The sequence below is a fragment of the Eleutherodactylus coqui genome, chromosome 1, assembly GCF_035609145.1.
Source record: "Eleutherodactylus coqui strain aEleCoq1 chromosome 1, aEleCoq1.hap1, whole genome shotgun sequence".
In the NCBI taxonomy this organism is placed as follows: Eukaryota; Metazoa; Chordata; class Amphibia; order Anura; family Eleutherodactylidae; genus Eleutherodactylus; species Eleutherodactylus coqui.
Genome location: NC_089837.1, coordinates 316,086,534 through 316,158,622, shown reverse-complemented (window position 1 = coordinate 316,158,622; position 72,089 = coordinate 316,086,534). Strand labels below are relative to the sequence as shown.

General features: G+C 44.1%; 1 protein-coding gene and 1 long non-coding RNA gene across 2 annotated transcripts; both read left to right on the top strand.

The window, feature by feature from the left end:
* The first annotated feature begins 31,583 nt into the window (after positions 1-31,583).
* On the top strand, positions 31,584-35,615 carry LOC136612085 (uncharacterized). The gene is made up of 3 exons (XR_010790351.1): positions 31,584-31,599; positions 33,014-33,184; positions 35,504-35,615. It is a non-coding gene; the product is annotated as an uncharacterized lncRNA (long non-coding RNA).
* A 1,554-nt stretch (positions 35,616-37,169) lies between these two features.
* Positions 37,170-41,253, top strand: LOC136587432 (protein kinase C delta type-like). Its single transcript, XM_066586025.1, has 3 exons — positions 37,170-37,490; positions 37,581-37,709; positions 40,680-41,253. The coding sequence occupies exons 1-3, from the start codon at positions 37,170-37,172 to the stop codon at positions 40,839-40,841; spliced, it is 612 nt and encodes a 203-aa protein (XP_066442122.1). The 3' UTR covers positions 40,842-41,253.
* Positions 41,254-72,089: the final 30,836 nt, after the last annotated feature.

Genomic DNA, 72,089 nt, shown 5'->3' with positions numbered 1-72,089 from the left:
CTGCAATGGGATACATTTATGTACAGCGGGTGGGTTCCAGGGAGCCACCCATGCTGTGGGTGCACACGGAATTCCCATTGCGGAGTTGTACCTGCCTGTGACTATTTATAAAAAACCGCGGTCTGACTGGGGCGTGCAGACACCTTGACAGAATGAATAGTGTGTGGCACATAGGTTCCCCATTGCTATGCCCACGTGTGCAGCTCCAGATGGAGGTGGCACAGGATTGGATTTCTCATTGCTTCTGTACAGCATTGTGGGCTATCGTCCCGCCCCTTTTAAAGAGGGTCGCTGCCTAGCTGTGCCAACCCTCTGCAGTGTGTGCCTGCTTTTCCTGTGGCAGACGCCCTTATAAATGGACATGAGGGTGGCGTGGCATGAGGGCAGCTGAACGCTGGGCAGGAACAGTTTGGTGTGCGCTGTGGACACTGGGTCGTGGCGGGGGGGGGGGGAATTGGCAGCATGTAACCCAGGAGAAGTGGCAGCGGAGTGTCATGCAGGCAGTGATTGTGCTTTGTTGGAGGTTGTGTGGTGCTTAGCTAAGGTATGCATTGCTAATGAGGGCTTTTCAGAAGTAAAAATTGTTGGGAGGGGGGGCACTCTTGCTGCTATTGTGGCTTAATAGTGGGACCTGGGAACTTGAGATGCAGCCCAACATGTAGCCCCTCGCCTGCCCTATCTGTTTCTGTGTCGTTCCCATCACTTTCTTGAATTGCCCCGATTTTCACAAATGAAAACCTTAGCGAGCATCGGCGATATACAAAAATGCTCGAGTCGCCCATTGACTTCAATGGGGTTCGTTACTCGAAACGAACCCTCGAGCATCGCGAAAAATTCGTCTCGAGTAACGAGCACCCGAGCATTTTGGTGCTCGCTCATCTCTAATTACAATTGAAAATGTGAAAAAATGACAATCTTTTCAAACTTTTCCCAATATTGGCACTTTTAATAAATATACACAAATTCTATTGGACTATTTTCCCCACCTAAATGAAGTACAACATGTGGCGGAAAAACAACGTCAGAATCACTTGGATATACAAAACCCTTACGGAGTCATTCTATGTTAAAGTGACACGTGTCAGATTTCCAAAATTTGGCCTGGTCATTAAGGCGCAAACAGGCTTGGTCACTAAGGGGTTAAACCAAGCTTTTATGTTAAACATATTTTAAAGACTTTTTGATTATTTTGTTTTTCAATTTTAAAGTCTATTTAAAAAAATCCTAATATCCTGCAATTTTAACACTGAGTCAATAATAGTCTGACATGTCCTGGAAACGTTTCAGCATTCATCTCTATATCTGAGAGAGATAATACTTTATATAGATAACAGGATCCACCATTCACAATAAGAGATGGTCACAGCTCACCTCCTCCCCCTCTCTTAACAATGACCTCTGCACATGCAACAAAACATGCCTGGAACATTCTCCCATAGTAGTCAATGAGTCATCTGGTGTGTATAGGTTCCCATGTCCATGAGAATGCTGTGAAGCATCTCTAGATGCTGTTAACTGCTGCTCCAGCGAGATAGCAGCCCCCATAGTTATGTCCAGGCAATAGAATAAAAATACTACAGTCAGAAAATAAAAGCAGATTAGAAAAATGGAAACTGTTTCACTGGCTAGTAAAACAAATGTAGGCAATGCATTCCTTGTAAGAACTGAGAGCAGCGGGTTTAAGGAATATCAATAGATCTGATCAATAGAGGATCTGCAGGAAGCTCAGGGAGACACATATGTTCTACTCCTATGTATCATAAAACTATGACAACTAAGATATGACTACTTAGAGCTGATGGATGAGCTATACCACTATTGGCATAAAACGTGCACATATAGAGTTGTCACTCCGGCCTCGCGCCCTTTTTGGCGACATGCTCAATTGCTAGATTTAGGATAGCACAGAGTCAAAGGGAATACCGTTGTCCCTCTTTCACGTCTTGTTCTTAGGCAGTGCAGGAGTTGATATGAACACTAAGGTTGTATTTGTTCCTGTCGTTTTTTAGTTCCGGTGGTTATGTGCATTCAGCTTATAGAATGTACAACAGGGGATAAATGTCTTCTAGGAGGCAAACACTTCTGTATGGTATCCTGCATCATATCGCTCCAGATTTGTTATAACTGATCCTCTGGATTGTGCCAAGTCACAGACTGTTGAAGTTGGTGTCCCAGATGATCCCATACATGTTCTATTAGTGATAATTCTGACGCTCCACAACAAAGGCAGGACTGCGGCGCTCACCCCTAGGTTTACACACAGAAACACGGATGTCATTAGTGCCCAAACTAAACCAGAGCAGAGGTGATGGTGAGTGACTGTCAAAGGCCTTAGAAGTAATGGGCACTGTGAGACCAAATGTCCCTTAGCTAAGTGCCTGGAAATGGTTCTGACAGATACATGAGACTACAACAGTGGCGCCACCTGTCTCTAGATGGTGGACAATGAAACAATTAGAGCTCTTTATGCTTGTCAGAGGATCAGACGACCCTTTCATCTTGTGCGCCCTCACATCCACTGGTCCCCAACACCTCCTAACAGTCTGGTCAGACGCTCCTCTCTACTGGTGGTCTGTAGGAGCGTCCTGAGCCCAGTCACCTTGTGTGCCCCCATCCACTGGTCCCAACACCCCCTAACAGTCTGCTCAGATGCTCCTCTCTACTGGTGGTCTGTAGGGGGCATCCTGAGCCCGGTCACCTTGTTCGCCCTCACACATCCACTGGTCCCCAACACCCCCTAACAGTCTGTTTAGAACGGCCCAGGTGCTGACAATTCGTCGATACGACTATCTAGCTTCTCACATTCCAATAATAAACCCCCTTCTCAGACTCTGTTAACTGGGTCAAATCTCTTTGATTCGGTGTAGAGGTGTCTAGTGGTCAACACAAGCAGAAGAAGAGGTCACTACACACAAGGAGCCTCTGACAGCCTTTTTATAGGTCATGGGTGGAACCACTTTTAGGGCCTCAATGCCAGTCATTTGTATATCTGCCTGAGATGTAACTACATGCTGAGTTTTGCAGCAAATTGACAACTTCTTCCAGGGGCTAGATTTGTTTTTACAAAGAGTATATATAGGATCATCTAGAGTTGGTAATTTCCCAAAATAAGGTCAAAATGTCCTAAATAGATCATTTTAACAGACAATGTCCTATCCATAGGGATAATTCCTTTAAGAGTGACTACATATTTAGCTCATATAAAATCCAGCATGACATGCTATGTTATCAATCAGCAGTTGTTACCGCAGATTACCTGCTCCTAAGGCCGAGGTCAGACGAGTGTGGTTTACACTCTGCTAAGCAACATGTAAACCACGCTGCTGTCATCCTGAAAACATAGCGTGACCGGGCGGCTTCTAGTTTTGTGAAGCAGCCAGGGCACACATCCATGGTGCAAGCAGCCTGCTTCCATGGCTCTCTTAGGAGCCTATGGTAAGCACCCTGGACAGCGCACACCATGGAGCTGACAGGTGAATCGGCACTCGCTGTCTGTTCTTTTTTAGAAGCGCAGATCCTGCACTTCTAAAAAAGGGTCCGTGTGAGCGCTTCCATAGCAACCTATTGTTTCCTATAGCAGCGTGGTTTACATGCTGCTGTAGCAGTGTGTAAACCACGCCTGCTGACTGAGGCCTTAGAGATAGCTTACTATCAAGCTGATTGCAACATAAATAGAGATGAGCAAGCATACTCGTCCGAGCTTGATGCTCGTTCGAGTATTAGGGTGTTCGAGATACTTGTTATTCGAGACGAGCACCACGCGGTACTCGAGTCAATTCCATTTCCTTCCCTGAAAGTTTTGCGCCATTTTCTGGCCAATAGACATGCAGGGAAGGCATTACAACTTCCTCCTGTGACATTCCAGCCCTATCCCACCCCCTTGCAGTGAGTGGCTGGCGAGATCAAGTGATCGCCGAGTATATAAGGCAGCCCCACCCGCTGCTCGCCTCAGACACACGCTGGCAGAGATTAGGGAGAGTGCTGCTGCTGCTATAGGGAGAGTATTAGCATCTTCAAAAACCCCAACGGTCCTTCTTAGGGCCACATCTGACCGTGTGCATTACTGTTGTGGCTGCTGGGAGCAGTTTTGCTAATTGTTATTTTTATATCGGGCGTGCAGGCACTAGCGTTCTCAGGCTGCAGTCTTTACTACGTAGTATAGGGGAAGTATTGGTGAGGCAGGGACAATAGTAGTGTGGAATCCTGCCTAGAAGAACCCCAACGGTCCTTCTTAGGGCCACATCTTACCGTGTGCATTACTGTTGTGGCTGCTAGAAGCAGTTTTGCACCAATTTTTTTTTTCATCTTGGGCTCTGCAGACTATTGCATTCTCAGTCTGCAGCCAATTATACAGAGTATAGGGGCAGTATTGGTGAGGCAGGGACAGTGCTACTGTAGGATCCTGTTAACAAGTACCCCAAAAAAGCTCCTGTTTAGGGCTATCTGTGACCGTGTGCATTACTGTTGTGGCTGCTAGGAGCAGTTTTGCACCAATTTTTTTTTTCAGCTTGGGCTCTGCAGACTATTGCATTCTCAGTCTGCAGCCAATTATACAGAGTATAGGGGCAGTATTGGTGAGGCAGGGACAGTGCTACTGTAGAATCCTGTCAACAAGTACCCCCAAAAAGCTCTATACTGTTACTCCTAAAATGTTACTGGGCTCTGCCTACACTGCTGCTACTGAAATGTAACTGGGGTCTGTCCATAATGCTGCAACTGAAATGTTACTGGGGTCTGTCCATACTGCTGCAAATGAAATGTTACTGGGGTCTGTCTATAATGCTAGAAATGAAATGTTACTGGGGTCTGCCTACACTGCTGCTACTGAAATGTTACTGGGGTCTGTCTATACTGCTGCAAATGAAATGTTACTGGAGTCTGTCTATAATGCTGCAAATGAAATGCTACTGGGGTCTGTCTATACTGTTACTACTGAAATGTTACTGGGCTCTGCCTACACTGCTGCTCCTGAAATATTACTGGGGTAATTCTATACTGCTGCAACTGAAATGTTACTGGGGTCTACCTAGACTTCTGCAACATAACTGTTAGTGGGGTCAGTTTATACCTTTGCTACAGGAATACTACAGGGGTCTGTGCATAGTATGGCTGCACTAAGTTTTCACACCGCGGTGTTCTACATATCTGGCCCAAGAAAAAAAAACAGTCTGACTGGGGCATGCAGTGTGGGCCGAAGCCCACCTGTATTTTATCTGATGTTAGCTCTGCTGTCCGGGGCACTGCAATGGGATTTATTAATGTACCATCGGTGGCTTCCTGGGACCCACCCAAGCTGTGGGTCCACTCCACACAGACTTTCCATAGGCGAGTTGTACCTGCCTGTGACTATTAATTTAAAAAAACGAGTCTGACTGGGGCATGCAGTGTGGGCTGAAGCCCACCTGTATTTTATCTGACGTTAGCTCTGCTATCCAGGGCACTGCAATGGGATTAATTTATGTACCATCGGTGGGTTCCAGGGAGCCACCCATGCTGTGGGTCCACTCCACACAGACTTCCCATAGGGGAGTTGTACCTGCCTGTGACTATTAATTAAAAAACCCCAGTCTGATTGGGGCATGCAGTGTGGGCCAAAGCCCACCTGTATTTAATCTGACGTTAGCTCAGCTATGCAGGGCACTGCAGTGGGATTTATTTATGTACCGTTGGTGGCTTCCTGGGACCCACCCATGCTGTGGGTCCACACAAACTTCCCAGAGCGGAGTTGTACCTGCCTGTGACTATGAAAAAGTCCAGACTGACTAGGGCATGGAGTGTGGGCCGAAGCCAACCTGTACTTTATCTCATGTTAGCTCAGCTATCCGGGGCACTGCATTGGGACAAACTAGAGGAGCAATACAGTAATAAAAATAATTACCTGAAAGTCCTGTGGAATAATTTGGTGCTATACAAATAACAAGAATTATTTATCTTCCTAGTGGTTGCTGCAGGTAGCTTATGGCCCATTTACGGCCCGATGATCGCTCAAACGACAGTTTGAGTGACTGCTTTGAGGGATCGCTTTGCATAAACTATTAAGTAGCTACTCAGCTACTTAAGAGCAATTAAGTGTGCCAATGAAGCCTTAGCTGAAAGCAGTTAATAGCCTGAGGGCTCAGATCCTTTTTTCCATTGTTTTCCAACGGGAAACAATGCTATCAGCACTCCCCGTGGAGAACTGCTGATAAGGCTGAACAACTATTTTTAGGTTGAACTGAATTGAACAATCAGCTAGCAGTGCACGATGGGCGCGCATTTAGACACAATGCTAATTATCGCTAAAATGATCGCCTTTTAGCAATATTTTTTTAGTGATCATCGCTTCGTGTAAATGGGCCTTTACATGCTAATTTTTACGTTTGCGCATGAGATTTGTAACTCTGTATCAGTAATAAATCAAAGCTACAACCACTAAATTTATATGTAGCCTTGATTTATTTCTGATACAGAGTTACAAATTTCATGCATAAACGTAGATGTAAATATATATATCAGCACAGCATATTGAAGTAATGTGTGGGGACAATGAAACTATATAGATTACAATATTGTAATAAATACTAAGCAATGGTATAGGCAGCTGTAATTATTCTTTAAGATCAATATTTAGTAAGACACATGATAGGGCTCTGGGGCACTCCTTTGCCAGTTTCTGATACTGTATCTCTGCACTGCTAAACACCGCCACATGCACATGGATGGAGCAATGTTGCGTATTGCAGTGAAGCAGCCCATGGCCCCTATGGTAACACATTAAAGGGGTTTTCCATGGAAATACTGTTGATGACCTATCATCAGGATAGGTCATCAACAATTGATCATCTGGGGTCTGTTGCCCGGGACCCAGACCGATCAGCTGTGCGGGCACAAACTGTCAGCGCCGCAATAACACAGAGGTTGGAACGAAAGCCTCCACGCCGACCTCTGTGTAGTGGCCACCACTTGTAACTTCAGGCATGGATCTCAATGAAATCAAAGAGAGCCGTGCCTGCAGTTACAAGCACCGGCCACTAAAAGGCCCTTTGTGTATTTGGAGCGGAAGCCTCTGAACCGACCTATATGTTGTGGCCAGCGTTTGTAACTGCAGGCACGGCTCTCATTGATTTCACAAACTGTTAAAGAGTCACTCTAGCGAAAACACGTTTTTCCATCCCTACGCCTCTCACCTGATTGCTTGTCAAATGCTGGAGGTCTCCTCTGTTTATTGCAGCCACTTCCATGCAGTGTGGCTCCTTGTCTGATGATATCAGGCACCATCTTGATAGTGTGAGATTTTTTTTCACTTTTACATCTATCCCATGATGCATCAGCTCAGCATTAGCTAGGGGATATACCATTATTCACATAAATATGCTACAGACCATAAGTATACACTCAGGAGGATGAGCTGTGATCTCCTCTATTATACCTGTGTGACAGGAGCTGTGTGATCATCATCAGTTACTGGGAAAGGAGTATCTGTGTCCCACTCTAAACAGGTTGACCTCTATCAGCGCCTTGTGTCAGGTTTAAACGATTGCAGTAAGCAAAAATGGATATACACTCACCTGGTGCTCAGTGGAAATTCCCATGCATCCCTGGGAACTGACTGGCACCTAGTGTCCAGATTCACCTAGTGCCCAGAGATTTCACATGGATGACAAGTGTGATGTGGGGGCAAGATTCACAGCCCCATATCGCGCTCACCTGTGTGAAGTTAAAGGCCCTTTTACACGCAAAGATAATTGCTCAAACTGACAAAAGATTGAAAGATTTAGCAAGGATTTTGCATAAAATTACACACACATAATCACTCCATTTCTCTCATTAGCTAAGTAAACTCAGTAGCAGCCTGGACTTGGGGTTAAGGACCATTTACATACAAAGATAATAATTCAAAACATAGGTTTTAAGTGATTGCTTTGCATAAACTGCTAATGGACGCTTATGTCCATTAGCAGGTTATCACCTTCATTTGCATGTAAATGAGTCTCCTCCGGACCTGTATGCATAAAAACAGGTGGTCTGCTCTCTGCATTCAGCTCCTGTGTTCTGCCATGGGGCTGCAAGCTAAATACAATGTAATTAGCGCTCCTGTGGTGAATACAGCACCATGTAAAGTAAACACAGCACACAATCTGTGTTATATTCTCTCCAGCTGCACAATGGATTTTATGCTCAGCTAAAAATCATTGTTCAGACGAAGATTGAAAGAAGGCAGCATTTCCACACAACAATTATTGCTCAAACGATGGCTTATGAGCAAATTTTGAGCGATAATCGTTACGGGTAAATGGGCCTTTATTGTGAGGGATTATCTGCCCAGCGAGATTCCATTGTTCTCTCCAGTCATCTATTTGCCTTTCATAATAATCAATGAACTCATTGTGTATGCAAGATAAACAAATCCATCATGGAGTCTTTTGAAAGATGGAGAGAAATGCATATAATTGCAGATATTCGCACAGTCTACCAGTGGCTTCAACGATGGATTTTGTGCAGGCTGAAATCCATCGTTGAAAGAAAAGTGCACGACTGCCCACGTTTACACAGAACAATTAACTCTCACTTTTGGGAAGTCTAGTCTTTACCAATCAAAGTGTGAAAACATCAGTCTGGCATAGAGTGATTAAAGTAAAGGGGCTGGTGATTGAGTCTACTGGAGAATAATGGTGAGGTGTGAAATGTGACCTTTTACAAATTCAAGAAGTGTGTGCAATTTTCTTTTGATTTGTGGTTATTTCACAAGTACTTTTGATTTATCCATAGTTTGCTATTTAAGAGCATATACTTATAATCAAAAAAGCTTTACAATATGATGAATCACCATATAAAGTAATCAATTTTATGTTTCTAGTCCATTTAAAATTACATGTGCAATACACGATTTTCACTCATTGAATACACAATTCCTTTCTAAAACTGTCATAGGTTATATGTTAATCACAATGCTTCAGTTTTCTCTTCTATTATAAGCTTGCTTCACTTGTCTATAATCCACTAAATCAACTTCTCTAAAGGCGTGGGCTGTGATAAACATTGACACACCTCAGAATCATATGTGCCCTGTGACAACCTACAATTGTGTTACTAAGGCGTGACTTCACTCCCCTCCACATAGACATCCCCTATTACTGCATCTAGCATTTATTAAAGACCTAAAGCTATTCCAATCCACGTGTAAAAAATTGTCAGAAGCCAGCCCATGGTCTCTGTGGCAGAGAGAGCTAGTGCTTGGCTGTCAGAGGATAGCCAGGCACCTGCTCTTACAGCAGAGAATAGAGAAAATCTCCGATCTACAAGAGACCGCAGCATGTAAATGGCTGACAGAGGGAGGTGGCTCCCTCTGTCGGAGGATAGCTGGGCACCAGCTCTGACACAGCAGAGAATGGAGAAAACCTCTGATCTCTGCTGTGTTAACGCTTTACATGCCGCAGTCTATCCGACTGCAGCATGTAATGGGGCTGTTACCATCGGACTCTTGCAATGTGATCAGGGGGTCCTGATGAGTCTCTGTGGAAGTCCACTAAAGGAAGAAAAAGTCTTTAAAAAGAAAAACACTTTTCTCCCTTTAACGTTGTAAAAAATTAAAAACAAAATTATACATGTGGTATCCCTGCATCGTTATGACCCAGAGAAGGAAGTTAGTACATTATTTAACCCCTTATTGACGTGGCCCCCCCCCCTTTTTTTCCCCCTTTTCTTTTTTTCCTTCTCCCGTTTAAAAAATCATAACTCCTTTATTTATCCATCGACGTCGCTGTATGAGGGCTTGTTTTTTGCGGGACGAGTTGTATTTTTCAATGGTGCTATTTAAAGTACCATATAATGTACTGAAAAACCTTTACAAAATTCTGAGTGGAGTAAACTGAAAAGAAAATGACATTCCACCATCTTTCAGTGCGTCTTGTTTCTACGGCGCACAAACTGCAACAAAAATGCCCTGATGACTTTATTCTATGGGTTGGTACGATTGCTACGATACCAAACTTGTATAGTTTTTCTTTTTGTTGTACTACTTGTATTTTTTTTCAAAGACATTTAATTTTTAAAAATTATTTTCTGCTGCATCTTCTGCACGCAATAACTTTGTTATTTTTCTGTCGCCGTATTTTAGCAAGGGCTCACTTTTTACGGGATGCCAAATAGTTTATGTTAGCACTAATTTGGAATACATATGACTTTTTGATCGCTTTTTTATTGCACTTTTTCTGGGAGACAGGGTGACTGAAAAAGTGCATTTCTGGCGTTCTTTTTTTTTTCGGACTACGTTCACCGTGTGGGGCAAATAATGCACTACTTTCATAGATCAGACTTTTACAGACACGGTGATACCAAATATGTATTTTTGTTTTATGATTTAGATTTTTTTTATTATAGATATGGAAAAAGGAGGGTGATTTAAACTTTTATTACTTTTCTTTTTAAAAAATTGTGAAAAAGAAAAAAACTATTACAATTTGGTATTGGCATAATCTGTCCTGTACAATTACTTTAATATATCATTAATACTGCTCAGAGAATGCAGTGAAAAATAAAAATAAAAAACATGCCAGAATTACAGATTTAGTTAATTTTGCCACTAGAAAAAATGGAATAAAATACGATCAAAATTTTACATGTTCCTAAAAAATAGATAACTGAAGACTGGAGTTCATCCGGCAAAAAACAAGCCCTTCTAGGGCCCTGGCAATGGAAAAAAAATTATACGGCTCTTGGAATGTGGCGACACAAAAGGAAACCTTTAAAAAAGAAATGTTTTGAGACTTCCGGTTCCGGCGCCATGGAGTGAGCAGGGAAGCCATAAAGCTCCGACAACGCCGCTCCAGCAAACAACCTAGCACAGCTGCCGCCGACCCCCCACAACCGGGAGAAGATTACCTGAACCCCAGGGAAGCTTCAGAGACCACCAGAGAAGAAAGGGAGACGGCAGCGCAAACCCCACCTGCTCGCAGAACCGCCGACCGCAAGGTGCAACTCGCCGGCTGCAGCCCGCAGACTGAAAACCAAGAGGTCTACTCAGGCAGAGTGGCGTGAAGGACCAGAGCCTGGCAAAACAACAGCAAAGCAGAGCCCGGAGACACGGCGCGGACGAACCAGCCGGGATCGGACGGGTGCAGGAGACGGTAGGAAACACGTGTCCCCCTCTCCCCCACCGACAGAAGACATACCTGTGCCCCGGTGGGCGGACGAGCGGCGCTGATACAGCTAAGAACCCGGACTGCCGATCGGCAGCCTCCCCAACTCTCTGGCTAAAGTCAATCTTCGGAGGGCAGAGGAGAAAGCAGTGTAGCAGCGGCGCCAACCACCGGTACAGCGGCAGCCTGACGGGGTCAGCGCCTCCACACTCCGAGTGAAGGAACCAGGGAGGGGAGAAACAGGGAGAGAGGGAGCCTGCAGGGAGGACAATAAAATCAGAAGGCATCATAGCCCAGCTGCCCTGCTGAATATAGCGGCAGGGCAGAGTAAAACACACACTCTCCCCCCCTCCACTCCCCCCTCCTCCTCAGGGGTCACAGAGGCCATTATGAGTCCCATGAGGCAGTGAGATAAACTGCACAGGGACAAGTCAGAAACCACTGAATCCCAACAACCACCAGTCAAACGACTAAAACAATAAAAATAATAATAAAAAATACCCCGGATCCGTCCCAGAGAACACACAAAACACAAAGTGAACTGTAAAGAACATACTAACAATAACGCAACAGTGAAACCAGTCGAAACGCGGCATCTGCTGTTGACTGATAAGTGACGACAGAAAATAGCGGAGACACCTCAACATCTAGTCGTAGAATCATTCACCGGACAACCGCAAGCCGCCAAAAAAAAACCCGTTTCCTCATCGCGTGTGTAATACTATATATAACAGCATACCAACACATAACCTAATTACATGGAGGACTTTGTGGTCAAGATGGGGAAAACTAGAGCAAAGCAAAATGAAACACCAGCTAAAGCCAAGGCTAAAACACTAACGGAAAAGGAAATGACACCGTACAAAAATCCCTCCTCTATGCCTCCCTCACCGCTAGACCAAGAAAATTCATTATCTCAAGACGTGGCAACGATAGACTATAAGGCCTTAGCGATTGAGGTGGCAAAACTGATTGCACCAAATATTCAAACTACACTGGCAAACACCGTGGTGGGCACCCTGCATGATCTCAGAGACGCGGTATCCCAACATGGCAACCGACTAGACGTAATGGAATACGACATAGAGGCAATATCCTCAGAGCAGAGCGCCAACACCAAAAACGTAGAGAAACTGATACGGGACAATAGACTGCTCTGGGACCGGTTAGAGGACCTAGAAAATAGATCTCGACGAAACAATCTACGTATTATCGGAATCCCAGAATCCTATATACAAAAAGATCTACGCCAATTATGTGAATCAACGATTCCCAATATTTTGGGGATCCCCCAGACATGTAGGATTGAAAGAGCACATCGCCTAGGCCCCGACAAACGATCTGCAAACTCAATTACTAATACAAATGCAGCAATTAAAATACACCCGTGACCGATAATAGTAAAATATCTGGATTTCACAGATAAATCGTTAATCCTACGTAATTTCAAGAGCCGCAACAACATACTAGAACTCGAGGGCCACAAAGTACTAATCTAAGCAGACTACTCAATGGAAGTATAACGCAAGAGAAAAGAGTTTTCCCCAATATGTTCAGAACTCTACAAGAAAAGAGTAAAGTTTACACTATTATACCCGGCGATATTAAAAGTGTTCTATACTAATGGAGATACTCTCATTTTCCATGATCCGAGGAAAGCGGAACAGGTACTATCCTCCCCAAGAGCAAGAAAAATACCTGACAAACAGAGGAACCACTCAAGCCCGACGACAGAGGCAAAAAGCCACGGACAAGCAGACAGCCCAAACCACTTGCCAACATCAGAAGAAACAACAACAACACGAGAACCTCGCCGCAAGAACACAGCAACGACTGACCCACCCCCGTGAGACCGTCAGCCGTGAGTACGAAAACACACGAGAGACATTTCAGAGATATTTCAGAGATATTTCAAGAGAAGAGAAACTTTGATCTAGAGTATTTGACACAAAGAGAACTTTAATTGGTTTACAGATATTACAGTTAAAATATTATAGAGTGTAATAGAGCAAGACAATAGAAAATGCTGGAGCGGAAAGAAAGAATACATTTATGTATGTATATATTGGAGTGGAATTGTTTCCATTCTATTCCACTACGTGACACAAGTAGGAGCAAGGAATAAGGAAAAGCACAGTCGACATTGCACGACTGCAAGTAAATCTTGCCCTCACAAACTGCTCACGAAGTGGAATTGAAGGAAGTCAACTTATGCACTCTTCCTTGGGAGGTACGCAAGGCGTTGTACCCTAAGGGAGAAAGCATAATATTTCCTTCCTGGTGCTCGACTAACTGTTATCCCAACATTAACCATTAGACGCAGCGAAAAAGGCACCAGGGACAAGGGAAAGGTTAATCTCAGTTAGAAAGTTAGAGTTTATAAGTGGAGACTCGTTGATGTAACCAGGGGAGACCGGCACACGTAACAATAGGACAGAAGTACAAAGCAACAAAAGATGAAAATTATAACGTGGAATGTTAAGGGTCTAAGATCACCCCACAAACATACGGCTGTTCTCAGACATCTCAAAAGACTTAAAACAGATATAGCATTACTCCAAGAAACTCACTTAACCAAAGAAGACTTCTTCCGTATGCGGAAACTTTGGGTAGGAGAAGTATATGGATCACCATCAGTGCAATCAAAAGCAGGGGTGCTGATCCTTATTAGAAATGGCTTAAACATTGAAGTTCAGGATCAATGGAGCGACACAGAGGGGAGGATTGTAAATTTACACATAAAAATAGGATCAGAGAGACTCAGTGTCTACAGTGTGTATGGACCGAACTCAACCAACAAAGAATTCCTAACAAATCTATCCGACAGACTGCTTACTGACACAGAGCCCCATAAAATAGTGGGAGGGGACTTTAACGCGACAATTAAAACATCAGAAGACCGACGCAACCAGAATAACAAGGGAGATAGTAACAGACACCAAGACACCAATTTAAAGAACTTTATACACAGTGCTAGGCTCAAAGATATATGGAGGGAACTCAGTCCAGAGGGACGCGAATACACACATTTCTCACATGTACACACATCATGGTCTAGAATAGATTATGTATTCACAACACCCCAGTTAGCTTCAAGAACATCTAACATCACCATAGGTGAAATAATAATCTCGGATCACGCCCCTGTGATATGGTCCCTAAATGAGGAAACACCAAGGGGAACGGATTACATATGGAGATTCCCAACATTTCTGGTAGAGGACGAAACCTTTTGTGCCCTATTAAGAGGGTGGTGGTTGGAATATATGTCTGACAACGAACCACACACAAATAACCCCCAATTGCTGTGGGATGCGGCTAAGGCAGTGATAAGAGGCAGAATAATAGCCTAGGTAATCTCCCTTAAAAATAAAATCAAAGACAAAATAAACGATTACAGCAAACAACTACGGGAAACATACACACAATTTCAGGGGAAACCAAATGAAATCAACAAAAAAAAATGGAAGGCAACAAAAGAATCCTATGAGACATGGCTCCATAAAAGAGAACAAATGCTATACACACGGAAAGAGGCGAAATTATTCAAATATAGAAACAAAGCAGGAAAAATAATGGCTAACTTGGCAAGGGGACCGTCTCATAGAAACAATATAGTGGGCCTAAAAGACAACTCGGGGAAAACACAAAACCATCCACTAAAAATTAATCAACTGTTCTTTGACTTCTACTCAAAACTTTACTCCCACACGCAGACAGACAAGGGTCCAGAAATAGACAATTTTATAAAAATAAACTGGCCCACAGTGTCAGAAAACCAAAAAACAGAACTAAATGCGCCCATAACCATAACAGAAATCAAAGAAAGCATATCGAAATTGGGAAATAACAAAGCCCCTGGCCCAGACGGCTACACGGGTGAATTTTTCAAAGTACTAAAAGACCAGACCGCCCCAATACTGGAATCCTTATTTAACGATTACATGAAAGACTGCCCCATCCCATCTGAGATGAATACAGCACATAATTGCTACCCAAACCGGGAAAAGACCCAACAGACGTAAAATCATATAGACCAATATCTCGAATTAATACAGACCTGAAGTTGATGGCCAAAATCATGGCTGACCGCCTGGCCGGAGTTACGCCCCAATTAATCTCCCCACTACAAGTCGGTTTCACAAAAGGACGCTCAGCCATCACAAATATACGAAAAATACTGACAATATTAGATGACATTAAAGTACACCCTCTGCTCCACCCCTCACCAGCCTTCCTGGCAATAGACGCAGAGAAGGCTTTTGATAACGTCCTATGGCCTTGGCTAAAAACAGTATTGGACAAAATGAAGTTCGGGGGCCCCTTCTGCACATATTTATGGAACCTATATTCCACACCGCAAGCACAAGTATACACACCAGGTTTCTTATCACAAAAATTCCCCCTACAGAAAGGCACCAGACAAGGGTGCCCCTTATCCCCACTCCTATTCAATCTAGCAATAGAACCCCTGGCAAGAACCTTAGAAAACTCCACAGAAATTGAAGAGCTCAAAATTGGGAACAAAACAATCAAAACCATGTTATTCGCTGACGACATCCTGATAGCACTAGGGCGACCGCACACAGACTTATATAAAGTCTTTAACATACTGAAAACATTTGAGAAAAAATCAGGGTTCAAAGCCAACACCACAAAATGTGACTTGATAGATATCTCACCACGAGGCAAACTAAGAGACTCAACCTTCAAAGACTGCCCAGTAAACATAGTCAAGAACAGTATCAAGTACTTGGGGATACATATAGGGAAAAGACCAGAAACAATATACTCATTAAACTACCCCCCCCCCCTCTCATAGCTAAAATAATTAAAGAACTAGACAAATAGAGCAACTTACCACTTTCTCTATTAGGCAGATCCCATCTAAGCAAAATGATTAGCTTCCCAAGATTGTTAAACCCATTGCAAACAATACCCCTGTTACTACAAAGGCGAGACCTGGAAAAACTCCATAAAGCGTTCACGACTTTTTTATGGTCAAGAAAAAGACCGCGCATTGCACTTAGAAAATTGATGCTCCCTAAAAATGAGGGAGGCTTAAACTTCCCAGACATTAGATTGTATAATATAGCAAGTATTATGAGACACTCCCTAGACTGGCTTATGAGAACTAGCAACTTCTCCAACTACGACCTTGCATCAGAGCTATTCGCTCCATGGAGCCTAAATGCACTTCTACACACCAGCTTCTCCAAACTCCCGATAGAAAGCAAACATTCGGTCAAGGCCAAAGACACAATAGCAGCGTGGAAAATAACCCGCAAATTATACGACTTACCATTTAAAATATCCAAGCACATGGAAATATGGAAACATCCCGAATTTAAAGAAGGTAGGGAAAATAAAATGTTTAAAATTTGGCAACACAACGGTATCCTAAAGACCCAACACCTTATGCACCCGGACACCTCAAGATATAAGAATTTTAAGGAACTGAGCGAAGAGTACAATTTACCGCCATCCCACTTCCTCCCATATGCACAAGTGAAAAACTTTCTACGAAATAGACTAGCTGATGCTTCAAAAGAGGCAACTACTAACCCCATAGACATTCTTGCTAGCAACCGCAACTATAGAAACTCAATTTCAACATTATACTCTAGGCTCAGGGAAGTAGGGGGGAAAGACAAGGGCCCGATCACATTCAAATCATGGACACGTGAACTACAAGACACTGATTTACAAGAGGGAATAATTAAAGGCTGGAACTCAGTAAGAAAAGCGATACTAAATGAAAGATGGAGGGTAACCTATTTCAAAATAATACACAGGGCAATTTACGGATTCGACAAACCCCAAAACCCCAACGGCCCGACGAGACTACAGGCGTGCCCGAGATGTGCTGCACCTAACTCGAACTTTCTACATGGCATTTGGCAATGCCCCAAAATCAAAGCTTTTTGGGCAGAGATCCAAAAACTGATACAAGACGTAAGTGGACAACCCCAGCCACTACAACTTACACCACAAACATTCATACTACATGTAATGCCAGACCAGACAAAAAAAACTGCAATAACCCACACTATACTTTTGATTAGCAAAAGATGCCTACTCAATAACTGGCTACAAGCCGATCCACCGGGGGTAGGAGAGGTCATACAGCAAGTAAAACACCTGCTTAAAATGGAAAGAATTGAAATAGAACGCAAAGTGGAATCTCAAGCCCCAAAGTTTTTTGAGAAATGGAGGGAATTCATCGAGAAATTCCTCGACCCCAACGAAGTCAAGGAATGTATGATGCAATTTACTAGCACTACATGGTACTACAGCCAGAAAGATATGAACAGATTAGGAGTATTGGAGATGTCATGAGAGAAGCCGTCTACAAAAGATCTAGATTATAGAAAGTTAAACTTTACAAAAAAAAATTAAAATTTTTGGTACCATCAACGAGTCCCAACAGTTCAATATGTTAATGTTTAAATGTTTTTCAAAAATTTTTTTGATAAGAAGTTATAATACAAGAAATAGGAGACAATAAGGGAAAAGATTACACATGAGAATATGATAAATCTGAACCATTGGTAAGAAAATAAAATAGAATACGCATACAAAACCTTCCATTGTACAAAAGTAAGTTCATTGGAAAATTTTTGTATAAATTGTAACCACAAAGATAGAGGCAGTAGAAAAGTATACTCATGTATGTAATCTATGAAAATGCAAATAAAAAAGAGTTTACAAAAAAAAAACAAAAAAAAAAAAAAGCAATGTTTTAAGTGTACAAAAATAGCAAAACATAAAAAACTGTATAAACTTGGTATTGCCGGAATCGTATTTATTCTGCATGCTGAACGAAGTAAAAATGAAATAAAAAAAAACAAATGGCAGAATTTCTTTTTTTTTCCCCCAATCTCCCTACAATTTTTTTTTACAAAAGTTATGCAGTACATTATACCCCAAAATGATGCCTTGTCCCACAAAAAAACAAGCCCTCACATGGCCATGTCAATAGAAAAATGAAAAAGTTATGGCTCTTGGAATGCGACTGAAAAATTTGTGGAAACTAAAGGATTGGCCCATTTATAAAACCTGCCCTGGTGGGTCTGACAGGGTGGTAAGAAACCCGCCACTCAAGGGGTTAAAGGGGTTGTCCAAGAAATTTTTTTAAAAAACAGTTCCTCCATGGCAGGAAATAATACATAAGCTTATATGATCAGAAAAGCATGTGAGTGAAAACTCCCCGGTCCATTTGTCAGCATTTCCGGACTGATTAGAACTTCCTGGATCGACTTGTCACTATGGTTGAGACCTGGATTTATGTGTATGACCCTGAAACCAAGGAGCAGTCAGAGAGTGGAGGCCCAGTGGTTCTCCTCACCCAAAGAAGTTCAGCCACTAAGGTGATGGCGTCTGTGTTCTGGGATAAGGAGAGCGTGCTGCTAGTGGACGACCTTCACAATGGTTCCATCATGAATGCAAGGTATTATACTGAACTTTTGGAGCAATTGAAGGCAGCTCTGAAGGCCAAAAACGCAGCAAGCTGTCCAATGGAATCTTGTTCCTGCAAGACAACGCCTCCGCTCACACTGCACAAGTAACCACAGCAAACTTCTCTGTGGGGTTGCTATTACTGCTGGGGCCACTGTGGGGGTCGCTATTACTACTGGGGCCACTGTGGGGTCACTATTATTACTGGGGCCACTATGGAGGTCACTATTACTACTGGGGCAATTGTGGGGTCAGTATTACTACTGTGGCCACTTTTAAGGTCACTATTACTACTGGGGCCACTGTGCAAGTCGCTATTACTACTAGGGCCACTGTGGGCGTCACTATTACTATTGAGGCTACCCTGGGGGTCGCTATTACTACTGGGGCCACCCTGGGGGGTCGCTATTACTACTGGGGCCACTGTGGGGTTCACTATTACTAATTGGGCCACTATGGCGTACCCTGTTACTACTGGGACCACTATGGGGGTCAATATTATTACTAGGGACACTATGAGAATCACTGTTAGTACTGGGGCCATTGTAAGAGACACTATTACTACTGCGACCACAATAGGGATCCCTATTAGGGCTCATTCACACAGGAGTAATAGTTATTTGGTTGCACACATACGATGCGGATTTGCGCAATCAAAAATCGCTTATGCCAACGTATGTGGGCGCGCAAAAAAGACTGCAGATAGGCCCACTGAAATGGTGCACAAATATGCAGTGAATCAACAGGTTTCCGGCGCATTCACCATGTATTTGCGCGGCCCATTCACTTCAATGGCCTATTGCGGTGCGTAGTACGCAACAAAATAGGTCCTGCTGTGTGAAAATATACATCATGTGAATAAACTCATTGACATCAATGGCTTCTATTCACTGCATATTATGTACGCAAATACGCTTGTGTGAACAGGCCCTTACTATACTGTCTTACAATTACTATCGGCCCCTTGAAGGTCACCAGAAGGGCTTTTACCCACTAGCCTCTGGTTAACGCTGCGATATCGCTGCATTTTTTTACTGCAAATGCCAATGGGACTTTCTAATGTTAAAATCGCATTACACAAAAAACACAGAAGCGCAAAATTGCGATTTTTGTGCGATGCGATTTAAACATTACAAAAGTCCCATTGACATGTGCACAAGTGTCCAATTGACACATCTAAGCGATTTTACCCATGAGGTAGTTTAATGGCCCGATTTTTTTTCTGGCCTATTTTGGCATCAGTTTTTTCATCACATATAGAGCTATTTTTTATACTTTTTTACTGAAATGTTTTTCATTTTGCTATCTTATCAGAGGTCAGTAATAAGGGCATAAAAAGGAACAACTCGTTTTGTCTCTGCTAACACCAGCTGATTTAATCAATAATCAAATAGAAATGAAGACCAAATGGATGGAGAAATACAAATGAAGACCATAAAGTTTATATTAATACATGAAGACTGTTTATAATTCCTGTAGAGATGAAATGATGGCTCATGTATACAGTATATAGCACATATAAGTGAATGCTATTGGTCAGTTATCAGTCACATGACCAGCGGCATGCGGGCAGTTGGAATCTTGAGTGGCAGTTGGCAGTCCAGGTGACACTTGTCAGAGACTGGATGCACAGCAGCTTTATGCAGCAGCGATCAAAAATGGAGGAGATTGTAAAAATGGAGGAGGGAAGCGGAGAAGAGACGTCATTGATTCATCGGAAGATGAGGAGACGTCTCTGAAGAAGAGCCATGGGAGGAAGAGGAGGATTGGCTCAGGACAGAACATCTGGCAGGAGAAACATCATGGAGACCAGAGAGGAGGAGGATGTGGAGAAGTGGAGGTGATCCTTATCTTGGACTCAAGTGAGGAGGAGAACCCTGCAATCAAGAAAGAAGAGGAAAAGAAAGAAGACCCCCGGGACTCAGGTAGAGGAATACAGATTGGGGGGCATGGAGAGCCATAACACCTATAGATGCATATACACAGACACAACTAACTACAAGGGGAAGCTGCTTTACCACACTGTTACTTATAGACTGGCTTTCTTCTCTATAACCCTGTCCGTTTACTATTTGATACATTTGCCAGTTACAGGCTTTTGATACACAGTTGCACTTTTGGTATTTTTCAAAAGGGGAAAGCAAAAACGGGGCCTTGGTTTAGCAGGGAGAATAATTTAATTTGTATTTCTGGGGCATGAACAGTCAAAGATGGACCAAAGTTATTAAGACGCGCTCACTTACTAATAAATCTGGTACATCTTTTTACAGCTTACTGCTGCTAAAGATGGCATAAGATGGGCAGAAGATGCCAGTCTTCAGGAGATTCCACCAAAATGTTGTGCTTGTTTTCAGTATCAGTGAAGCCAGAAGATATTACATGGCTGATGAGTATGGGGTGAATATGTTCATGGCAATGGTCCCTAATTAAAACTCCACTCATATGAAGCCATGAAAAATCTTGTCAGCACTATTTTTGGGGGGAGCCGAAGTAACAAAAAAATAATTCTGTCATTCTGTACTTTTTTTTTCAGTGTTCACCAGGACAAATACTGCAATATTTTATTAGTTCGGTATTTTACAAACCCAGCTATACCAAAAATCTGCTTTTTTTTATTCTGAACCTTAACCTTTTTTTTACTGTTTTAAAATTGTTATCGAACCTTTTTCTATATTTCATATAGCCCCACAGGGTACTCGAACTTATGATCACTTCAGTATTGCAATATAGACTAACGGTCTCCATGTTGCAATGCTAGCCCATTGGTACCAATGATTGCATTCCATGGGGGTGGGCAGACAATAGGGTGGCCTTCTTTTGGCTGACTGTTTAGTTGCGTGGTCAACTTTGGTAATTAACTATTTAGATGCTGCAATCAAAGTTGCATATGGGTCTAAACAGTTGGTGATGGTTGACAGCTGTCCAAAACAGCTGATAGCTGGTAGATATGGCACATACTTGGCTTCTGATCCCGCTTTATACACCCTTCATGATTGCATGGCATATTTAAGGATATTTAAGGGTTAAGGATTCATCAAATGTAAAAGAAAAAGACCTGTGGAACAAAGTATGTGTCCTCAGCAGTAAAATGTATTATGTATTTGTATCCAACATTTCTCAGTATAATCCTGAGGGCGTATTCAGACGTCCATATATCGGCCAGGTTTTTACGCTCGAATCGATTTACGCTGTCCCTCTCTGCAGGGGGAGGAGGCAGAGTGCACTGACCTCCCGCCCCCTCTCTGCCCCTCGCCACTATTTGCAATGGGACGGCTGGACGGGGCAGAGATAAGTTCCCCCCTGTCCCACCGCCTCCCATTGCAAATAGTGGCGAGGGGTGGAAAGAGGGTGGAAAGGGGGTGGGAGCTCAGTGCATTGCTCCCGGCCCGCCTTCTACCCCTGGAGAAAGGGTCAGTGTATATCGGCCAGGCATGAAAACCCGGGCGATATACGGACATCTGAATAAGCCCTTGAACTGGCACTTTATCCCAATAATCCAGGTTTACAATGCTTCTACATCAGTGATATTATTATTGTAGCTACCTGCAAATTTCCCCCCCAAATTCTCCTCATCGTGACTCTTGTATGGCAGATTTTCCATTAATCTTAATGTGTCCCTTTTCTGTTCCTTGTAGGAGACATCGGTGCTCGGCCACCCCACCCCGGCGGCACAACCTCGGATGACATCAGTAGACTCACTTTCCATCATGTGCTCGGCCGGGGTAGCTTCGGACAGGTTAGACATATTGTGCTGGACAAAAATATCAGCTACTGCTTCTGAGGCTTAAACACACAGGCGCATGCAGAAATACGCTCGCCGCTACGAAGAGCCTTTACCCATGAACCAGTGGAAAGTTTTCTACTTTACCCTTTAAATTTCGTGGTATTGCATGCGGTTAAAAAAAAAAGAACAGAAAGATTGGTTCTGTCCTGTTATTTATGTGTGAGAAAGATCAGGCAGGACCTATCTGTTCTCGTATGTAGTAATATCGGCGAGAATCACGCTAATTAAAATTATACTATTGAAATGAATGGTTTAGTTTCTTCTGGTTTTGCGGCCGTCACGCTCGTCTGTTTGAGCCCTAAGACTCTGCAGCCTACATTCACCCATCTGGACATTTCGTATGTAGAACCTTTCTGTACCAATGGCCAGCTGATACTGCCGGAGGATGCTTATTACAGCCACTCATGTGTCCATGCAGAGATGATGTTGTAGTGCCTGGCACCCAGGCAAACTAAGGAACAGCGATGTTGATTTAGTCATGAAGATTGAGGCATTTTCCAAATGGGGCAACATATTTTAACTGCTTTTCTGGGACTACAATATTGATGACTATCCCCAGGATAGGTTATCAATATCAGATCAGTGGGGTCTGTTGCTTGGACTCTCCACCGATCAGCTGATTGAAGAGGCCATGCACTCGGGTGAGCACTGCAGCCTCTTCCCCGGCCAGTGATATTATCTTTATCGGTCACATGGCCTGGGAGCAAATCAGTCCCATTCAATGGAATGGGACTGAGCTGCAATACCAGGAAAAGCCAATATACCAAGTATGGCGCTGTGCTTGATATGGACTGAAATGACAGCCACACTCACCCAAAAAGAAATCCTCCTACACTTCCTCTGTCTGATTTGTCTTATTGTTCTTATATAGCTTTCTCAGTGCCGTGTATGAGCAGTAAGTTAGTGTACCCTAATGACGGGTCATACCTTCAGTACCTCTTTAAGGGTGTCTTCACTCACTCCATTTTTGCTGCAGGCTTCCTGATCCAGGTTTTTAATGCAGATTCTCTACTGGCTTCAAGCTTTATATTTCAAAGGTTGAAATCCGCCATCACAATCAGCAGCCTAGACGGACTTTGGATTTAGAGCCGGCATGTATTTCAAATACTCTGCAGATTCTGTGCGGAAATTCTCTATTTCATATGGATGAGATTTTTGAATTTCTTCCACATCATTTGTGCTGTAAAGGCGCCCACACAGCTGCGGTTTTATAACACTGCGATATCGCTGCGTTTGTTAAACGCGATTGTCAATGGGACTTTCTAATGTTAAAAACGCATCGCACAAAAATCACAAAGCACAAACTTGTGATGCGTTTTTAACATTAGAAAGTCCCACTGACAATCGCATTAGAAAACGCAGCGATATCGCAGCGTTACAAAAACACAAGAGAGTAGGAGCCCTAACGTAAAATATACCGCTGCGATTCTGCAGCCTCTATGGCATGACTGTTGGCACCCGTAGGGGGGGCACCCACTTGTTATGCAATCGCCTTGCGATGTAAGAGAGAGTGAAAACGCAGGATAATGAAACCAACGATTTTCAATGGTTTCATTCTCATTTACGATGTTTTCACTGTAATCTCGCATCGCAAAGAAGAATCTGCGATATCGCCCATTGTTTTCAATGGGGCCAGTGGCAGCAGCGCTAGCCCCATCGAAAACATAGGGAGAACATTCTGCTCCCCTGACACAGCTGTGACAGCTATGGCAGAGGATTCCTTCACCCCCGAGGGGACCGCAGGGATGAAGAAATCCTCTGCCACAGCTGTCACAGCTGTGGCAGAAGTTCATGATGCTTTCCCATTTCTTTCAATGGGGCCAGCACTGCTGCGGCCCCATTGAAAGCAGTAGGTTTGCGGTGATGATTTTTGGGGAGGGGCTTGAAATATAAGCCCTTCCCTGATAATCATAGCAAGCTCTCGAAAAAAATGTAAAAAAAGATTAACTCACCTAGAAGAGCCGCCTGGCTCTTCTCTCCAGTCCCAGCAGTCTTCTTCTCCCCGCCTCCAGAAAGTGCTGCCTCTGATTTGCTGAGCGCTCAGCCAATCAGAGGCAGTACTCAGCTGTCATTCAATAACAGCTGGGCACTGCCTCTGATTGGCCACGGACAGCTCTTCTAGGTGAGTTAACCTTTTTTTTTTTTCTTTTTCTGACAGTTTACTGTCAAAATGGGTCAATTTCTGCATGACACTACTATATATGCTAAAATTGCGGCAGTTTGCAGTCAGAAATATGTTTTGCTCCCAAAAATGTATTCTGTATCATTTACTAATATAAAATAATTAGTCAACAGTCCAAATAATGATAATAAAACAAAAAATGGGGGCAAAATAAAAAAATATATATCCATGTAGTTGTATTTGTGCTACAAAATGTTCCAAAACAAGTGCATATGTATATATGCAGATTCCAAGACCAACCCCCTAAGCAAATACAGACCACCTTAAATCCCTTAAATATACACCCCTAAATAGATACAAATTCCTTGAGACCCCTAAACTAATTGAAACCACAGACCAGATCTCCTAAAAGAATATTCCCTCTTCAGCAATCCTATTTCAGCATGTTCTAAGGGCGATCATGGATTCCACAATTAGAATCCATCCATGTGTGACCCCCGCCATACACCCCCCCCCCCCCCCCCCCCCACACACACACACACACACCCTTACTATTGCTACATTCATAATGACCGATATAAAGGAGTATGAATCCAGGTGGATATTTACAAATCGTTGGCCCATAAAGGATCCATGAAGATCTCTTATTTACAGGATTCCTTGTTTAATTGTTTGTTTGATACATTTGTTTTGACACTTCTGTATATTTTTTGTTATAGGTCTCCTCTCTGTGTTCTCCCCCGGGTTATCTATTTGGGGGCTGCCTCTTTGGGATCCCGTTGGTAATACTCCTTGACCGCTGGAGTTCTGGCTTCTTTCTGGCCCTCCTTTGTCACGTCTTGGAATCATTGGTGGATTGTCCGTTGGACTGATGGAACTTCGTGATCTTGACCTTTATGGGCTCAGAAGAAAATTCCTTGGTCTAAATTGGATGGTTCAGATTTGCACTATGACTGTCCTCAGGACTTTTAGATCTTTTGCCTAAGATCACGTCTGGACTCTACTTTGCTCTGTGTGGGGGGGGGGGGGGGGGGGGGTGATGGAGGGGGCGGGGTTTAAATGATAAGTAAATATTTTTTTCTCTGCTGTCTTGGCCTCCCATTTGTATTATCTTGTTTTGCGTGACTTTTCTCGTATTTACTCATCTCTGGTCCCTCTTTAAATGTTTTGGCATGTTAGTTTTTTGGCGATGTGTATCTATGTAATTTGGACTGTGTGATGTAAGTGACTCCTAATGCCGACGCCGTGATCTTATAATGTGATCTCTCTTGAGGGTATGGTTGTGACATGATTACCGAGGGTGTTATAGAGTTTTATTTGCATCTTTGTGATGTTCAAGCATATTTCATCTTTGCGGGTTGGATTTGAGAAGCCCTATTAGGGCGGTTTCACCCGTCTGTATGCGCAACTACGCTCGCCGCCATGGGGGAAATTATCTGTTTTTTCCACTGTACAATAACTGAATATGACATGGTACCTTACCCACGTGATAATTATACTATATGCATGTTCAACTATCCTCATATTGAATGATTGGCACCCACATTTTGTATGCATTTAGTATGACACACATATTGCATATTGACTCGCACCAATAAGTAATACACACAGGGATTTATTGAAACTGGCATTATTTTTGCACAATATAATGGTTTGACATATTGTGAAGAGCTTGAAAAAAAAAGAAGAATTGCAGATTTTATTAATTAAAATTCTAGAAAAAGCGTAATAAAAAGTGATTATCTTTTCCAAAAATGAGATAAATGAAGACTGAGGGCTCAGTCAGACGGGCGTTTGTTTGCTGCGCATTGTTTTGCGCAAAACCCAAATGCACAAATATTTGCGTGACCAAAGCGGGCATCACGCTGAGAAAATGCACTTTGCTGCATTTATGTGCACCTAAAGTGTGCTGCCCGCTATCCCCTGCTGCGGCTGTGACAGCTGCAGCAGGGGATTCCTAGGATGTGAAACCCCTGGATGCTGTCACATGCAGGGGTTTCACATTGTGGTCAACGGGGTCAGCGGCAGCAGCAGCAGCCCCAGCCCCATGACATACAGAGAAGATGGCAGTCCTGTGACAGCTGTGGCCGAGGATTTGTTCATCCTCGCTGGGAGTCCCCTCATCACTGAACACTGTGACGGCATTGGGATAGCATTGTAGTCCTCTGCCATAGCTGTCACAGTGTTCAGTGATGATGAATAAATCCTCAACCACAGCTGTCACAGCTATAACAGAGGATCGCGATCTTCTCTGTATGTCAGTGGGGCCGCCGCTGGCCCCATTGACCACAGGTGAAACCCCTGGATTCAAGAGTTTCACATCCAAAAAATCCTGAATACCGTAGTTATTTGCGTTTTAAGATCCGCTGTCCTATATTTACCAATGCACATTTTTGTGCGCTGGTAAAAAACAGACATGTGACCGCTGCCATTGAAAAGCATTGGTTCTAATAGATGCAGATCGCAGATGCAAATAAGATGCGCAGCAAAATACGCCGTCTGATTGAGCCCTAAAGATCCTCTGCAAAAGAATAAGCTCTCATAGAGCTCGGTTGGTGGTAAAATAAAAACACTATAGCTCTTGGGAGGTGCCGACAGAAACGTGAAAGTCTTTATACTGTACAAATATAGCAAAACACAAAAAATTCTGGTATTGCCAGAATCGTACGGACCCAGAGAATAATGTATCACAATATTTATTCTGCATGCTTGACCTGAAAAGTGAAATCCAGAAAACAATGGCAAAATGTCTGATTTTTTTCTCAACCCTCCCCCAAAAACCTTAATAAAAGTTATATAATACATGTATGCAAAAAAACAAGCCCTAGTACGGCTGTTTGAATGTTATGGCTCTAGGAATGGGCAATGAAAAGAACTGGAAATAGTTTGTCATTATGGCTTTAAAGTGACTAGTCACTAAAGGGGTTTTCTGCACTTTTTTAACTGATGACCCATCCTCTGGATAGTTCATCATCAGTAAAATGGTCGTAGGCCGAGCGCTGGCTTGAAATCAATGGCAGCACCACGCTGCTCCTACATTTCATGTTCCGAGATCAGACTTCCTCCTCTGACCAGTGATCACAACATCCAGCCTACTACACCGGACAGTGGGCCGGACGATCGGCTGATAGACAGGGGTCCAGATCAGCAGATGCCCATCCATCAACTATGGTACTGATGACCTATCTAGGGAAAAGGTCATCAGTCAAAAAAGAGCAGAAAACCCTTTAGGGAATGAATACAAATATCAGATCAGACCCTACTTAGTACAAACCCTAGACCAGAACTTACTTAATACAGTCTATAGGACCCATTTAAAGAGTAATGATAAGGAAATGGTAGACAATGGTAGACATGGACCATGTGGTCTTCTGTGTTTCTATACAGACCACCAGACTAGCCGTCACCCCTCCCCTGCTTTATTCTGACATCACACAGACCTTATACAGACCTGTATACAAACCCCGGACCTGTCGTTATTTTCCCCTCTCCTTCCTTGCACTTCATTTCACTTGCCAGCAATGCCCAACAATGAAGAGGGGTGCAGAGGGAGAGAGGCGAGTGTAATTCATAGGTTCGATGCCCGGGTGATTTGCCTTCTCTTCCTAGATTCTCCCGAACATTTCAGGCCAGTTGGCAAGTATTAATATACACCTACCACTGCAATGGTTCTATATGAATCACACTACAACATATCTATAAAGTGTGGTTGGCATTCCTGACATGAACGTGCCAGTGTGATTTCTCTTGACTATTTCTGGTTTACCCGTTTTTCCACTAATATTTATAACCAGAGATGAGCGGTTACGTCTGCGGACATCCCTTCCCCTTCACAAGTCTGGAACTTACATTCCTGCTGGTCTGGATCCTGATCCGTCAGTGTAGAAGCCGCCTTCTCCTCTCCACCTCCTTCCTGCACTCTACCTGAAGTGATGGGAGGCATTTCCAAAGAAAAACGCCTCGGGTCCTTGGGTAAATCACACACTGATGAGTGCAATATCAGTCTGGGTTTCATGACTTGATATCGCGCTCAGCTGTGTATAAGAAGCCTGAGAGAGCAGCGCCCCCTACCAGCAGGTTACAAAGGGATTTATGCTGCACCTGCTAGTCGGACATTCAGGGGAAAGGGAAGACACAGAAGGGACATCAGTAGTTTGTGGCACCGCAGAGGGGACACCAGTAGTCTGTAGGGACACAGAGAGGGCACAGCGGTACTTTCTGGGGCCACAGAGGAGACACCAATACTATGGAGAGATAGTGAGAGCTAGTGGTAGGATGGGGAATATGAAGGGATGAATCTTGGCAAGAAGAAATCTTAGTGGCAGTCTGGGCCCAGACAAAGAACAAAAACGAAACCACAAGTCTTCTCTCCTTCTTTGCACTTCATTTCACTTGCCAGCAATGCCCAACAATGTAGAGGGGTGCAGAGGGAGAGCGGTGAGTGTAATTCACAGGTTCGGTGCCCGGGTCATTTGCCTTCTCTTCCTAGATTCTCCCGAACATTTCAGGCCAGTTGGTAAGTATTAATATACACCTACCACTGCAATGGTTCTATATGAATCACACTCCAACATATCTATATAGTGTGGTTGGCATTACTGACATGAACATGCCAGTGTGATTTCTCTTGACTATTTCTGGTTTACCCGTTTTTCCACTAATATTTATAACTAGAGATGAGCGGTTACGCTCAGATAAAGCAGTTACTTGATAAAAATGTAAAAACTATTTTAAAAAGCTCCTCCCCTGTTGTCCCTTATTATTTAAAAAAAACTTACAAATCCCCCCCCCCCCCCAATAGTATTGGTATTGCTAAATACATAACAATTTCAATTTTAAAAAAATGTAACCTGGCATAGTGAACGCTGAATAAAATATAAAATAATTGCCCAATATGGGTAGTTTTGTACATCACAACTTATATAAAATGGGAAAAAAAGCGATCAAATAGATCTATGAACCAAAAAATTATAACATTAAAAACTGCAGCTTGTCCTAAAAAAACAGCCGACTGTTAAAAAATAAAAATGTAATATTTTTTTGAATGTAGGAATTTTCATAAAATTATTTATATTGTTTTAAATAAGTATTTCTGGTCTGAAAACAATGATGTGTCTCCAATGTAAGCAGACGATGTCACTGCTACGGGTTGTGTAGGACCCGCCGCCTGTCCCTCTGCGGACATCCCTTCCCCTTCACAAGTCTGGAACTTACATTCCTGCTGGTCTGGATCTGTCAGTGTAGAAGCCGCCTTCTCCTCTCCACTTCCTTCCTGCACTCTTCCTGAAGTGATGGGAGGCGTTTCCAAAGAAAAACGCCTCGGGTCCTTGGGTAAATCACACGCTGATGAGTGCAATATCAGTCTGGGTTTCATGACTTGATATCGCGCTCAGCTGTGTATAAGAAGCCTGAGAGAGCAGCGCCCCCTACCAGCAGGTTACAAAGGGATTTATGCTGCACCTGCTAGTCGGACATTCAGGGGAAAGGGAAGACACAGAAGGGACATCAGTAGTTTGTGGCACCGCAGAGGGGACACCAGTAGTCTGTAGGGACACAGAGAGGGCACAGCGGTACTTTCTGGGGCCACAGAGGAGACACCAATACTATGGAGAGATAGTGAGAGCTAGTGGTAGGATGGGGAATATGAAGGGATGAATCTTGGCAAGAAGAAATCTTAGTGGCAGTCTGGGCCCAGACAAAGAACAAAAACGAAACCACAAGTCTTCTCTCCTTCTTTGCACTTCATTTCACTTGCCAGCAATGCCCAACAATGTAGAGGGGTGCAGAGGGAGAGCGGTGAGTGTAATTCACAGGTTCGGTGCCCGGGTCATTTGCCTTCTCTTCCTAGATTCTCCCGAACATTTCAGGCCAGTTGGTAAGTATTAATATACACCTACCACTGCAATGGTTCTATATGAATCACACTCCAACATATCTATATAGTGTGGTTGGCATTACTGACATGAACATGCCAGTGTGATTTCTCTTGACTATTTCTGGTTTACCCGTTTTTCCACTAATATTTATAACTAGAGATGAGCGGTTACGCTCAGATAAAGCAGTTACTTGATAAAAATGTAAAAACTATTTTAAAAAGCTCCTCCCCTGTTGTCCCTTATTATTTAAAAAAAACTTACAAATCCCCCCCCCCCCCCAATAGTATTGGTATTGCTAAATACATAACAATTTCAATTTTAAAAAAATGTAACCTGGCATAGTGAACGCTGAATAAAATATAAAATAATTGCCCAATATGGGTAGTTTTGTACATCACAACTTATATAAAATGGGAAAAAAAGCGATCAAATAGATCTATGAACCAAAAAATTATAACATTAAAAACTGCAGCTTGTCCTAAAAAAACAGCCGACTGTTAAAAAATAAAAATGTAATATTTTTTTGAATGTAGGAATTTTCATAAAATTATTTATATTGTTTTAAATAAGTATTTCTGGTCTGAAAACAATGATGTGTCTCCAATGTAAGCAGACGATGTCACTGCTACGGGTTGTGTAGGACCCGCCGCCTGTCCCTCTGCGGACATCCCTTCCCCTTCACAAGTCTGGAACTTACATTCCTGCTGGTCTGGATCTGTCAGTGTAGAAGCCGCCTTCTCCTCTCCACTTCCTTCCTGCACTCTTCCTGAAGTGATGGGAGGCGTTTCCAAAGAAAAACGCCTCGGGTCCTTGGGTAAATCACACGCTGATGAGTGCAATATCAGTCTGGGTTTCATGACTTGATATCGCGCTCAGCTGTGTATAAGAAGCCTGAGAGAGCAGCGCCCCCTACCAGCAGGTTACAAAGGGATTTATGCTGCACCTGCTAGTCGGACATTCAGGGGAAAGGGAAGACACAGAAGGGACATCAGTAGTTTGTGGCACCGCAGAGGGGACACCAGTAGTCTGTAGGGACACAGAGAGGGCACAGCGGTACTTTCTGGGGCCACAGAGGAGACACCAATACTATGGAGAGATAGTGAGAGCTAGTGGTAGGATGGGGAATGTGCAGGGATGAATCTTGGCAAGAAGAAATCTTAGTGGAATTCTGGGCCCAGACAAAGAACAAAAACGAAAGCAGAAGTCATCAATCAGAGGAGATGACACATGTGATCACTGGAGGTAACAGCACTGTAATCACTATCACAGTGTAGAATCTAGCATCTCTATGATATGATTGTATTAGAGGTATACTAGAGCTGAGCCGCTGTTATAGATATGCTGTCCCTAATTTAATTTTGAGTTCTGCTGTGGGGCCCTGTGAGTTCAATGTATGCCCCTCTTTGCAAAAGTAGTAAAACATTAGGACTGTATAAATTTGGTATTGCTCTAATCATGCTGATCCGGAGTATAATGTTCTCAAGCGATTTATGCTGCATAGTAAAGTCAGTAAAAACAAAACCCCCCAAAAATGTTGACATTTCTAGGTCTCCCCAAAAAATACATGAATAAAAAGTTATATAGACATAATATAAACCCCAAACTCCTGCTATGCAGTAAATGACTGGGCCTGCTGGCAGTGCCGGAAGCAGACTGCGCTGTCCATAATACAGAGGCCTGGGTTGGTACTGCAGGCAAAGCTCCCATTGAATTCACTGTCTGCAGTACCAAACCAGGCTGCTACAATGTTCACAGCGCTATCTGCACTTCTACTAATAGTTAAACTCTCCAACAGCCCTTTTAAGGGGTTAACAAATATTTGTATTATAGCACACGTTTTATATTGAGAATGCCACCACAAATGGGGCTGAAATATGGATTGGACTATTGGACGGACTGACTTTCACATGTATATATGGAATTAGGATGTGCCTGCACATGGCATATACAGTACCTGGAATGTGAAACAGGTTGTGCAGTGGAATCACAGGTGCATCCACCCAGTATATAGCACATTAAGTGGGTGAAAACTGGAGAAAAGTCACAGATTTCTGAAACATGAGGATTCAAAATCCACAACATGCTAATTTTTCCATATGGATTTTTATCTGTGGATTGTTACAGTAATGACTTCATTTAGATGATATTCAAGGGGTATCATAGCCTTATCCATCAGGTATATCTAATCGTATATATAATGTATACGATGCATCAGAGAAGAGCGCAAAACACTGAAGTGATGTGTTCAGGCTCTTCTGCTTTATTGTTCTGATACAAGAGGTTCTATACTTTGGCTTCTCCAACGGTCCACAATGTAAAGTCTAGAGCGCGTGCGATACTTCTAATATAGTAGAATCCTACAAGAGGCTGATGATGACAAAGCTGCATGATCATTGTCTGAGACCCTGTTAGTAAGATGGAACTACAATGCGTCTTCTCCTCACATGTTTCTTGCTCTGCACACAGCATTAATATTACCACATAACATGTAATTCCCTACAGTTACACAGATCTCCATCCAGATGCATTGTACTGTAGATTGCTATGGAGCTGCGCTGAAGAATCCGCACTGCAAACCTGCACTGTGAATCCAACCTTCAGATCAGTTTCGGATTTTTGCTCTATTTGTCCTCTTCATAAATGACTGTTTTTCTAGGTGGTGCTGGCAGAAGACAACTCTACTCGGCAGAAGTTTGCTGTGAAAGTCATCGCCAAGAGAAGCCTGCTTACCGAAGGAGAGGACCGCGTGATGGTGGAGCGGCGGGTGCTACAACTTGCATCTGGCAGCCCCTTTCTTCTACATGGACAATTTGCTTTCCAGACAAAGGTACATTTATGACTACTTCCAAATGAAGAAATACCAGTATATGTACCTGATGCTGTAGTGATACAAAGTATCTGCGAGCCGTGCAACAGTAAGACATTTCCATCCACAGAGATCTTGGGCTGACATAGCAATAGTCACAATGGGCCCCACTTTACACTGAGGGGCCGTTAAATATACAATACCTTTATTATAATGAATGCCCGCTATTCAGTTTGTAGGTGTACAATGCTATGCTTATTAATGTCCTAGGATATCTGTACAGGGATATAGGAGCCGTGAGTCTATGGATGTCGAGGTGAACAACAGTAACAAGCACAACCAAAAATACCAAAAACTGGGTGCTACACATGTGCAAGAACTCTAATCAAAGTACTATAGACACAAATTTAACCACTTAAAACCTAATACAAACATAGAAGCGAACCACAGGGGTATGTGCAAACATCGGGGGTCAATCTGCTGATTTTCACTGCGGATGTCACTCATTGCCTTGAATGAAATCCACAATGAAGATCCATGACTTTCCTGTGACCGATGACGCATGCTGCATGACTATCCTCCACTGCAGCTTGTTTTCATTGTTAGTAAATGGGGTTTGTTAAAAGCCCTCTCATTTACATTGTACTGCACATTGTTGGAGAATGTCGGTGCACATTCCGTAGCTGAAATTCCGTAACAATTCCGCAGCGTTTGAACTCACCAGCCGTCGCGTTGGTTCAAAGAGCACTGCAGTGATTGGCTGACAGCAGTGCTCGCTGGCTAATCAGAGCCATCGCTTCCTGGAGGCGGGATTTATGAACGCTGCAAACAGGAAGTGATGATTTGTCAGTGGCCAAGGAGTGCAGGAAGCCCGGTGGAGCTACGGAACTTTGCAGACCATCGGGAGGAACCCGGACCATGGCAACTAGCTTAGTATTAATAAGACATCCCCCGAAAAGAAAACCCTGTGCCTCTTTTGGGGCAAACATTATTATAAGACAGGGTCTTATTTTCAGAGCATCATGGTATTGAATAGTTACTATTTGCAACCAGGCTCCTAAGCTGGGGGTCTGCAGACCCCCCTCTCCACAATACAGGCTGCTCTCATTGTAATTAGTTTGTAACTGTCTCTCACATAGCATGCTGAATGGCAGCTTGTGTGACTTGAAATTAAAGGGGTTGCCCAGTTACTGGACAACTCTTCAATAAGACCCCCTGTATTAAAACAATAAATTTTGATATACTTACCCCTCTGCAGCCTCCGGGATCCAGCCCTTGAGCCCGCTGCATTCCCGGTGATGGTTGTGACAGATGATGTCACAGGAAACCACATGATAACTGCAGCCAATGAAAGATCAGTACAGTTTGGTTGCCATAAAAGAAATTAAATTAATATCCCTCTGGTGCCAAGAATTTTGAAAATTTAATATTCCAGGTTAAAAGTAGTAAAACTTAATAAAATCTATATAAGCTTGCTAATCGCCATTATCGTACCGACCCACAGAATAACGTTATGTCACAGTAAGATCTGCAGGATAATGGCATCAGTGCGTTTTATCATTTCACCACACTTACAAATGTAAAAATGTTCCCATACATTATATAGTAGACTAAATGATACCATTAAAAACACAACCCATCTCGCAAAATAAGAAGCCCTCATATGGCGAAAAAAAATGTATGTAATGAAAATAGGGATGAAGAAGTGAGAATAAAAAAATGAAAAGTGGGCGGTCCTTCAGGGGTTAAAGGAAAAAGGGTTTTGTGTAAAAAATCTGTGAATGTAGGCAAACGGTTTGTAAATAGTCTATGGATGCCACTGCGACTGAGATGGCGTCTTCTCTATGATGCAAACATGAAAACCTTATATGTACATTATTAGTGAAACTAGATGGAGAACGCCTGCTGTATGAGGTATAAGCTACACCTCTCCTGTGTCTGGGGCCGGGCTGCAGCCTTATTATCACCAGTACTGAGCTTACTGATCCATCATACATGTAACTGTCCCATCCCCCCCATCGTCATATAGTCTACATCTATGATGGAGAAATAACTGAGAATGGCCTCTGTATAACATAGTAACATAGTATGTGAGGCTGAATGAAGACAAGGTTCATCTAGGTCAGCTTTGTTGATCCAGAGGAAGGCAAATAATCCCAAGAGGCAGAAGCCAATTAGCCCTTTTGGGGGGAAAATTCCTTCCCGACTCCATAATGGCAGTCAGAATAATCCCTGGATCAACCTCTGATAGTTCCTGTCTGTATAGAATGAAGACGCTGCAATCATTTGGTAACTTGATCCTAGACATTCACATTCTTGTATCGCTCTTCTGTATGGCAGGACCTGGTGCTGCTCGGAATGGAATACATCAACTGCGGAGACTTCGATGAACTTCTACAGCGGAAGGGGTGTCTCGACAGCCCCTGTGCACGGTAATGTAGTCGTAAGCTAATAAACATCTCCCTGTGGGTTATACATGAAGAGGACAGTACATGAGTGAAGTTACCCTTACACGGGGCAATTATCGCTGGAAGCAGCAAATTCAGGCAATAGCCGTCCCGTGTACTGGGTATGGAGCGAGAAATCGATCACTGGTCAGAGTCACTTAGCAGAACTAAAAACCCAGCGACTATCGGCCGTGTAAACCGGCAATCGTTCTACAATGCATGACTGCCTGTTTACTGTGAATGGAGGCGGCGGGTCAGCATGATCTTCAACCGCTCAGCCTCCATTCACAGAACGACTATCACTGCTTGTAAAGCACAGGGGCGATAGTTGGGCGGCTCTTCATGAAATGGCTGTTGGGCGCTTATGTAACCTATAGTAGTCCTGTGTAAAGGAACCTTTAGATTGTTAGCCTTACTGCCCACATACAAGCTCCAATGATGGACTCCATTCATTAAGGGACTGTACATAGAATAGAGTGTTATACTCAGAAGCTGCAACTATACTCTCCATCTATAGGATGTTAGCAGGGGCGTAGCTAAAGGCTCATGGGCCCGGGTGCAAAAGCTTATCTTGGGCCACCCAACTTCACTTAACGCCTTAACGCAGAGGCGTAACTTAAAGCTCCTGGGCCCCAATGTAAAACCTGTAACAGGGCCCACGAATATAATGCTTTATTCATAGTACTGGACTCCCTATATGGAGAAGAGAATATATAGTTATGTCAGTGGATGTTAGTACTGAAACACTTTGTTAAAAGACTTTTATCCAATTCTAGGCTTATTACTCTCTATATGGTCTGAACCTGTAGATCATGGATCTCACATTGTAATAGCAGCATCTCTTATACATAACTCTAAGTCACACAGTGCTTGCATAGGACTGCACCTAAAGTAGGGAAATGGCTGTTCTTGTATATTGGCACTGTTTGGCGGCCGTTAATCTGCAAAAAGAAAAAAAATAGTTCCATGCTCCACCGCATGTAACATTATATTGCATTGCTCCGGTGGATGATATATCTTCTCGAGGCTCTATAGGGTGTCGCACAGAGAGCCCACTGATCTATAACACAAACACATATGGCGCTGCCCTGTGCAGGAGTCCTTATCCCCATGTTTGTAGTATGCAGAATAAGATAGGATTAGAGAACATGTAGCATGAAGAATGAGATGTGTGATCCCTGCAGTCTATAGTAATAACCTCACATGGTGGATATTCTGCTCTTCTGTACTATGTGTTTTTCAGAGCTTTCTGTCAGCCTCCAGATACTAATTCTCTTCTCTCCCCTTCATGCCAGTTTCTACGCAGCGGAACTTGTATGCGGTATCCAACACCTGCATGCGAAGGGCATCGTCCACCGGTAAATATATTCTTGTCTTTTTTAGGTGTGATGGACTCAGGCCGGGTCTGTAATCCCAGATTATATTATAGTAGATGGTTTGGAATCTGATATAAAACATACTTAGATATATTAATTCTGGATGTTTGTGCGCACATTAGGTAACATCTTCATATACTTATAAAGTAAATCAGCTAATAAGACAGATTCCCTCTTAGCAGTATGAATGGGAATAAACCATTGTTTCCTCTACTTCACAGAGATCTCAAGCCGGATAACATCCTGGTGACTTCAGCGGGCCATCTAAAGATCGCCGACTTCGGGTTGGCCCTCGAGGACATCTATGGAGACCGCACAGCCTCCGGATATGCTGGAACACCGGACTTCATGGCTCCTGAGATGCTGAGCGGGGAGGAGTACAATGCTGCCATCGACTGGTATGCCTTAGGTATCATTCTAAATATCATGGTTACCAGCAGGTCCAAGTATCATCGAGGACGATTTAATGCCTCCAACATCGAGGCGAAGAACATCATCAAGAAGGTGAATATATTCTCTATGTAATACATGTTATACTAGACCAGGACAGTAAAAATAGTTCAAAGCACTAGATTATATTTTTTTCCTTTTTAGCTCCTCCGGGAAGATCGTACGACGCGCTTAGGGGTCCACGGTGACATCAGAGCCCAGAGGTTTTTCCGGCATATCAATTGGGATTTGGTAGAAGCCCTGCAGATGCGACCACCACACATTCCTGTACCAGTGAGTATAAGCAGAAATTGTATTGGTTCAGCTTGGTATGTTATAACGTCATAGTAGTACTAATGGGAGATGTCTATGCCTCACTATGGTGCTAGACATGGGCTATAGCCCTAATATCACCTTTATGAGCTTCCTTGGTCTATATACTGTATATGTCTATGCCTCACTATGGTGCTAGACATGGGCTGTAGCCCTAATATCACCTTTATGAGCTTCCTTGGTGTATATACTGTATATGTCTATGCCTCACTATGGTGCTAGACGTGGGCTGTAGCCCTAATATCAGCTTTATGAGCTTCCTTGGTCTATATACTGTATATGTCTATGCCTCACTATGGTGCTAGACATGGGCTATAGCCCTAATATCACCTTTATGAGCTTCCTTGGTGTATATACTGTATATGTCTAAGCCTCACTATGGTGCTAGACATGGGCTATAGCCCTAATATCACCTTTATGAGCTTCCTTGGTGTATATACTGTATATGTCTAAGCCTCACTATGGTGCTAGACATGGGCTGTAGCCCTAATATCACCTTTATGAGCTTCCTTGGTCTATATACTGTATATGTCTAAGCCTCACTATGGTGCTAGACATGGGCTGTAGCCCTAATATCACCTATATGAGCTTCCTTGGTGTATATACTGTATATGTCTATGCCTCACTATGGTGCTAGACATGGGCTATAGCCCTAATATCACCTTTATGAGCTTCCTTGGTGTATATACTGTATATGTCTATGCCTCACTATGGTGCTAGACATGGGCTGTAGCCCTAATATCACCTTTATGAGCTTCCTTGGTGTATATCCTGTATATGTCTATGCCTCACTATGGTGCTAGACGTGGGCTGTAGCCCTAATATCACCTTTATGAGCTTCCTTGGTGTATATACTGTATATGTCTATGCCTCACTATGGTGCTAGACGTGGGCTGTAGCCCTAATATCACCTTTATGAGCTTCCTTGGTGTATATACTGTATATGTCTATGCCTCACTATGGTGCTGGACGAGGGCTGTAGCCCTAATATCACCTATATGAGCTTCCTTGGTGTATATACTGTATATGTCTATGCCTCACTATGGTGCTAGACGTGGGCTGTAGCCCTAATATCACCTTTATGAGCTTCCTTGGTGTATATACTGTATATGTCTATGCCTCACTATGGTGCTGGACGAGGGCTGTAGCCCTAATATCACCTTTATCAGCTTCCTTGGTCTATATACTGTATATGTCCTGAATGTTTAGGTTGTAATATTGTTTAGGAAGAACACTTGAATTTCTGTGACTATCAGTGATAACTTACAGTAACCTGATTTAGGCCACTTTCATACGGGAGATTTTTCCATCTGACTTTCGAACCGATTTGTTTGGTTAGAAAGTTGGACAAAAATGAAACGGATTCATTAGAACGGGTATATTTACAGGGGACTTTTTTCTACTCGTATGAATAGTTCATGGAAAATAGAATTTACAGCATGTCCCATTCCTGCCTCGTTTTTGAACAAGAATAGCACATGATAATGTGTGATGTCCGGCACATCGGACAGCGCATGGATGGTGTGTCTGTGTGCCGGCTGATGTGAGTTCCATGTAAGAATCTTAGACACAAGTTTAAGTTTGTCCGTGTGCGAGTAGTCTTAGGCCCAATGCCCACGGACATATTTGCACTGCGGGATCTGGAGCAAATACTGCCCTTAGACATGCTAAGCAAAACACTTTTCCATGCCCACGAGCGGAAAGAAACTGCGATTTTCTGCTGCCGGGGGGAAAATCGCAGCATGTCCTATTCTAGTGTGAGGCTCGCACGGGCAAATTCCATGGTAGTCAATGGAAGCTGCCCATCCCACAGCGAGTTGCCACACATCTGCATCATCGCCAGTGCAACAGCTCTGCACTGCGCATGTGTGGCTGCGCACCAGCCGGCACATCTACAGCGAAGAAAGAAGACAGCAGACAGGTAAGCCAGGGGTCACCGCTGGGGAACAAGGTCTGATTCCATTACGAGATCTCACAGTCGGATTCCTCCCCGGCCGTCTGCATTTGGCCTTAGGGCTCAGTCAGACGAGCGTCCTTTTTGCGTAAAAAAAAGTGTTGCATGCATGTGCAAAATGCACCTGACTGTAGCTCCATGCCCATTGCTTTCAATGACGCTGCCTCTGATTGGCTGAACGCTGTGACCACTCACAGGCAGCACTCAGCTGTCATTCAATGAATGGCTGAGCACTGCCTGTGATTGGCTGAGCGCTCAGCCAATCAGACACAGCTCTTTTAGGAGGCGGGGATTTTTAAATCCCCGGCCAGCTGAAAGTGCTTCAGAGCAGTGCCGGCAGTCAGCGAGAACATGCGCCAGAGCTGCACAGCAGCAGAGAGGGGATGTGTGTATATATATATATATATATATATATATATATATATATACACATACACATTTTTTTTTACAGCAGCTTCTGTTTCAAGCCCTACCCCGAAAGTCACTGTAGGGGTTGACTGCATCGCATTGCTTTCAATGGGGCCAGCGGCAGTAGCAACGGCCCCATTGAAAGCAATGGGATGGCATCATGGTCCTTTGCCACAGCTGTGACAGCTTCATCCCCACAGGGAGTCCCCTTGTCACTGAATACTGTGACAGTGCTGTCACAGTGTTCAGTGATAAGGGGACTCTCCATGGGGAATCTTTCTGCGTCGCACGGACCCACCCAGGGCACGGATGTCCTATATTTTACAAGTATGAATATTTTGCGCCTGTAAAAGACAGACATGTGAACAAATCATAGGGAGCCACTGGCTCTATCAGACATGCCTTTTTTTGCGCACATAGGCGCAAGCAAAAAAAAACCGCTCGTCTGACTTTGCCCTTAGGGTGATAAATTTTTATACAGGAATTAGTTCGTTTTTTTGAACTGTAATCCAGTGCTGTCATGAGAAGTTATCATACCAGATAAATCCCTATGCTTCCTCTTCTTATAGTCAAACAACATCCGGCACGGCTCAAGACCATTTAATCTCAAGAGGATGGAGGCAGCAGAAGCCCACCACTCGGCCATATCGGCAGACCACCAGGCCTTATTCACAGGGTTTTCATTTGTCAGCACTAACTGGAAAACCCTGGACAGCACACCGGCTCTTTAAGATCATCAGAGCCAGATCTCATAAGCCCCAAGAAGACCATCAAGAGAAGCAGAAGAACACCGATGATGTCATCAGGAGCAGCCCAGCAATTCCATCAGACCAAGCTGGATGATTACTGCCATGTCTACATCTGGCATACAGGTGGTATACCTTTGTTTTTCTTTTAATATGTATGGTGTGAGGATGTGCCTGACCATGTCAGACGCACCGCATGCCCAGAGTGCGTTGATATTATGGTACTATATATATAGTGTTACACTTTATATATACTCCATAAATGACTAAAAATACAATTACATTTACCAGTGACTACTGGTGAGTGTAATTTTATATTTCCCCCTCCTCTATGACATCTATTAGTATTGTCATCGATGACGGGGAAATAAGGAGAGAGATGGCCGGCTATTAAGGGGTGGAGGAGTCCGGACCCTTTTTTTTTTTTCTTTTTATGTATGGTATTAGGATGTGCCTGACCATGTCAGACGCACCACATGCCCAATATAGGATGATATTATGATACTCTATGTATAGTGTCACCGTATACATAGACTTCATAAGATATTAATGCTGCAATTACATTTACCGCTGACTACCGGTGAGTGTAATTTCATATTTCTCCCTCTTCTATGACATTGTTTAGTTTTGTCACCGGCGACGGGGAAATAAGGTGAGAGATGGCCGGCTATTAAGGGGTGGAGGAGGCCGGGCCTTTTTTTAAAATTAATATAAAATTTGTTTCCAGGAATATAACTGTTTGGCATTAGGATGTGCCGGACCATACCGGGCGCACCACATGCTCAGAATAAGATACTACGGTACTACATGTATAGTGTTACACTATATCTATACTCCATAAGATATTAAGGATACAATTACATTTACTGGTGATTACCGCTCAGGGGAATTTTATACTTCTCCCTCTCCTCTGACATCTCATGGTTTCGTCACCAGCGAAAGGGAAATAAGGTGAGAGATGGCCGGCTATTAAGGGGTGGAGGAGGCCGGACCTTTTATTGTAATTGTTTGCTTTTATATTTGGGCCAATTATAGTAGTCGGTCATTGGTTCAGCTCTGTAGACAGAAAAACACAAATGTTCCGGATCTTTGAATGCAGTGACACCATTTTTAAATTGTTTTTATTGTGCAAAAGTAATAAAATGTTACAAAACTATATAAATTGGATACAAATGTAATCCTACTGACCACAGGATGTAGTGAAGATGTCATTTATGCCAGCGTCATATAAGCCTATGTGCACCAGTGTAGTGTTCTTACAGAATTAAAGATGCTTTTTCTGCCCGCGTTCCAGATGTGTTCTTTTCCCTGCACAATTGCGCAGTGTTTCACGCATCTCCTAGCATATTTCGTGTAAATTTATGTACCCTCTTATGTTACTTCTATGAGACCTCTTGCTGTGCACATGTGCAGGAGAATAGAGCACGGTACGCTGGTTTATTCTTCAACTAAAATCAGAAAAAGGATAGGAAGAATCCAATGGCTGGATGTTCATAAGGAAAGAAATGACTAAGTAGGTTGGGAAATATTGTGAAGTAAGATTCTCAAAGCACAATCCCTAAAAGAAGGAAGAATGGGAAGCATTTAAAGAGACCTGGATGGATGAACACAGAACTTGCACACATGTTAAAAGGAAGAAAAATATGATCAAACGGAAAGAGGGGGAAATATAGTCAGACCTCAGCTGGAACACTGTGTCCAGTTCTGTGCACCCCACTTTAAAAAAGACAGAAAAACTGGAGCAAGTTCAGAGAAGAGTTACCAAGATGGTGAACGGTCTGCAAATCATGTCCTATGAGGAATGTTTAAAGGATCTGGGAATGTTTAGCTTGCAGAAGAGAAGGCTGAGAGGAGACTTAATAGCTGTCTACAAATATCTGAAGGGCTGTCACAGTGCAGAGGGATCAGCCCTATTCTCATTTGTACAAGGAAAGACTAGAAGCAATGGGATGAAACTGAAAGGGAGGAGACACAGATTAGATATTAGACAGCGAGAGGGATCAATGAGTGGAACAGGTTACCCTGGGAGGTGGTGAGTTCTCCTTCAATGGAAGTCTTCAAACAAAGGCTGGACAAATATCTGCCTGGGATGATTTAGTGATCCTGCACTGAGCAGGGGATTGGACCCGATGACCCTGGAGGTCTCTTCCAACTCTACCATTCTATGACTCTTTGACCGTATGCACTTTTACACTCACTACATCGCTGCCAAAAATTGCATGAAAAGAAAAACGTTGTGATGAAGTCCCAATCAAAATTAACGTTTTCTCGTCCATTCACACAGGCAGCTGCAGCATATCAGCCAAAATATGCGCTGCAGTGTGAATGATTTTTAATGGTTAACTAGAGGCAGCTGTTTTCTTTTCCCGGCGTTGGACGTTACAAAGCTCCCTCCCCCTCCCTTTTTTTTCAGCTTCCACAGAAGCCCATGAGGACCTCCAGAATATCTCGGCAAAAGATAGGTCTTGCCCTATCTATTCACGCACTGTATAAAATCGGACGCCGTTTTCGGTCGCCGATGTCCTGTTATGCCCTGATGTTTCTATGTGGCTAAAAATCGCTCATCTGAATGATTACATTGGAATCCAAGGCTTCAGATGCTTGCCATTTTTTAATGCAGCTAAATTAGCCCCATGGTCGCATGAATAAGGCCTAACTCACAGCGACTAAAAAAACAACAACCTAAAGTACAACAGTAGAATAGCTGGTTTTTATTTTCTTTTGCTTTGTTACCGTCACCTCCAAAGAATTAATTACCAAGAGATCAAAATGTCATTTATAACCCTGACTGAAGACTACAGCTTCTACTGCAAAAGACAAACCCCCAGACAGCTCCGTCAATGGAAAAATAAAACTGTTTTCGGTCTTTGGATGTAGCAATATGTAAAAAAAATTTTTTTTGAAGTACATTTATTATGCACAGGTATTAAAATATAAAAAATGTTACTATTTGGTATCGCCATAATTGTATCAGCTTGCTGAATAAATAAGTTACATCATTTCTACCGTGAACGTGTTTATTTAAAAAAAAAGAGCTGTGTTTTTCACTCCAAGAAAGACTTCATGGAATTTTTCTATTCTGCAAAAGACAAAGCCTGATAGGACCGTCAACGGAAAAATAACAAAACAGTAATGGACGGCAAAACTGAGAAAGCAATTGCTGTGATAGAAACGCCAAAACTGGCAGTGATGGTAAGAGGTTAGGTTTAGAATTAGATAGTTTATGTTTAGAGATGAGCGAGCACCAAAATGCTCGGGTGCTCGTTACTCGAGTCGAACTTTCCGCGATGCTCGAGGGTTCGTTTCGAGTAACGAACCCCATTGAAGTCAATGGGCGACTCGAGCATTTTTGTATATCGCCGATGCTCGCTAAGGTTTTCATTTGTGAAAATCTGCAAAACCCAAGAAAGTGCTGGAAACGACACAGAAACGGATAGGGCAGGCGAGGGGCTACATGCTGGGCCGCATTTCAGGTTCCCAGGTCTCACTATTAAGCCACAATAGCAGCAAGAGTGCCCCCCACCACCATCACCAATTTTTACTTCGGACAAACCCTCATTAGCAATGCATACCTTAGCTAAGCACCACACTACCTCCAACAAAGCACAAGCACTGCCTGCGGGTCACTCCGCTGCCACTTCTCCTGGGTTACATGCTGCCCCCCCCCCCCCCCTCCGCACAACCCAGTGTCCACAGCGCACACCAAAGTGTCCCTGCGCAGCCTTCAGCTGCCCTCATGCCACACGCTGGCTGCATAGCCAAACCACCCTCATGTCTATTTATAAGTGCGTCTGCCATGAGGAGGAACCGCAGGTATTTTAACTCTACAATTTTTGAATAAATCTAAGCAAAGCAGTAGGAAAAAAATTACAATTTTTATTTTTTTGGCAATTGTGCCAATTTAAAAACAGGGTTTTTTGTGCAGTGTACATAGGAATGAAGACATTCACTCCAAAATGGATATCACCGTTTGTCCCGTGTTCAGGAACATTCCCGTTGTGGTCCTAATCTACTTACAGGACACATGACAAGGCCTATAATGCAGGGAACACCCGTTGGATTGCAGGGCCCAACTGAATAAATTCCAGTTCCATAAATTGAACTGTGTGGTATTTCTGAAAACAGGGATAATTACGGGGGCTGGTTGGGATGGGTACATGGAGCAATAAAGTCGGGTCTCCCTCTCCTCTCTTGCTTTTTGGGGAGTTTTTTGACCTCAGTGGCAGGGATGGGGTGTAAAGTGGCGCACTGTGAGGCTTTGTAATTTTGCGGAGGTGCGGCGGTCTCACACAGAAGGCGCTTAACAAGCTGCTCCTTGAACTGCAGGAAGGCGAGCGTTCCCGGGGCCTCTTGTAAATTACGTATTACAGGTAGCGGTCTGAATAACGCGGGGGTCACACAGCTTGATGAAGTTATGTATAAGCTGCGGGTGTATCCACGACCATGGAGCACAATGGGCTCTATGTTGCAGATATCTACAGTAAAATAGAACCTGCTGCGTTCTCATTTCTGCGAGTGGATTACGTAATTCTGACCCGCTAATGTAAGCGGAATTGTGTAATCTAATGCATTTGATTGATCTGCATATTACATGTCTTCTGCGCATGCGCAGACTAGCTCTCCGGCGTGAGCACGGCGGAGCGACCCCATTCAACAGAACAGAAGACCAGACAGCGCAAGCGCGTCTAATGGAAGGAGAAGACAGCTTTAGTCGGCGCCATGGAGACGGGGACTCCAGCACCGGAGGGGGTAAGTGTATAACTTCTGTATGGCTCATATTTAATGCACGATGTATATTACAAAGTGCATTAATATGGCCATACAGAAGTGTATAACCCCACTTGCTGCCGCGGGACAACCCCTTTAAGGCCCATTTAGACAGGACGAATGTCAGGCAGCTGATGCCCAACACTCGTCCCTGCATGCTTTTACACAGGAGCGAGTAGCGTTGCTTCACAGCGGAGCGGCTGCATGAGATTTCTCTTCTTGCTCTCCCCTGCCCTTCTCCATTCACTTAACACAGCTGCCGTTCAGTACTGAACGGCTGCTATTTACACTCACCGCTCAACGTCCATCGTTTATGCAGCTTAAAATCCTCTTCGCTCATGGTTCAGTGTAAATAGCAAACATTCAGAACTGAACTGCTGCTATGTTAAGTGAATGGAGAGGGGGGGGGGGGAGCGGGAGGAAATCTCCTTCAGCCGCCCCGCTGTGAAGCAACATTACTAGCTCCCATGCAAAAGTGGGTACTTGTGGGAATGAGTGTCGGGCATCGTTTGCCTGACGATTATCCCATGTAAATGGGCCTTAAGTCTCAGTAGGAGGCCTGTCCGTTAGACTGGACTGACAGCTTAAGATATCTTTACACGAAAATGATTATCATTTAGATTTCTGCAATCCAGCAAGAATCTGAACAATTATCATTCAGTGTAAATGTATGCAGGGACTGAACGACATATCGTTCCATGTGAATGGAAGTGGGTGGGCATGAACAATCACCAGCTCCACCTCCATTTAGCCAACAATGTTCTAACATCAGCGCTGGGACACCCTGCTGGGCATCTGTCGGCCAACATATCGTCCCGTGTAAAAGAACCCTTAGATTCCCTCTGCTCTCTATTACACCTCATGGCTGGGTTCCATCGGGATGGAAGTCTCGTGGAACGTCTGCAGTGGAACCACACGGACATTCTGCAAGATTTCCGCAGCGTAAAGGCTGCTTCAAACCGCGCGTCATTTGGCGCAGATTTAAAGTGATTTTTCAGCCTTCATGCTGCTGCAGAAATCTCTCCACATAGAGAGAAAAGAGCCTGCAGTGAAAACTGCGCCAAAACTGACATGACGCGGATTTGAATTCCACGCCGAAAGTCAGTTTCCCTGTGGCTTCGTGTGAATGAGATTTTTGCAAATCTCGTCCATTTTGCTGTTCAGTCTTAGGTTTAAGAATGTATGTGGAAAGTCCGCACGGAAAGTCCGCAGCAATTCCCCCCAGCCCATCAGCTAATGTTTTATGGTCATAAATTAGCTGATAACAAGGTGCAGGAAAGGAGAGAGCAGAGGGAAACAAAGCCGGATCTCCCACTGAGCCTTAAGACCTCCGTTTCTATATACAGATAGTCCCCAACTTGCGAACGTTCGAGTTACGAATTGGGTCATTTGTGGGGGTTCTCTATGGTTTTAGCCGCTACAAGTGTGCTATGGGGCATAAAAGGCCTTCAAGCAAAATTTCTGTTCTGAAAGCCACCAGCTGCTCCTTTCATTTTGGGCCCCTTTGTGGACTCAGATATAACATTAGGGCCACAAACAGGGGTATCCATTTTGGGGTATCAATCCTCATTTTCATGTGCACTATAGAAAAAAATATGTCTTTAAAATGACATATTTGCCAAAAATATAAAATTTTACTTTCTCTCCTCTAAATTGAATTAATTCCTGAAAAAAACTGTGGGGTCAAAATACTCCTGACCCCCCTCAGTGAATACATCAAGGGGGGTAGTTTTTAAAATAGGATCATTTGTGGGGGTATCTACATTCTGACACCCATGAGCCTTTGCAATCTTGGCTTGGTGTAAGAAAACAAAGTGTTCCTTAAAATGCTGAAAAGTAATGTTAAATTTGTACGTCTCCCAAATGGTTAAAAGAACACAAATGTTTTTCAAATGTGCATTCAGAATGAAGCAAACAAATGGATATATATTAGCAAAAATGTGTACAGTATGTTTGCACATATTTGATATATTACAATTAGAGATGAGCGAACGTACTCGTCCGAGCTTGATACTCGTTCGAGTATTAGCGTGTTCGAGATGCTCGTTACTCGTAACGAGTACCACGCGATGTTCGAGTTACTTTCACTTTCATCTCTGAGACGTTAGCGTGCGTTTCTGGCCAATTGAAAGACAGGGAAGGCATTACAACTTCCCCCTGCGTCGTTCAAGCCCTATACCACCCCCCTGCTGTGAGTGGCTGGGGAGATCAGGTGTCACCCGAGTATAAAAATCGGCCCCTCCCGCGGCTCGCCTCAGATGCGTTGTGACATAGCTGAGGGACAGTGCTATCGTGTTGGAGCTGCTGTAGGGAGAGCGTTAGGAGTTAGTGTAGGCTTCAAGAACCCCAACGGTCCTTCTTAGGGCCACATCTAACAGTGTGCAGTAGTGTGGAGGTTGCTTTTAGCAGTGTTGCACTTTTTTTTTTTTTGCTATATCGGCCGTGCAGAGCATTGCGCCCTGCAGTAATACTACAGGGACAGAAGTGGTGGTTAGGCAGGGAGAGTGTTAGGAGTTAGTGTAGGCTTCAAGAACCCCAACGGTCCTTCTTAGGGCCACATCTAACCATGTGCAGTACTGTGGAGGCTGCTTTTAGCAGTGTTGCACTTTTTTTTTTGCTATATCGGCCGTGCAGAGCATTGCGCCCTGCAGTAATACTCCAGGGATAGAATTGTGTAGGCAGGGCCAGAAGATATATATTATCGATTGAATATACGCAGTGGTCCTTTAGAAAAAAATATTTGAAAAAAAACTATTTGGCCTGCCTGTCACTCTGCTCAGTGTTCTGGGTCTGTGTCTGCTGGGGGTAGTAGTTCTCCAAATAAATACGCAGCCAGCTAAGTGTTACAGCAGGCTTGCGCCAAATTATTTCCTGCCTCTGAAATCACCGCTCTGTTGCACTTAATAACAGTGCAACACTTCAGTTCCGTGACACACACATCAGGGACAGAATTGTGTAGGCAGGGCCAGAAGACATATATACATTGAATATACGCAGTGGTCCTTTTGAAAAAAATATTTGAAAAAAATCTATTTGGCCTGCCTGTCACTCTGCTCAGTGTTCTGGGTCTGTGTCTGCTGGGGGTAGTAGTTTTGCAAATAAATACGCAGCCAGCTAAGTGTTACAGCAGGCTTGCGCAAAATTATTTCCTGGCATTCCGTAAGCGAATTCAGCCTACAACCACAGGCCAATAAGCGGCACATTAAATTACAGTGTTGTGTTTCTGCATTCCTGGTAATACAGCATGCTGAGGAGTAGGGGTAGGCCTAGAGGACGTGGGAGCGGCCGAGGACGCGGAGGCCCTAGTCCGGGTGTGGGCACAGGCCGAGCTCCTGATCCAGGTGTATCGCAGCCGACTGCTGCGGGATTAGGAGAGAGGCACGTTTCTGGTGTCCCCACATTCATAGCACATTTAATGGGTCCACACGGTAGACCCTTATTAGAAAATGAGCAGTGTGAGCAGGTCCTGTCGTGGATGGCAGAAAGTGCTTCCAGCAACCTATCGTCCACCCAGAGATCTGCGCCGTCCACTGCTGCAACTCAGAATCCTCTGGCTGCTGCTCCTCCTTCCTCTCAGCCTCCTCACTCCATGAAAATGAGACATTCTGAGGAGCGGGCAGACTCCCAGGAACTGTTCTCGGGCCCCTGCTCAGATTGGGCAGCAATGGTTCCTCTCCCACCAGAGGAGTTTATCGTGACTGATGCACAACCATTGCAAAGTTCCCGGGGTCCGGGGGATGAGGCTGGGGACTTCTGGCAACTGTCTCAAGACCTTTCAGTGGGTGAGGAGGCCGATGACGATGAGACACAGTTGTCTATCAGTGAGGTAGTAGTAAGGGCATTAAGTCCGAGGGAGGAGCGCACCGAGGATTCTGAGGAAGAGCAGCAGGACGATGAGGTGACTGACCCCACCTGGTTTGCTACGCCTACTGAGGACAGGTCTTCAGAGGGGGAGGCAAGGGCAGCAGCAGGGCAGGTTGCAAGAGGCAGTGCGGTGGCCAGGGGTTGAGGCAGGGCCAGACCGAATAATCCACCAACTGTTTCCCAAAGCGCCCCCTCGCGCCATGCCACCCTGCAGAGGCCGAGGTGCTCAAAGGTCTGGCAGTTTTTCACTGAGAGTGCAGACGACCGACGAACAGTGGTGTGCAACCTTTGTCGCGCCAAGATCAGCCGGGGAGCCACCACCAGCAGCCTCACCACCACCAGCATGCGCAGACATATGATGGCCAAGCACCCCACAAGGTGGGACGAAGGCCGTTCACCGCCTCCGGTTTGCACCGCTGCCTCTCCCCCTGTGCCCCAACCTGCCACTGAGATCCAACCCCGCTCTGAGGACACAGGCACTACCGTCTCCTGGCCTGCACCCACACCCTCACCTCCGCTGTCCTCGGCCCCATCCACCAATGTCTCTCAGCGCACCGTCCAGCCGTCGCTAGCGCAAGTATTTGAGCGCAAGCGCAAGTACGCCGCCACGCACCCGCACGCTCAAGAGTTAAACGTGCACATAGAAAAATTTATCAGCCTGGAGATGCTGCCGTATAGGGTTGTGGAAACGGAGTCCTTCAAAAGTATGATGGCGGCGGCGGCCCCGCGCTACTCAGTTCCCAGTCGCCACTACTTTTCCCGATGTGCCGTCCCAGCCCTGCACGACCACGTCTCCCGCAACATTGTACGCGCCCTCACCAACGCGGTTACTGCTAAGGTCCACTTAACAACGGACACGTGGACAAGCACAGGCGGGCAGGGCCACTATATCTACCTGACGGCACATTGGGTGAATTTAGTGGAGGCTGGGACAGAGTCAGAGCCTGGGACCGCTCACTTCCTACCCACCCCCAGAATTGCGGGCCAGAGCTCGGTGGTGGTATCTGCGGCGGTGTATGCTTCCTCCACTAAACCACCCCCCTCCTCCTCCTCCTCCGCAACCTCTGTCTCGCAATCAAGATGTGTCAGCAGCAGCACGTCGCCAGCAGTCGGTGTCGCGCGGCGTGGCAGCACAGCGGTGGGCAAGCGTCAGCAGGCCATGCTGAAACTACTCAGCTTAGGAGATAAGAGGCACACGGCCCACGAACTGCTGCAGGGTCTGACAGAGCAGACCGACCGCTGGCTTGCGCCGCTGAGCCTCCAACCGGGCATGGTCGTGTGTGACAACGGACGTAACCTGGTGGCGGCTCTGCAGCTCGGCAGCCTCACGCACGTGCCATGCCTGGCCCACGTCTTTAATTTGGTGGTTCAGCGCTTTCTGAAAAGCTACCCTTGCTTGTCAGACCTGCTCGGAAAGGTGCGCCGGCTCTGCGCACATTTCCGCAAGTCCCACACGGACGCTGCCACCCTGCACACCCTGCAACATCGGTTTAATCTGCCAGTGCACCGACTGCTGTGCGACGTGCCCACACGGTGGAACTCTACGCTCCACATGTTGGCCAGGCTCTATGAGCAGCGTAGAGCTATAGTGGAATACCAACTCCAACATGGGCGGCGCAGTGGGAGTCAGCCTCCTCAATTATTTTCAGAAGAGTGGGCCTGGTTGGCAGACATCTGCCAGGTCCTTGGAAACTTTGAGGAGTCTACCCAGGTGGTGAGTGGCGATGCTGCAATCATTAGCGTCACCATTCCTCTGCTATGCCTCTTGAGAAGTTTCCTGCAAAGCATAAAGGCAGACGCTTTGCACTCGGAAACAGAGCCGGGGGAAGACAGTATGTCACTGGATAGTCAGAGCACCCTCCTGTCTATATCTCAGCGCGGTGAGGAGGAGGAGGAGGAAGATGAGGAGGAGGGGGAAGACACAGCTTGGCCCACTGGTGAGGGTAGACATGCTGCTGGGCTGTCATCCTTTCAGCGTGTATGGCCTGAGGAGGAGGAGGAGGAGGAGGATCCTGAAAGTGATCTTCCTAGTGAGGACAGCCATGTGTTGCGTACAGGTACCCTGGCACACATGGCTGACTTCATGTTAGGATGCCTTTCTCGTGACCCTCGTGTTACACGCATTCTGGCCACTACGGATTACTGGGTGTACACACTGCTCGACCCACGGTATAAGGAGAACCTTTCCACTCTCATACCCGAAGAGGAAAGGGGTTCGAGAGTGTTGCTATACCACAGGACCCTGGCGGACAAACTGATGGTAAAATTCCCATACGAAAGCGCTAGTGGCCGAAGGCGCAGTTCCGAGGGCCAGGTAGCAGGGGAGGCGCGGAGATCAGGCAGGATGTACAGCACAGGCAGGCCAACACTCTTTAAGGCCCTTGACAGTTTTATGGCTCCCCAGCAAGACTGTGTCACCGCTCCCCAGTCACGGCTGAGTCGGCGGGAGCACTGTAAAAGGATGGTGAGGGAGTACGTAGCCGATCTCACGACCGTCCTCCGTGACGCCTCTGCCCCCTACAACTACTGGGTGTCGAAGCTGGACACGTGGCCTGAACTCGCGCTGTATGCCCTGGAGGTGCTTGCTTGTCCTGCGGCTAGCGTCTTGTCAGAGAGGGTGTTTAGTGCGGCTGGGGGAATCATCACAGATAAGCGTACCCGCCTGTCAACCGACAGTGCCGACAGACTAACACTCATCAAGATGAACAAAGCCTGGATTTCCCCAGACTTCTCTTCTCCACCAGCGGACAGCAGCGATACCTAAGCAATACGTAGGCTGCACCCGCGGATGGAAGCATCGTTCTCTATCACCATCAAAAACGGGGACATTTCTGCTTCATCAATCTGTGTATAATATTCCTCCTCCTCCTCCTGCTCCTCCTCCTGAAACATCACATAGTCACGCCGAACGGGCAATTTTTCTTAGGCCCACAAGGCTCAGTAATATAATTTTTCTAAACAATTTTTATACGTTTCAATGCTCATTAAAGCGTTGAAACTTTCACCTCCAACAATTTTTATTTTAACTGGGCTGCCTCCTGGCCTAGTTACCAATTAAGCCACATTAACCAAAGCGATTAATGGGTTTCACCTGCCCTCTTGGTTGGCCATGGCCAATTTTTCTGATGTACATTAGTACTGTTGATACAGCAATTTTTGTGGGCCCTCGCCTACAGTGTAATCAAATGAATTTTTAGCCCACCTGCATTACAGCTGACGTTACATCCGCTGTGTTGGGCAATGCAATGGGATATTTTTATGTACCGCTGGTGGGTTCCAGGGAGCCACCCATGCTGTCGGTCCACAGGGAGTTGTAAATGCATCTGTTTCCACTTCTAAAGAACCCCAGTCTGACTGGGGCATGCAGTGTGGGCCAAAGCCCACCTGCATTAAGCACGACATTACTACCTCAGCTGTGTTGGGCAATGCAATGGGATATTTTTATGTACCGCCGGTGGGTTCCAGGGAGCCACCCATGCTGTCGGTCCACAGGGAGTTGTAAATGCATCTGTTTCCACTTCTAAAGAACCCCAGTCTGACTGGGGCATGCAGTGTGGGCTGAAGCCCACCTGCATTAAACACGACATTACTACCTCAGCTGTGATGGGCACTGCAATGGGATACATTTATGTACAGCGGGTGGGTTCCAGGGAGCCACCCATGCTGTGGGTGCACACGGAATTCCCATTGCGGAGTTGTACCTGCCTGTGACTATTTATAAAAAACCGCGGTCTGACTGGGGCGTGCAGACACCTTGACAGAATGAATAGTGTGTGGCACATAGGTTCCCCATTGCTATGCCCACGTGTGCAGCTCCAGATGGAGGTGGCACAGGATTGGATTTCTCATTGCTTCTGTACAGCATTGTGGGCTATCGTCCCGCCCCTTTTAAAGAGGGTCGCTGCCTAGCTGTGCCAACCCTCTGCAGTGTGTGCCTGCTTTTCCTGTGGCAGACGCCCTTATAAATGGACATGAGGGTGGCGTGGCATGAGGGCAGCTGAACGCTGGGCAGGAACAGTTTGGTGTGCGCTGTGGACACTGGGTCGTGGCGGGGGGGGGGGGGAATTGGCAGCATGTAACCCAGGAGAAGTGGCAGCGGAGTGTCATGCAGGCAGTGATTGTGCTTTGTTGGAGGTTGTGTGGTGCTTAGCTAAGGTATGCATTGCTAATGAGGGCTTTTCAGAAGTAAAAATTGTTGGGAGGGGGGGCACTCTTGCTGCTATTGTGGCTTAATAGTGGGACCTGGGAACTTGAGATGCAGCCCAACATGTAGCCCCTCGCCTGCCCTATCTGTTTCTGTGTCGTTCCCATCACTTTCTTGAATTGCCCCGATTTTCACAAATGAAAACCTTAGCGAGCATCGGCGATATACAAAAATGCTCGAGTCGCCCATTGACTTCAATGGGGTTCGTTACTCGAAACGAACCCTCGAGCATCGCGAAAAATTCGTCTCGAGTAACGAGCACCCGAGCATTTTGGTGCTCGCTCATCTCTAATTACAATTGAAAATGTGAAAAAATGACAATCTTTTCAAACTTTTCCCAATATTGGCACTTTTAATAAATATACACAAATTCTATCGGACTATTTTCCCCACCTAAATGAAGTACAACATGTGGCGGAAAAACAACGTCAGAATCACTTGGATATACAAAACCCTTACGGAGTCATTCTATGTTAAAGTGACACGTGTCAGATTTCCAAAATTTGGCCTGGTCATTAAGGCGCAAACAGGCTTGGTCACTAAGGGGTTAAACCAAGCTTTTATGTTAAACATATTTTAAAGACTTTTTGATTATTTTGTTTTTCAATTTTAAAGTCTATTTAAAAAAATCCTAATATCCTGCAATTTTAACACTGAGTCAATAATAGTCTGACATGTCCTGGAAACGTTTCAGCATTCATCTCTATATCTGAGAGAGATAATACTTTATATAGATAACAGGATCCACCATTCACAAAAAGGGATGGTCACAGCTCACCTCCTCCCCCTCTCTTAACAATGACCTCTGCACATGCAACAAAACATGCCTGGAACATTCTCCCATAGTAGTCAATGAGTCATCTGGTGTGTATAGGTTCCCATGTCCATGAGAATGCTGTGAAGCATCTCTAGATGCTGTTAACTGCTGCTCCAGCGAGATAGCAGCCCCCATAGTTATGTCCAGGCAATAGAATAAAAATACTACAGTCAGAAAATAAAAGCAGATTAGAAAAATGGAAACTGTTTCACTGGCTAGTAAAACAAATGTAGGCGATGCATTCCTTGTAAGAACTGAGAGCAGCGGGTTTAAGGAATATCAATAGATCTGATCAATAGAGGATCTGCAGGAAGCTCAGGGAGACACATATGTTCTACTCCTATGTATCATAAAACTATGACAACTAAGATATGACTACTTAGAGCTGATGGATGAGCTATACCACTATTGGCATAAAACGTGCACATATAGAGTTGTCACTCCGGCCTCGCGCCCTTTTTGGCGACATGCTCAATTGCTAGATTTAGGATAGCACAGAGTCAAAGGGAATACCGTTGTCCCTCTTTCACGTCTTGTTCTTAGGCAGTGCAGGAGTTGATATGAACACTAAGGTTGTATTTGTTCCTGTCGTTTTTTAGTTCCGGTGGTTATGTGCATTCAGCTTATAGAATGTACAACAGGGGATAAATGTCTTCTAGGAGGCAAACACTTCTGTATGGTATCCTGCAGCATATCGCTCCAGATTTGTTATAACTGATCCTCTGGATTGTGCCAAGTCACAGACTGTTGAAGTTGGTGTCCCAGATGATCCCATACATGTTCTATTAGTGATAATTCTGACGCTCCACAACAAAGGCAGGACTGCGGCACTCACCCCTAGGTTTACACACAGAAACACGGATGTCATTAGTGCCCAAACTAAACCAGAGCAGAGGTGATGGTGAGTGACTGTCAAAGGCCTTAGAAGTAATGGGCACTGTGAGACCAAATGTCCCTTAGCTAAGTGCCTGGAAATGGTTCTGACAGATACATGAGACTACAACAGTGGCGCCACCTGTCTCTAGATGGTGGACAATGAAACAATTAGAGCTCTTTATGCTTGTCAGAGGATCAGACGACCCTTTCATCTTGTGCGCCCTCACATCCACTGGTCCCCAACACCTCCTAACAGTCTGGTCAGACGCTCCTCTCTACTGGTGGTCTGTAGGAGCGTCCTGAGCCCAGTCACCTTGTGTGCCCCCATCCACTGGTCCCAACACCCCCTAACAGTCTGCTCAGATGCTCCTCTCTACTGGTGGTCTGTAGGGGGCATCCTGAGCCCGGTCACCTTGTGCGCCCTCACACATCCACTGGTCCCCAACACCCCCTAACAGTCTGTTTAGAACGGCCCAGGTGCTGACAATTCGTCGATACGACTATCTAGCTTCTCACATTCCAATAATAAACCCCCTTCTCAGACTCTGTTAACTGGGTCAAATCTCTTTGATTCGGTGTAAAGGTGTCTAGTGGTCAACACAAGCAGAAGAAGAGGTCACTACACACAAGGAGCCTCTGACAGCCTTTTTATAGGTCATGGGTGGAACCACTTTTAGGGCCTCAATGCCAGTCATTTGTATATCTGCCTGAGATGTAACTACATGCTGAGTTTTGCAGCAAATTGACAACTTCTTCCAGGGGCTAGATTTGTTTTTACAAAGAGTATATATAGGATCATCTAGAGTTGGTAATTTCCCAAAATAAGGTCAAAATGTCCTAAATAGATCATTTTAACAGACAATGTCCTATCCATAGGGATAATTCCTTTAAGAGTGACTACATATTTAGCTCATATAAAATCCAGCATGACATGCTATGTTATCAATCAGCAGTTGTTACCGCAGATTACCTGCTCCTAAGGCCGAGGTCAGACGAGTGTGGTTTACACTCTGCTAAGCAACATGTAAACCACGCTGCTGTCATCCTGAAAACATAGCGTGACCGGGCGGCTTCTAGTTTTGTGAAGCAGCCAGGGCACACATCCATGGTGCAAGCAGCCTGCTTCCATGGCTCTCTTAGGAGCCTATGGTAAGCACCCTGGACAGCGCACACCATGGAGCTGACAGGTGAATCGGCACTCGCTGTCTGTTCTTTTTTAGAAGCGCAGATCCTGCACTTCTAAAAAAGGGTCCGTGTGAGCGCTTCCATAGCAACCTATTGTTTCCTATAGCAGCGTGGTTTACATGCTGCTGTAGCAGTGTGTAAACCACACCTGCTGACTGAGGCCTTAGAGATAGCTTACTATCAAGCTGATTGCAACATAAATAGAGATGAGCGAGCATACTCGTCCGAGCTTGATGCTCGTTCGAGTATTAGGGTGTTCGAGATACTTGTTATTCGAGACGAGCACCACGCGGTACTCGAGTCAATTCCATTTCCTTCCCTGAAAGTTTTGCGCCATTTTCTGGCCAATAGACATGCAGGGAAGGCATTACAACTTCCTCCTGTGACATTCCAGCCCTATCCCACCCCCTTGCAGTGAGTGGCTGGCGAGATCAAGTGACCGCCGAGTATATAAGGCAGCCCCACCCGCTGCTCGCCTCAGACACACGCTGGCAGAGATTAGGGAGAGTGCTGCTGCTGCTATAGGGAGAGTATTAGCATCTTCAAAAACCCCAACGGTCCTTCTTAGGGCCACATCTGACCGTGTGCATTACTGTTGTGGCTGCTGGGAGCAGTTTTGCTAATTGTTATTTTTATATCGGGCGTGCAGGCACTAGCGTTCTCAGGCTGCAGTCTTTACTACGTAGTATAGGGGAAGTATTGGTGAGGCAGGGACAATAGTAGTGTGGAATCCTGCCTAGAAGAACCCCAACGGTCCTTCTTAGGGCCACATCTTACCGTGTGCATTACTGTTGTGGCTGCTAGAAGCAGTTTTGCACCAATTTTGTTTTTCATCTTGGGCTCTGCAGACTATTGCATTCTCAGTCTGCAGCCAATTATACAGAGTATAGGGGCAGTATTGGTGAGGCAGGGACAGTGCTACTGTAGGATCCTGTCAACAAGTACCCCAAAAAAGCTCCTGTTTAGGGCTATCTGTGACCGTGTGCATTACTGTTGTGGCTGCTAGGAGCAGTTTTGCACCAATTTTTTTTTTCAGCTTGGGCTCTGCAGACTATTGCATTCTCAGTCTGCAGCCAATTATACAGAGTATAGGGGCAGTATTGGTGAGGCAGGGACAGTGCTACTGTAGAATCCTGTCAACAAGTACCCCAAAAAAGCTCTATACTGTTACTCCTAAAATGTTACTGGGCTCTGCCTACACTGCTGCTACTGAAATGTAACTGGGGTCTGTCCATAATGCTGCAACTGAAATGTTACTGGGGTCTGTCTATACTGCTGCAAATGAAATGTTACTGGGGTCTGTCTATAATGCTACAAATGAAATGTTACTGGGGTCTGCCTACACTGCTGCTACTGAAATGTTACTGGGGTCTGTCTATACTGCTGCAAATGAAATGTTACTGGAGTCTGTCTATAATGCTGCAAATGAAATGCTACTGGGGTCTGTCTATACTGTTACTACTGAAATGTTACTGGGCTCTGCCTACACTGCTGCTCCGGAAATATTACTGGGGTAAGTCTATACTGCTGCAACTGAAATGTTACTGGGGTCTACCTAGACTTCTGCAACATAACTGTTAGTGGGGTCAGCTTATACCTTTGCTACAGGAATACTACAGGGGTCTGTGCATAGTATGGCTGCACTAAGTTTTCACACCGCGGTGTTCTACATATCTGGCCCAAGAAAAAAAAACAGTCTGACTGGGGCATGCAGTGTGGGCCGAAGCCCACCTGTATTTTATCTGATGTTAGCTCTGCTGTCCGGGGCACTGCAATGGGATTTATTAATGTACCATCGGTGGCTTCCTGGGACCCACCCAAGCTGTGGGTCCACTCCACACAGACTTTCCATAGGCGAGTTGTACCTGCCTGTGACTATTAATTTAAAAAAACGAGTCTGACTGGGGCATGCAGTGTGGGCTGAAGCCCACCTGTATTTTATCTGACGTTAGCTCTGCTATCCGGGGCACTGCAATGGGATTAATTTATGTACCATCGGTGGGTTCCAGGGAGCCACCCATGCTGTGGGTCCACTCCACACAGACTTCCCATAGGGGAGTTGTACCTGCTTGTGACTATTAATTAAAAAACCCAAGTCTGATTGGGGCATGCAGTGTGGGCCGAAGCCCACCTGTATTTAATCTGACGTTAGCTCAGCTATGCAGGGCACTGCAGTGGGATTTATTTATGTACCGTTGGTGGCTTCCTGGGACCCACCCATGCTGTGGGTCCACACAAACTTCCCAGAGCGGAGTTGTACCTGCCTGTGACTATGAAAAAGTCCAGACTGACTAGGGCATGGAGTGTGGGCCGAAGCCAACCTGTACTTTATCTCATGTTAGCTCAGCTATCCGGGGCACTGCATTGGGACAAACTAGAGGAGCAATACAGTAATAAAAATAATTACCTGAAAGTCTTGTGGAATAATTTGGTGCTATACAAATAACAAGAATTATTTATCTTCCTAGTGGTTGCTGCAGGTAGCTTATGGCCCATTTACGGCCCGATGATCGCTCAAACGACAGTTTCAGTGACTGCTTTGAGGGATCACTTTGCATAAACTATTAAGTAGCTACTCAGCTACTTAAGAGCAATTAAGTGTGCCAATGAAGCCTTAGCTGAAAGCAGTTAATAGCCTGAGGGCTCAGATCCTTTTTTCCATTGTTTTCCAACGGGAAACAATGCTATCAGCACTCCCCGTGGAGAACTGCTGATAAGGCTGAACAACTATTTTTAGGTTGAACTGAATTGAACAATCAGCTAGCAGTGCACGATGGGCGCGCATTTAGACGCAATGCTAATTATCGCTAAAATGATCGCCTTTTAGCAATATTTTTTTAGTGATCATCGCTTCATGTAAATGGGCCTTTACATGCTAATTTTTACGTTTGCGCATGAGATTTGTAACTCTGTATCAGTAATAAATCAAAGCTACAACCACTAAATTTATATGTAGCCTTGATTTATTTCTGATACAGAGTTACAAATCTCATGCATAAACGTAGATGTAAATATATATATCAGCACAGCATATTGAAGTAATGTGTGGGGACAATGAATCTATATAGATTACAATATTGTAATAAATACTAAGCAATGGTATAGGCAGCTGTAATTATTCTTTAAGATCAATATTTAGTAAGACACATGATAGGGCTCTGGGGCACTCCTTTGCCAGTTTCTGATACTGTATCTCTGCACTGCTAAACACCGCCACATGCACATGGATGGAGCAATGTTGCGTATTGCAGTGAAGCAGCCCATGGCCCCTATGGTAACACATTAAAGGGGTTTTCCATGGAAATACTGTTGATGACCTATCATCAGGATAGGTCATCAACAATTGATCATCTGGGGTCTGTTGCCCGGGACCCAGACCGATCAGCTGTGCGGGCACAAACTGTCAGCGCCGCAATAACACAGAGGTTGGAACGAAAGCCTCCACGCCGACCTCTGTGTAGTGGCCACCACTTGTAACTTCAGGCATGGATCTCAATGAAATCAAAGAGAGCCGTGCCTGCAGTTACAAGCACCGGCCACTAAAAGGCCCTTTGTGTATTTGGAGCGGAAGCCTCTGAACCGACCTATATGTTGTGGCCAGCGTTTGTAACTGCAGGCACGGCTCTCATTGATTTCACAAACTGTTAAAGAGTCACTCTAGCGAAAACACGTTTTTCCATCCCTACGCCTCTCACCTGATTGCTTGTCAAATGCTGGAGGTCTCCTCTGTTTATTGCAGCCACTTCCATGCAGTGTGGCTCCTTGTCTGATGATATCAGGCACCATCTTGATAGTGTGAGATTTTTTTTCACTTTTACATCTATCCCATGATGCATCAGCTCAGCATTAGCTAGGGGATATACCATTATTCACATAAATATGCTACAGACCATAAGTATACACTCAGGAGGATGAGCTGTGATCTCCTCTATTATACCTGTGTGACAGGAGCTGTGTGATCATCATCAGTTACTGGGAAAGGAGTATCTGTGTCCCACTCTAAACAGGTTGACCTCTATCAGCGCCTTGTGTCAGGTTTAAACGATTGCAGTAAGCAAAAATGGATATACACTCACCTGGTGCTCAGTGGAAATTCCCATGCATCCCTGGGAACTGACTGGCACCTAGTGTCCAGATTCACCTAGTGCCCAGAGATTTCACATGGATGACAAGTGTGATGTGGGGGCAAGATTCACAGCCCCATATCGCGCTCGCCTGTGTGAAGTTAAAGGCCCTTTTACACGCAAAGATAATTGCTCAAACTGACAAAAGATTGAAAGATTTAGCAAGGATTTTGCATAAAATTACACACACATAATCACTCCATTTCTCTCATTAGCTAAGTAAACTCAGTAGCAGCCTGGACTTGGGGTTAAGGACCATTTACATACAAAGATAATAATTCAAAACATAGGTTTTAAGTGATTGCTTTGCATAAACTGCTAATGGACGCTTATGTCCATTAGCAGGTTATCACCTTCATTTGCATGTAAATGAGTCTCCTCCGGACCTGTATGCATAAAAACAGGTGGTCTGCTCTCTGCATTCAGCTCCTGTGTTCTGCCATGGGGCTGCAAGCTAAATACAATGTAATTAGCGCTCCTGTGGTGAATACAGCACCATGTAAAGTAAACACAGCACACAATCTGTGTTATATTCTCTCCAGCTGCACAATGGATTTTATGCTCAGCTAAAAATCATTGTTCAGACGAAGATTGAAAGAAGGCAGCATTTCCACACAACAATTATCGCTCAAACGATGGCTTATGAGCAAATTTTGAGCGATAATCGTTACGGGTAAATGGGCCTTTATTGTGAGGGATTATCTGCCCAGCGAGATTCCATTGTTCTCTCCAGTCATCTATTTGCCTTTCATAATAATCAATGAACTCATTGTGTATGCAAGATAAACAAATCCATCATGGAGTCTTTTGAAAGATGGAGAGAAATGCATATAAATGAAGATATTCGCACAGTCTACCAGTGGCTTCAACGATGGATTTTGTGCAGGCTGAAATCCATCGTTAAAAGAAAAGTGCACGACTGCCCACGTTTACACAGAACAATTAACTCTCACTTTTGGGAAGTCTAGTCTTTACCAATCAAAGTGTGAAAACATCAGTCTGGCATAGAGTGATTAAAGTAAAGGGGCTGGTGATTGAGTCTACTGGAGAATAATGGTGAGGTGTGAAAGGTGACCTTTTACAAATTCAAGAAGTGTGTGCAATTTTCTTTTGATTTGTGGTTATTTCACAAGTACTTTTGATTTATCCATAGTTTGCTATTTAAGAGCATATACTTATAATCAAAAAAGCTTTACAATATGATGAATCACCATATAAAGTAATCAATTTTATGTTTCTAGTCCATTTAAAATTACATGTGCAATACACGATTTTCACTCATTGAATACACAATTCCTTTCTAAAACTGTCATAGGTTATATGTTAAGCACAATGCTTCAGTTTTCTCTTCTATTATAAGCTTGCTTCACTTGTCTATAATCCACTAAATCAACTTCTCTAAAGGCGTGGGCTGTGATAAACATTGACACACCTCAGAATTATATGTGCCCTGTGACAACCTACAATTGTGTTACTAAGGCGTGACTTCACTCCCCTCCACATAGACATCCCCTATTACTGCATCTAGCATTTATTAAAGACCTAAAGCTATTCCAATCCACGTGTAAAAAATTGTCAGAAGCCAGCCCATGGTCTCTGTGGCAGAGAGAGCTAGTGCTTGGCTGTCAGAGGATAGCCAGGCACCTGCTCCTACAGCAGAGAATAGAGAAAATCTCCGATCTACAAGAGACCGCAGCATGTAAATGGCTGACAGAGGGAGGTGGCTCCCTCTGTCGGAGGATAGCTGGGCACCAGCTCTGACACAGCAGAGAATGGAGAAAACCTCTGATCTCTGCTGTGTTAACGCTTTACATGCCGCAGTCTATCCGACTGCAGCATGTAATGGGGCTGTTACCATCGGACTCTTGCAATGTGATCAGGGGGTCCTGATGAGTCTCTGTGGAAGTCCACTAAAGGAAGAAAAAGTCTTTAAAAAGAAAAACACTTTTCTCCCTTTAACTTTGTAAAAAATTAAAAACAAAATTATACATGTGGTATCCCTGCATCGTTATGACCCAGAGAAGGAAGTTAGTACATTATTTAACCCCTTATTGACGTGGCCCCCCCCTTTTTTTCCCCCTTTTCTTTTTTTCCTTCTCCCGTTTAAAAAATCATAACTCCTTTATTTATCCATCGACGTCGCTGTATGAGGGCTTGTTTTTTGCGGGACGAGTTGTATTTTTCAATGGTGCTATTTAAAGTACCATATAATGTACTGAAAAACCTTTACAAAATTCTGAGTGGAGTAAACTGAAAAGAAAATGACATTCCACCATTTTTCAGTGCGTCTTGTTTCTACGGTGCACAAACTGCAACAAAAATGCCCTGATAACTTTATTCTATGGGTTGGTACGATTGCTACGATACCAAACTTGTATAGTTTTTCTTTTTGCTGTACTACTTGTATTTTTTTTCAAAGACATTTAATTTTTAAAAATTATTTTCTGCTGCATCTTCTGCACGCAATAACTTTTTAATTTTTCTGTCGCCGTAGTTTAGCAAGGGCTCACTTTTTACGGGATGCCAAATAGTTTATGTTAGCAGTAATTTGGAATACATATGACTTTTTGATCGCTTTTTTATTGCACTTTTTCTGGGAGACAGGGTGACTGAAAAAGTGCATTTCTGGCATTCTTTTTTTTTCCGGACTACGTTCACCGTGTGGGGCAAATAATGCACTACTTTCATAGATCAGACTTTTACAGACACGGTGATATCAAATATGTATTTTTGTTTTATGATTTAGATTTTTTTTATTATAGATATGGAAAAAGGAGGGTGATTTAAACTTTTATTACTTTTCTTTTTAAAAAATTGTGAAAAAGAAAAAAACTATTACAATTTGGTATTGGCATAATGGTACTGTCCTGTAGAATTACTTTAATATATCATTAATACTGCTCAGAGAATGCAGTGAAAAATAAAAATAAAAAACATGCCAGAATTACAGATTTAGTTAATTTTGCCACTAGAAAAAATGGAATAAAATACGATCAAAATTTTACATGTTCCTAAAAAATAGATAACTGAAGACTGGAGTTCATCCGGCAAAAAACAAGCCCTTCTAGGGCCCTGGCAATGGAAAAAAAATTATACGGATCTTGGAATGTGGCGACACAAAAGGAAACCTTTAAAAAAGAAATGTTTTGAGACTTCCGGTTCCGGCGCCATGGAGTGAGCAGGGAAGCCATAAAGCTCCGACAACGCCGCTCCAGCAAACAACCTAGCACAGCTGCCGCCGACCCTCCACAACCGGGAGAAGATTACCTGAACCCCAGGGAAGCTTCAGAGACCACCAGAGAAGAAAGGGAGACGGCAGCGCAAACCCCACCTGCTCGCAGAACCGCCGACCGCAAGGTGCAACACGCCGGCTGCAGCCCGCAGACTGAAAACCAAGAGGTCTACTCAGGCAGAGTGGCGTGAAGGACCAGAGCCGGGCAAAACAACAGCAAAGCAGAGCCCGGAGACACGGCGCGGACGAACCAGCCGGGATCGGACGGGTGCAGGAGACGGTAGGAAACACGTGTCCCCCTCTCCCCCCACCGACAGAAGACATACCTGTGCCCCGGTGGGCGGACGAGCGGCGCTGATACAGCTAAGAACCCGGACTGCCGATCGGCAGCCTCCCCAACTCTCTGGCTAAAGTCAGACTTCGGAGGGCAGAGGAGAAAGCAGTGTAGCAGCGGCGCCAACTACCGTTACAGCGGCAGCCTGACGGGGTCAGCGCCTCCACACTCCGAGTGTAGGAACCAGGGAGGGGAGAAACAGGGAGAGAGGGAGCCTGCACGGAGGACAATAAAATCAGAAGGCATCATAGCCCAGCTGCCCTGCTGAATATAGCGGCAGGGCAGAGTAAAACACACACTCTCCCCCCCTCCCCTCCCCCCTCCTCCTCAGGGGTCACAGTGGCCATTATGAGTCCCATGAGGCAGTGAGATAAACTGCACAGGGACAAGTCAGAAACCACTGAATCCCAACAACCACCAGTCAAACGACTAAAACAATAAAAATAATAATAAAAAATACCCCGGATCCGTCCCAGAGAACACACAAAACACAAAGTGAACTGTAAAGAACATACTAACAATAACACAACAGTGAAACCAGTCGAAACGCGGCATCTGCTGTTGACTGATAAGTGACGACAGAAAATAGCGGAGACACCTCAACATCTAGTCGTAGAATCATTCACCGGACAACCGCAAGCCGCCAAAAAAAAAACCCGTTTCCTCATCGCGTGTGTAATACTATATATAACAGCATACCAACACATAACCTAATTACATGGAGGACTTTGTGGTCAAGATGGGGAGAACTAGAGCAAAGCAAAATGAAACACCAGCTAAAGCCAAGGCTAAAACACTAACGGAAAAGGAAATGACACCGTACAAAAATCCCTCCTCTATGCCTCCCTCACCGCTAGACCAAGAAAATTCATTATCTCAAGACGTGGCAACGATAGACTATAAGGCCTTAGCGATTGAGGTGGCAAAACTGATTGCACCAGATATTCAAACTACACTGGCAAACACCGTGGTGGGCACCCTGCATGATCTCAGAGACGCGGTATCCCAACATGGCAACCGACTAGACGTAATGGAATACGACATAGAGGCAATATCTTCAGAGCAGATCGCCAACACCAAAAACGTAGAGAAACTGATACGGGACAATAGACTGCTCTGGGACCGGTTAGAGGACCTAGAAAATAGATCTCGACGAAACAATCTACGTATTATCGGAATCCCAGAATCCTATATACAAAAAGATCTACGCCAATTATGTGAATCAACGATTCCCAATATTTTGGGGATCCCCCAGACATGTAGGATTGAAAGAGCACATCGCCTAGGCCCCGACAAACGATCTGCAAACTCAATTACTAATACAAATGCAGCAATTAAAATACACCCGTGACCGATAATAGTAAAATATCTGGATTTCACAGATAAATCGTTAATCCTACGTAATTTCAAGAGCCGCAACAACATACTAGAACTCGAGGGCCACAAAGTACTAATCTAAGCAGACTACTCAATGGAAGTATAACGCAAGAGAAAAGAGTTTTCCCCAATATGTTCAGAACTCTACAAGAAAAGAGTAAAGTTTGCACTATTATACCCGGCGATATTAAAAGTGTTCTATACTAATGGAGATACTCTCATTTTCCATGATCCGAGGAAAGCGGAACAGGTACTATCCTCCCCAAGAGCAAGAAAAATACCTGACAAACAGAGGAACCACTCAAGCCCGACGACAGAGGCAAAAAGCCACGGACAAGCAGACAGCCCAAACCACTTGCCAACATCAGAAGAAACAACAACAACACGAGAACCTCGCCGCAAGAACACAGCAACGACTGACCCACCCCCGTGAGACCGTCAGCCGTGAGAACGAAAACACACGAGAGACATTTCAGAGAGATTTCAGAGATATTTCAAGAGAAGAGAAACTTTGATCTAGAGTATTTGACACAAAGAGAACTTTAATTGGTTTACAGATATTACAGTTAAAATGTTATAGAGTGTAATAGAGCAAGACAATAGAAAATGCTGGAGCGGAAAGAAAGAATACATTTATGTATGTATATATTGGAGTGGAATTGTTTCCATTCTATTCCACTACGTGACACAAGTAGGAGCAAGGAATAAGGAAAAGCACAGTCGACATTGCACGACTGCAAGTAAATCTTGCCCTCACAAACTGCTCACGAAGTGGAATTGAAGGAAGTCAACTTATGCACTCTTCCTAGAGAGGTACGCAAGGCGTTGTACCCTAAGGGAGAAAGCATAATATTTCCTTCCTGGTGCTCGACTAACTGTTATCCCAACAGTAACCATTAGACGCAGCGAAAAAGGCACCAGGGACAAGGGAAAGGTTAATCTCAGTTAGAAAGTTAGAGTTTATAAGTGGAGACTCGTTGATGTAACCAGGGGAGACCGGCACACGTAACAATAGGACAGAAGTACAAAGCAACAAAAGATGAAAATTATAACGTGGAATGTTAAGGGTCTAAGATCACCCCACAAACGTACGGCTGTTCTCAGACATCTCAAAAGACTTAAAACAGATATAGCATTACTCCAAGAAACTCACTTAACCAAAGAAGACTTCTTCCGTATGCGGAAACTTTGGGTAGGAGAAGTATATGGATCACCATCAGTGCAATCAAAAGCAGGGGTGCTGATCCTTATTAGAAATGGCTTAAACATTGAAGTTCAGGATCAATGGAGCGACACAGAGGGGAGGATTGTAAATTTACACATAAAAATAGGATCAGAGAGACTCAGTGTCAACAGTGTGTACGGACCGAACTCAACCAACAAAGAATTCCTAACAAATCTATCCGACAGACTGCTTACTGACACAGAGCCCCATAAAATAGTGGGAGGGGACTTTAACGCGACAATTAAAACATCAGAAGACCGACGCAACCAGAATAACAAGGGAGAAAGTACCAGACACCAAGACACCAATTTAAAGAACTTTATACACAGTGCTAGGCTCAAAGATATATGGAGGGAACTCAGTCCAGAGGGACGCGAATACACACATTTCTCACATGTACACACATCATGGTCTAGAATAGATTATGTATTCACAACACCCCAGTTAGCTTCAAGAACATCTAACATCACCATAGGTGAAATGATAATCTTGGATCACGCCCCTGTGATATGGTCCCTAAATGAGCAAACACCAAGGGGAATGGATTACATATGGAGATTCCCAACATTTCTGGTAGAGGACGAAACCTTTTGTGCCCTATTAAGAGGGTGGTGGTTGGAATATATGTCCGACAACGAACCACACACAAATAACCCCCAATTGCTGTGGGATGCGGCTAAGGCAGTGATAAGAGGCAGAATAATAGCCTAGGTAATCTCCCTTAAAAATAAAATCAAAGACAAAATAAACGATTACAGCAAACAACTACAGGAAACATACACACAATTTCAGGGGAAACCAAATGAAATCAACAAAAAAAAAAATGGAAGGCAACAAAAGAATCCTATGAGACATGGCTCCATAAAAGAGAACAAATGCTATACACATGGAAAGAGGCAAAATTATTCAAATATGGAAACAAAGCAGGAAAAATAATGGCTAACTTGGCAAGGGGACCGTCTCATAGGAACAATATAGTGGGCCTAAAAGACAACTCGGGGAAAACACAAAACCATCCACTAAAAATTAATCAACTGTTCTTTGACTTCTACTCAAAACTTTACTCCCACACGCAGACAGACAAGGGTCCAGAAATAGACAATTTTATAAAAATAAACTGGCCCACAGTGTCAGAAAACCAAAAAACAGAACTAAATGCGCCCATAACCATAACAGAAATCAAAGAAAGCATATCGAAATTGGGAAATAACAAAGCCCCTGGCCCAGACGGCTACACGGGTGAATTTTTCAAAGTACTAAAAGACCAGACTGCCCCAATACTGGAATCCTTATTTAACGGATACATGAAAGACTGCCCCATCCCTTCTGAGATGAATACAGCACATAATTGCTACCCAAACCGGGAAAAGACCCAACAGACGTAAAATCATATAGACCAATATCTCGAATTAATAAAGACCTGAAGTTGATGGCCAAAATCATGGCTGACCGCCTGGCCGGAGTTACGCCCCAATTAATCTCCCCACTACAAGTCGGTTTCACAAAAGGACGCTCAGCCATCACAAATATACGAAAAATACTGACAATATTAGGTGACATTAAAGTACACCCTCTACTCCACCCCTCACCAGCCTTCCTAGCAATAGATGCAGAGAAGGCTTTTGATAACGTCCTATGGCCTTGGCTAAAAACAGTATTGGACAAAATGAAGTTCGGGGGCCCCTTCTGCACATATTTATGGAACCTATATTCCACACCGCAAGCACAAGTATACACACCAGGTTTCTTATCACAAAAATTCCCCCTACAGAAAGGCACCAGACAAGGGTGCCCCTTATCCCCACTCCTATTCAATCTAGCAATAGAACCCCTGGCAAGAACCTTAGAAAACTCCACAGAAATTGAAGAGATCAAAATTGGGAACAAAACAATCAAAACCATGTTATTTGCTGACGACATCCTGATAGCACTAGGGCGACCGCACACAGACTTATATAAAGTCTTTAACATACTGAAAACATTTGAGAAAAAAATCAGGGTTCAAAGCCAACACCACAAAATGTGACTTGATAGATATCTCACCACGAGGCAAACTAAGAGACTCAACCTTCAAAGACTGCCCAGTAAACATAGTCAAGAACAGTATCAAGTACTTGGGGATACATATAGGGAAAAGACCAGAAACAATATACTCATTAAACTACCCCCCCCCCTCTCATAGCTAAAATAATTAAAGAACTAGACAAATAGAGCAACTTACCACTTTCTCTATTAGGCAGATCCCATCTAAGCAAAATGATTAGCTTCCCAAGATTGTTAAACCCATTGCAAACAATACCCCTGTTACTACAAAGGCGAGACCTGGAAAGACTTCATAAAGCGTTCACGACTTTTTTATGGTCAAGAAAAAGACCGCGCATTGCACTTAGAAAATTGATGCTCCCTAAAAATGAGGGAGGCTTAAACTTCCCAGACATTAGATTGTATAATATAGCAAGTATTATGAGACACTCCCTGGATTGGCTAAAGGGAACTAGCAACTTCTCCAACTACGACCTTGTATCAGAGCTATTCGCTCCATGGAGCCTAAATGCACTTCTACACACCAGCTTCTCCAAACTCCCGATAGAAAGCAAACATTCGGTCAAGGCCAAAGACACAATAGCAGCGTGGAAAATAACCCGCAAATTATACGACTTACCATTTAAAATATCCAAGCACATGGAAATATGGAAACACCCCGAATTTAAAGAAGGTAGGGAGAATAAAATGTTTAAAATTTGGCAACACAACGGTATCCTAAAGACCCAACACCTTATGCACCCGGACACCTCAAGATATAAGAATTTAAGGAACTGAGCGAAGAGTACAATTTACCGCCATCCCACTTCCTCCCATATGCACAAGTGAAAAACTTTCTACGAAATAGACTAGCTGATGCTTCAAAAGAGGCAACTACTAACCCCATAGACATTCTTGCTAACAACCGCAACTATAGAAACTCAATTTCAACATTATACTCTAGGCTCAGGGAAGTAGGGGGGAAAGACAAGGGCCCGATCACATTCAAATCATGGACCCGTGAACTACAAGACACTGATTTACAAGAGGGAATAATTAAAGGCTGGAACTCAGTAAGAAAAGCGATACTAAATGAAAGATGGAGGGTAACCTATTTCAAAATAATACACAGGGCAATTTACGGATTCGACAAACCCCAAAACCCCAACGGCCCAACGAGACTACAGGCGTGCCCGAGATGTGCTGCACCTAACTCGAACTTTCTACATGGCATTTGGCAATGCCCCAAAATCAAAGCTTTTTGGGCAGAGATCCAAAAACTGATACAAGACGTAAGTGGACAACCCCAGCCACTACAACTTACACCACAAACATTCATACTACATGTAATGCCAGACCAGACAAAAAAAACTGCAATAACCCACACTATACTTTTGATTAGCAAAAGATGCCTACTCAATAACTGGCTACAAGCCGATCCACCGGGGGTAGGAGAGGTCATACAGCAAGTAAAACACCTGCTTAAAATGGAAAGAATTGAAATAGAACGCAAGGTGGAATCTCAAGCCCCAAAGTTTTTTGAGAATTGGAGGGAATTCATCGAGAAATTCCTCGACCCCAACGAAGTCAAGGAATGTATGATGCAATTTACTAGCACTACATGGTACTACAGCCAGAAAGATATGAACAGATTAGGAGTATTGGAGATGTCATGAGAGAAGCCGTCTACAAAAGATCTAGATTATAGAAAGTTAAACTTTACAAAAAAAAATTAAAATTTTTGGTACCATCAACGAGTCCCAACAGTTCAATTATGTTAATGTTTAAATGTTTTTCAAAAAATTTTTTGATAAGAAGTTATAATACAAGAAATAGGAGACAATAAAGGAAAAGATTACACATGAGAATATGATAAATCTGAACCATTGGTAAGAAAATAAAATAGAATACGCATACAAAACCTTCCATTGTACAAAAGTAAGTTCATTGGAAAATTTTTGTATAAATTGTAACCACAAAGATAGAGGCAGTAGAAAAGTATACTCATGTATGTAATCTATGAAAATGCAAATAAAAAAGAGTTTACAAAAAAAAAAAAAAAAGCAATGTTTTAAGTGTACAAAAATAGCAAAACATAAAAAACTGTATAAACTTGGTATTGCCGGAATCGTATTTATTCTGCATGCTGAACGAAGTAAAAATGAAATAAAAAAAAACAAATGGCAGAATTTCTTTTTTTTCCCCCCAATCTCCCTACAATTTTTTTTTACAAAAGTTATGCAGTACATTATACCCCAAAATGATGCCTTGTCCCACAAAAAAACAACCCCTCATACGGCCGTGTCAATAGAAAAGTGAAAAAGTTATGGCTCTTGGAATGCGACTGAAAAATTTGTGGAAACTAAAGGATTGGCCCATTTATAAAACCTGCCCTAGTGGGTCTGACAGGGTGGTAAGAAACCCGCAACTCAAGGGGTTAAAGGGGTTGTCCAAGAAATTTTTTTAAAAAACAGTTCCTCCATGGCAGGAAATAATACATAAGCTTATATGATCAGAAAAGCATGTGAGTGAAAACTCCCCGGTCCATTTGTCAGCATTTCCGGACTGATTAGAACTTCCTGGATCGACTTGTCACTATGGATGAGACCTGGATTTATGTGTATGACCCTGAAACCAAGGAGCAGTCAGAGAGTGGAGGCCCAGTGGTTCTCCTCACCCAAAGAAGTTCAGCCACTAAGGTGATGGCGTCTGTGTTCTGGGATAAGGAGAGCGTGCTGCTAGTGGACGACCTTCACAATGGTTCCATCATGAATGCAAGGTATTATACTGAACTTTTGGAGCAATTGAAGGCAGCTCTGAAGGCCAAAAACGCAGCAAGCTGTCCAATGGAATCTTGTTCCTGCAAGACAACGCCTCCGCTCACACTGCACAAGTAACCACAGCAAACTTCTCTGTGGGGTTGCTATTACTGCTGGGGCCACTGTGGGGGTCGCTATTACTACTGGGGCCACTGTGGGGTCACTATTATTACTGGGGCCACTATGGAGGTCACTATTACTACTGGGGCAATTGTGGGGTCAGTATTACTACTGTGGCCACTTTGAAGGTCACTATTACTACTGGGGCCACTGTGCAAGTCGCTATTACTACTAGGGCCACTGTGGGCGTCACTATTACTATTGAGGCTACCCTGGGGGTCGCTATTACTACTGGGGCCACTGTGGGGTTCACTATTACTAATTGGG

Bases quoted from the DNA above. Each gene is read 5' to 3' on its own strand.
- LOC136587432 (XM_066586025.1), top strand. From the start codon at position 37,170: ATGAATGGGAATAAACCATTGTTTCCTCTACTTCACAGAGATCTCAAG. The intron at 37,491-37,580 runs GTGAATATATTC...TTTCCTTTTTAG, and splicing joins CGAAGAACATCATCAAGAAG to CTCCTCCGGGAAGATCGTAC. The intron at 37,710-40,679 runs GTGAGTATAAGC...CTCTTCTTATAG, and splicing joins CACCACACATTCCTGTACCA to TCAAACAACATCCGGCACGG.